General features: G+C 38.2%; 4 protein-coding genes across 6 annotated transcripts in view; 3 read left to right on the top strand and 1 right to left on the bottom strand.

Moving 5' to 3' along the window:
- The first annotated feature begins 10054 nt into the window (after nucleotides 1–10054).
- LOC104420310 (organellar oligopeptidase A, chloroplastic/mitochondrial) lies at nucleotides 10055–20170 on the top strand. The gene is made up of 17 exons (XM_010032174.3): nucleotides 10055–10292; nucleotides 10390–10557; nucleotides 10820–10943; nucleotides 11173–11249; nucleotides 11763–11906; nucleotides 12018–12248; nucleotides 12742–12832; nucleotides 13417–13538; nucleotides 13888–13995; nucleotides 14079–14324; nucleotides 15143–15288; nucleotides 17458–17575; nucleotides 18546–18705; nucleotides 18806–18837; nucleotides 19045–19110; nucleotides 19512–19583; nucleotides 19747–20170. The coding sequence occupies exons 1-17, from the start codon at nucleotides 10176–10178 to the stop codon at nucleotides 19825–19827; spliced, it is 2103 nt and encodes a 700-aa protein (XP_010030476.2). The 5' UTR covers nucleotides 10055–10175; the 3' UTR covers nucleotides 19828–20170.
- A 20918-nt stretch (nucleotides 20171–41088) lies between these two features.
- Nucleotides 41089–43251, top strand: LOC104418362 (protein BRICK 1). 3 transcript variants are annotated; one of them, XM_039302131.1, is made up of 3 exons: nucleotides 41089–41385; nucleotides 41831–41977; nucleotides 42964–43251. In XM_039302131.1, the coding sequence occupies exons 1-2, from the start codon at nucleotides 41253–41255 to the stop codon at nucleotides 41953–41955; spliced, it is 258 nt and encodes an 85-aa protein (XP_039158065.1). In that variant the 5' UTR covers nucleotides 41089–41252; the 3' UTR covers nucleotides 41956–41977; nucleotides 42964–43251. The 3 variants fall into 3 exon arrangements, with proteins under 3 accessions (XP_039158065.1, XP_039158064.1, XP_010027986.1); XM_039302130.1 differs by having other exon boundaries at nucleotides 43052–43251; XM_010029684.3 differs by lacking the exon at nucleotides 42964–43251 and having other exon boundaries at nucleotides 41091–41385; nucleotides 41831–42268.
- Nucleotides 43252–62857: 19606 nt separating this feature from the next.
- LOC104418363 (protein BRICK 1) lies at nucleotides 62858–64059 on the top strand. Its single transcript, XM_010029685.3, has 2 exons — nucleotides 62858–63178; nucleotides 63624–64059. Exons 1-2 carry the CDS (start codon nucleotides 63046–63048, stop codon nucleotides 63746–63748), a joined length of 258 nt encoding a protein of 85 aa, XP_010027987.1. The 5' UTR covers nucleotides 62858–63045; the 3' UTR covers nucleotides 63749–64059.
- A 1965-nt stretch (nucleotides 64060–66024) lies between these two features.
- Nucleotides 66025–72089, bottom strand: part of LOC104418364 (nodulation receptor kinase) — a 9179-nt gene continuing 3114 nt past the window's right edge. Inside the window, 14 exon segments of the mRNA XM_010029686.3 lie at nucleotides 66025–66582; nucleotides 67428–67560; nucleotides 67799–67826; nucleotides 67829–67987; nucleotides 68867–68935; nucleotides 69008–69134; nucleotides 69254–69480; nucleotides 69709–69881; nucleotides 69978–70049; nucleotides 70162–70233; nucleotides 70341–70409; nucleotides 70521–70592; nucleotides 70771–70921; nucleotides 71020–71480. Of these exon segments, the coding sequence (XP_010027988.2) occupies nucleotides 66235–66582; nucleotides 67428–67560; nucleotides 67799–67826; nucleotides 67829–67987; nucleotides 68867–68935; nucleotides 69008–69134; nucleotides 69254–69480; nucleotides 69709–69881; nucleotides 69978–70049; nucleotides 70162–70233; nucleotides 70341–70409; nucleotides 70521–70592; nucleotides 70771–70921; nucleotides 71020–71480 (2161 nt within the window). The 3' untranslated portion in view covers nucleotides 66025–66234.

Raw genomic sequence — 72089 nt, forward strand, 5'->3', positions numbered from 1 at the left:
AACGGCTTCTTTTCCTCTTTCTGAGACAGGTGCAGCTTTAGGAATGATTCCTTTGTCTACCACATCCCATTCCAGAGGATCCTTTGATCTTAGGAATGCCTTCATCTTGTTTTTCCATATGTTGTATTCCTTTCCATCAAAATAAGGCGGTCTGGTATTGCTTTGCCCTTCAACCAGTCCTAGAGCCAACATACTAGCCATGGATCTTTAACTCTGAAGTAAAACACTTCAACTTAAGTGAGTACACAAGCTCTGATACCAATTGTGAAAGCTAGTATGAGCACCTAGAGGGGGTGAATAGGTGTAAAAACAATTTCTCGAGATAAGTGTGCAGCACTATTTGACAATAGAAAGGAAATTCGTCTCTTGTAAACAAAATGAATTACGATCAAAGTAAAAGAGCGTAGGGAAAAGAATATGAACACAGAGATTATAGTGGTTCGGCTTAATCCAAGCCTACGTCCACTCTTCCGCACTGACAGCCCATCGGCTGGATTCCACTATGAACAAAAGAGTTGTTACAATGAAGTTCTGTGGCACCTCGAAAAACCTTAGGTCGCCACAGGGACCTATCGCTACACCTAATGGACACTAGTTACATCTCTTAGTAGAAGCGTCATAGTTCATAGGCATTTCTTTTTTTCTTTTTTTGAAAACGATCCCAGCGCGACTAATTAGCGGAAGCATAATTTAATGTCACCATCTCTCCTTCCAACCATCATGAAACAATTGCACACCACTAAGCATCATAAGAAAAGATAAAGCCACGACACTTTTATTTACATATTTTCATGATGGGTTTTTCTCGAGTCGGTACATCAAAAGAAAGGTCAAGACTTTTAGCTACACTCGGCCATAATCCCAAAATGAGACTCAACCCTCTAAAACGATCATGCAAAATCCCCCATCAACTAGTGTCGACTATCATCCCGAAAAGAAGCATCAGCTCTCTACCCCTCACGCGACCATCACACCCATCCTGGGGCGTCGGGTGGTGGCGACGGCAACATCCCCCTAATCACTCCATCTCGGCGGACGTGAACTGACAGAAACTCCTGAATGACAGGGCCCCTAGCTAGGCCCACATCGTACATAACTAGCACTCGCACTTGTACAAATGTCATTCCACGGACAGTGTGTTAGGGAAATCCCTTATGATGTTTTGAAGATGACAAAATAAATCAAAGGCTACTAACATGTTTGATGGTTGAGTAATAGACCATGCAGATGATAGAACATGTAAAGGATTTTATCAAAGTCGGAAGACGACGGAAGACTGAACGTAACATATGTCAGTATATTTTGAAGATTTCCAGACTTACGTGTCAAAGTCGAAGACCGCCGTCGAGACTCAAGACTCATATTGTAAAGTCTACGAGACCTAGATTGTAAAGTCTCAAGACTCATATCGTAAAGTCTAAAGACTCAGACTTTACATCCAGTTACGATGAATCGTAACTCAAGCCCAATCATATAACGGCTAGTGATCTGGTTTGGATTTCACATCAAGATTGATTTGATTGAAGACAAGAACTTTATATACGAAGAAGCTTTACTTATGGAAACCAAGATTTCGTTTGTATGGGCGATCGGAATCATTTTGGGATTCTACCTTTGTCACTCAACGGCTACCAAATCTTCTAAGATACGAGCTGTCCAATGGGTATATTGGAAGACGATTCTCCGGGATATTGTCCAACGGGTAGTTTGGAAATGGAGGAGTATTTAAGGAGATGAAGGACCGATGAGCAAGTAAGAGACGGAGCGTAGAATTTATAATTCCAAAGTCTAAGCGACTTTAGATCATATACTTGTCTCTTGAGAGCTTAAACGTTTGTAATCGTGAGAGAAATACCGAAAGAGTGACTTAGTGAGATAGTGTGATCTACTACTAAGTATTTGCACTCGAAGTTGTAATCTCTTGTTGATTGCATAGTGGAATCCAGCCAAGAAGGCTGTTATCGTGGGAGAGTGGACGTAGGCTTGGATTAAGCCGAACCACTATAAACCTCGTGTTCTTATTCTCTTCCCTAACTCATTTATTTTGTTCATACTAGCACTCTCAATTGGTATCAGAGCCAAGTGCTCGGTTTATAAAAGTGTTTTTACTTTTGAGCTAAAGATTCTTTATGGCTAGTATGTTGGCACCAGAGACTTATGGAAGGGCAAAGCAACACAAGGCCACCATATTTTGATGGAAAGGAATACGACGTATGGAAGAACAAAATGAAAGCATTCCTAAGATCCAGAGATCTCTTACAATGGGATGTTGTGGAAAGAGGAATCAACCCCATCGCTGCGTCTACATCAAATAAGAATGGCAAAGACAAAGAAAGCAAACCCCCCGCTCCTATGTCTTGGACGGAGATGTCCAAAAGAGAAGCTTTTGATGCGAAAGCAATTTATTCTTTATGTTGCGCTTTATCTCTTGCTGAATATAACAGAATCTCTTCATGTGAAACAGCAAAAGAAGTTTGGGATAAACTTCGTGTTACATATGAAGGGACCGATCGTGTAAAAGAGACAAAAGTAAACTTCTTGCTTGGCCAATATGAATCCTTCAAGATGAAGCAAGGAGAATCAATTGGAGATATGTTTAGCCGTTTTACAGAAATTGTAAATGGTTTAGCATATCAAGGTCAGCAAATTTCTACCCCAATGAAGGTCAACAAACTCTTGCGAGGTCTCTCAAAAGATTGGAACCATGTCAAGACCTCAATCCGGGAGACTCAAAGGATTATGCCACTCTCCGTTGATGAATTGATTGGCACTCTTCAATCCTATGAAGTGGAACAACTTAACGATGAAGATCCCGAAGGTAAGAAGTCCATTGCTTTAATATCTAATGCTGTTTTTGATGAAACAGACTCAGAAAATGACATGGACGACAAAGAACTTGCCTTTATAGTCAAGAAATTCAAAAAGCTGAGTAGAAAAGGAAGGAACTTCAGTGGAAGAAGTCAATACAAACATAATGGCCAGAAAAGAATCATGAAAGAAGATGATGAGCAAAGAAATCTATGCTTGATGGCACATTCAAAATTTGAGTCTAACTCGGACGGAGACTGTAATCAGTCTCGATTTAGAACCAGGACTCAGAATCTAATGAGGAAATCAAGGGGGAGAAATCGAATCCAAAAGAAAAGGAAAAGAATCGTGATCATCTCAAAAAGGCAACAAATTGAGGGGGAGCATTGATCAATTATGGAAAAATCTTTTTGGATTGATTATGATTTTATTATGGATGGAAGGAAAGGTAAATGTGTCAGAATTTATTCTAAAAAATCCGGTTAGTGCATCTTTTATTACCTTTTGTCATTAAACAAATCTCTTATTGATATTATTATGACAAAAAAGGTACGTGCATTTTATGATGCATCCGTGATTTTTATTGAATATTTGCTGATATATATAATCGAAGGGAGCTATATTGCATATCTTCAATATTCGATTTACTTTATAAAAGCTTATCTTTTTGGAAATTATATGTCATATTTTCTACGTGAATCCATCATTATCGCTTTTTGATTATGACAAAAAGGGGAGAAGTTATGAATATGCATATGTGCTGATTGGTTGATATTATCTATGGCATAATATTGAGCTGCGATTATTTTTCTATATATTCTTATGCTCAATTTATTTGCTATCTTCTGATATCCTTTGATTTAAAAATATGTTTACAAATCTACATATTCAGAGATTGTTTTGTCATCATCAAAAAGGGGGAGATTGTTAGGGAAATCCCTTATGATGTTTTGAAGATGACAAAATAAATCAAAGGCTACTAACATGTTTGATGGTTGAGTAATAGACCATGCAGATGATAGAACATGTAAAGGATTTTATCAAAGTCAGAAAACGGCCAGAAGACTGAACGTAACATATGTCCAGAGTATATTTTGAAGATTTCCAAACTTCTGTGTCAAAGTCTGAAGACTGTGTCAAAGTCTGAAGACTGTCAGACTCAAGACTCATATTGTAAAGTCTACAGACCCAGATTGTAAAGTCTCAAGACTCATATCGTAAAGTCTAAAGACTCAGACTTTACATCCAGATTACGATGAATCGTAACTCAAGCCCAATCATATAACGGCTAGTGATCTGGTTTGGATTTCACATCAAGATTGATTTGATTGAAGACAAGAACTTTATATACGAAGAAGCTTTACTTATGGAAACCAAGATTTCGTTTGTATGGGCGATCGGAATCATTTTGGGATTCTACCTTTGTCACTCAACGGCTACCAAATCTTCTAAGATACAGAGCTGTCCAATGGGTATATTGGAAGACGATTCTCCGGGATATTGTCCAACGGGTAGTTTGGAAATGGAGGAGTATTTAAGGAGATGAAGGACCGATGAGCAAGTAAGAGATGGAGCGTAAATTTATAATTCCAAAGTCTAAGCGACTTTAGATCATATACTTGTCTCTTGAGAGCTTAAACGTTTGTAATCGTGAGAGAAATACCGAAAGAGTGACTTAGTGAGATAGTGTGATCTACTACTAAGTATTTGCACTCGAAGTTGTAATCTCTTGTTGATTGCATAGTGGAATCCAGCCAAGAAGGCTGTTATCGTGGGAGAGTGGACGTAGGCTTGGATTAAGCCGAACCACTATAAACCTCGTGTTCTTATTCTCTTCCCTAACTCCTTTATTTTGTTCATACTAGCACTCTCACAGTGACGCAGTCAATCTCCGTACACTCTGCCTCTACATCCGATGGGAGGCCATAGAAGGTGCCCCGCGTGACGGTAGGGAGCGGCATCTTTCTAATCTGAAATGTTGGTCCCCGAAGGGGTGAGTACAGCTACTCAGCAGGTAAAAGATCCAATTAACCACTCAATGCATCACACAATTCAATCATAACAATCATAGCATAGTACATGCAATTTATGCATCCAAGCATAACTTACCTTGCAACCATGCATATGTAAACACACTATATGTACACACATCCTCATCGCAATTATATCACATACATATCATCATGCCATAGGTGATCATCATCATGTCATACACATATCATCATGCCATAGGTGATCATCATCATGTCACACACATATCATCATGCCATAGGTGATCATCATCATATCATATATGCATGATTCAAATTTCCACTTTTATCTTTCAATTCGATCACCACATCTCTCTTTCCCGGGATCAGTAGTTGCATCCCATATTTTATCACTCGCACCCCAACCTGGCATCACAAGAAAAACCTTCAGCACACACCACCGGGCATCCGGCACCCCCACATTCCAGGCATCTCGCATCCCAACTGGCATCACGAGGCATCCCCTCAAGCACAAACCTCCGAGGCTTCCGGCACCCAACCATTCCGGGCATCTTGAAACTCCCGAGGACATCCGGCCATGTATCTCAATACAATCTGGGCATCCTGACACTCTCAGGGCATTATCAACCGCCTCCAACAATTTCCTCATTTATCATTATTCAAGTTCACCAATTTATGTCTTAAAATCAGCATGGCACATGATGTAATGGCAAACAAGATCACTTTCATCATTTTAATTCTTATATGCATTTCCAATCATCATCATACATGCAGCAAGATACAGTTACTAATGACAATACAATCCATGGGGCCCATACAACTTAGAATAGTCCATATATCATGCCTATTTGAAATTTACTAAATTCCAGCTTGCAAAATTTTGGAAAACATTTAAATTAAACATCCATATGATCCTCAAAATCACAAAATCAGAGCATGTACTAGATAAGACATAAAGGTAACAATTTCATAAAGAACACATGCCCAAAAGAGCTTCACACAAAAAGATATAGTTCACACATTGCAACATGCAAAATTCGGACAAAGTCAGATTGCGCAGTTTTTGAAATATTTCGATTAAAATACCCGAATGACCTTAAAAAATTATGAAATTTTTACCGGGTTATATTCAAGACCCTAAGGTATATTTTTCATCAAGACATCTAGGCCATATTCGTTCTAAATAATTTTCTATAGACGTTCGACGTTCCTGTTTCTAGTACCGAACAGTCCAGTTTAGCTGTCTCCGAAATATCGAGGTTTCGCCTACTTATCTTTCTTCGTTTCCTCTGAAATTTTGATATGTTTTGCCTCAAGAGGTCCCCTACAACTTTAATTAAGGGATCTAAGTGAGATTCTCAAATAATAGTCACCATATAGTTCTAGGAAGTCTCGGGAGTCCAGTACCGTATTTCCAGATTTACCGTCTTCAAAATAAAATCGTTTCACTAGGCTACACTTGCTAATTTTACCTCAAATTTGAGTATGTTAGTCTATATAATGTTCTATACAACTTTCATGAAGAAGTCAAAGTGATATTCTCGGTAAAAAGCAACATGCAACCCACAAAACCACCAAGAGGTCGACAAAGCAGTTCCCGATCTAGGGTCTTCGTACGAGAAGGGTTTCACCCCTTAAAACTCAACCATTTTGTCTCAAATTTTAGTATGTTATACTTTGAGATTTTTTTCTACAACTTTCATGAATGAGTCGAAGTCAAAATCCAACTCGAAACCCGCATGCAAGCCTCTACAACATTCGGGGTCAGGCGGCACACTCAAAAACAGAACACATTTTCAAGAGCAACACATTCTAGCTTCGGTTTCTTAGACCCTAAACACCCAAGATTCAACACCAGTCCGAACACACATGCAAGACACACATGGAAGAGCAGAAAATGGATCCCAACTTGCCTCCAAAATCGAACAAAGGATGGCACACGAATGGCGATGGACGAGCGGACGGACGACGGGCGGGCGAGCGTCTTCCTTCCTCCTCTCTCGGTTCCTCTCTTTCTCTCGCAACTCACTCTCTCTCTCTCTCACTTGGACGACAGCCCCTCAACCGGCCACTCTCTCTCCCTTTTGTTTCCCCTAAACCCCATCATTAGCAATGATTAAGGGCCACCCACAATAGCCAATGCATGGGGTCTTCTTTTAGCCATTTGGCAAGACATTCAAGATGGACTTGGGAGTGGGCTTGGAAGAATTTGGGCCTCTCCCCCTTGTGGCCGACGACAGCTCTTCCTTGGGCTTCAATGGGCCGGCCATTTGGCCCACCAAAAGTCCATACTCTTGGGCCTAAGGCCCAAGCCTAATTAAACTCCAATTTTTTTTACTTTTACTAATTCATCTTTAATTCTTTCTTTTATAGATTTCAAGTTTTAAATTCCACATGGCCAAAATCTTGTAACATTTAATCTATAGGGATTAAATCTAAGAGGTGCATAGCCAAGAATAAATTCTTCTTATTAATTTATCCTATAATACTAATTTTTAGAACTCATGAACACAAGCATATAAGATGTAGTCTTAACAGAAACTTAATGGCTAAAGCATAAACCATAGGTAATTTCATTACCTAATCATGGGCTTTAATTCATCTAGAGGTTGTCTTGAATTTTTGGGATGCCACAAGTTCTTCCTTGATTCAACGGTATAGAGACTCTACTACACTTCCTCAGGGTCTCTCAAAGATATAGACTCTCTTTTGTGTACAGGATTTCGCTCAACAATTTAATTGACTAAGAACAAGGAACTTCAGACTTTGGAATTCTTCTATCGTGCACACACTCGAACAATTGGAACGTCTTTCTTATATACTCCTTTATGCCATCATACCCGTTAGCACTTACCAAAGGAATTCTTCCAATTTACCCGTTGGACAGAATCAATTAGGAAGATCTTCGAGCTATTTAAGGAACATGACAATAGCCCATCAATCATGCTCGCCCATACAATCAGGATCTAGGTTTCCATAAGTAGAACCTTCCAAGTATACTTCGCCAATTAACGGATCCAAAATCCCTGAATCAATCTTGATTTGAATAATGGATTCCAACATGCTACATCCAACCAGGAGATCTTCTCCAGTCAATAAAGTCAAATCCTTACCGAAACATCCAGTTCTGGATAAGCCTTCTTCGACAATCTAGAAAACTGTCAATGAGGATAGACTTTAAGTCTTGAGTCTGGCAGTCCGGAGGTCTTCAAACTTTAATGAAAAAGTCTTCAAATCTTCAGACTAGACTGATGGAAACGTTTTGCCAGCTTCAAAACACTCAATGAAGTTTTCTCCAACAGTCCATAGGTATGAAATTTCATGATGTAAAACAATTTAAGGAAGCTATACTTGAGTGAAATTTAAGGATATGAGATTATGAAGGGTGCTGATAAGTATGTTGTCTATCTAGATACCGGGAAGTGTTCATATCAAACATAGTTGGTAAGTGAAATTCCTTGTGCACATACTATATGTGCCATCCAGTTGAAAGGCCGTGACTTAGAAGATTACCTTGTTGATTGGTACAAAAAATGAACTATCTTGCTTTGTATCAACTTATGATTGAATCAATTAAAATTAGCAAATTGTGAGAGCTAACATATCGTGAAGCACCTCAACATTTACCACTAAAGAACTAAAAAGAAAGGCCAAAACAAAGACAAAGAATGCAAGAAGGGGAGGTATTAGATCAGAGGAGGATGAGTAAGACAAGTACAAAGATAATGTGCTCATATTGTCGTATGAAAATGCACAATAGTAAAGTTTGTCGATTGAGAAAGTAGTAATAACAACAGTCGAGTGAGAGGCTGAAGGCCTAAAATTTTTAAAAAGAACTCTTGGCCTAAAAACTAATCTTTCTCAAAAAATCGATTGATTAGGATAAAACTTGTATCCCTTAAGAGCTGTACATGCATTTTTGATGCACTAAGATTCAACAAAAATAGCGGAAAAAAAAATCAATGAAGTAGTTTCTTTTTTTTTCTTTTTTCCTTTTTTTGGACTTTTCATGAAAGAGAAGTTTTGGTTTTGTTCCCTTTCCCTCCACAAGAAATCATTGAACTTATAAAGTAAACTTCTCATTGCTTTCACCAAGACCTAATCCAAATCACAATGTTGTTTGTACCAATGTACAATAGGATCCCAATTAACAAACCTCTCGGTTTGAGAAAAAAAAAAAAAATCTTAGTTGCTCGAGCTTGATCTAGGACCTTGCCTTTATCATCTTCCTCCTCTTCAAGATTCTACAACCTTAATAGCCTGAAGTTGTGTCCTGGGGCCACCACCAAGGGACAACAACCCCAAGAATAAATTGCCAAAAGGTCTCTTCAAGATTCTACAACCTTGATAGCCTGAAGTTGTGTCCTGGGGCCACCACCAAGGGACAACAACCCCAAGAATAAATTGCCAAAAGGTGGACAGGAGTGGCTTCGATACCATGTTGATGCATTACAAGGGACATAAGAAATCATCCCTAAAAGCTAGCCTGCTAAAGAGTGAACCCAACCCATTATAAGCCCCATAATATGTCCTCAGCTATCCAATGTGGGACTTTGCTCCAATCATTGGAGCATCAAATTCCACTAAAGGGTATTTAATATTTATGCAAGTAAAGGGAGGTCTTGGTCACAACATGGTCTAATGGGTTCAATAAGGAGTAAGTATCGAAGATTCAGGATAAAGGTTAATAAATCAATGGCATATCCTAATTTAAGTTGTTTCTAGTTGAAATTTATTTCCTGATTTAATGTTTCCTAGTTTAATATTTCTTAGTTTTCCCATTGAACGATATTTCCTAGATTAAGGTTTCTTGCTTTTATATTTTCTAGTTTTATGTTTCCTATTTTAATATTTCCAAAATTATGGTTTCCTATTTTGATATTTTCTAGTTTTATGTTTCCAATTTTAATATTTCCAAAATTATGGTTTCCTATTTTGATATTTCCTAGTTTAAGGTTTCCTATTTTAACATTTCTCAATTTAATGTTTCCTAGTTAAGTTTGTGCTTCTCAATTGTAAGAGTTTTGTGAGTTGACTATAAATAAGAAATTTTCTCAAGTGAGTGGTTCTTTTTTCTAATTTGTTGATGATGAACCTTTAAGTTCTTCATTTTTTACTAGAGGAGTAATTCTTAATTCCTTCACTGGTAGAAGATTTCTTTATGCCTTAGTGGTGAACTCTTCTATCCCAAAGTTCTTTCTTCGCAAGCACATCAAACACATTTCATTCGATCAAACTCGTTCTGCTTTTTCATTCAAACTCACCACGCGTCACTTGCCCTCTCTGGTCCTTCTCCTCCTTCTGCCTCCAAATCCCCCACAAATCCACCACCTGCCCCTTCACCTGCACTCCACCTATCACTCAAGAGCTCCACCCATGGCTAACAATGGTGTCGAAAGCAATCCTCTCTTGCAAGACTTCGAGTTCCCTCCCTATGATGCTGTCAAGGCTAAGCATGTTCATCCTGGGATTCACGCTCTCTTAAAGAAGTTGGTATGAATGATCTTTTGTCTCTCTTGTTTGATCGGAGTTTGTTGAGATTGTTATTTGAGGTCTTAGCATTTGAAATGTGGTTGTGTTGATGCTGCAGTATAGCGATCTGGAGGAACTGGAGAGGACGGTCGAACCATCATGGCCAAAGCTTGTGGAGCCATTGGAGAAGATTGTGGATCGTTTGGAGGTGGTCTGGGGGATGATCAATCATATTAGGGCTGTCAAGGATACAGTTGATCTGCGTGCTGCGACAGGGAAAGTTCTGGTAATTTCTTTGGCTTGTCGATGGTTCACTTGGGCTAGATTTCTTAAATCACTCTCGAAATTATTTTTGAGTGATTAGAAGGAGTAAATTTACAAGACCTAAGTGTCATGGAATAAGAGATGATCTCTCTTGTCGCTTTTAGATAATTATTTGTTTCAGTAGAGCATGCCATCCGTTGGTCAATTCATTTTCATCTGTTACTTGTCGCGGTTTTTCTATATCTTGGATATTGACGCTTCACTTGCTAACTCATGTAATGCAGTCAGAGATGGTTAAGTTTCAGCTGAGACTCGGGCAAAGTAAACCAATTTACAACGCTTTTAAAGCTCTCCAAGAGTTACCTGATTGGAAGATGCTGAGCGATGCTCAAAAACGTATAGTGGAAAGTGAGAAAAATTTGTCCTTTGATCACTTTTTGTTGCTCTTTCTGGTACTTCGATGCCATAGTGTCTTAAATGTTCAATTTATATCATGGTCCTTTCATTGATCTGTACATTGTTTTCACTTTTTGAGTCTCATAAAATGTATGACTGCACAGAATGCATTCATATTTTAGTTCTTATGCTTTCTGATTAAGATTGGTTGATATCCGCTTTTAAAATGATATTGTTGCAGAGCAAGTAAAGGAAGCAGATCTGAAGGGAATTGCCCTGGAAGATGGCAAAAGAGAAGAGTTTAACAAAATTGAGCAGGTGTGATGCCCTTCGTCAATACCTCATATAAATTGGTATTTACGAGCTGGTGGCAAGGATAAAACAAAGTGTCTTTTGGTGTAGTGTGTATAATGTTTTTTTCCTTTGCTTTGCTTATGAGCGTGGATGAACACACCGCGTGGATTTCACGAACTTCTTGTGTATCTTCTTGTCCCTGCTATCCCGGGATAATTTGCCTAAAAAATATTTGTATAGAAAGTTAAATTTTCCTTGACTAGTGAAATTGGACAGACGATGATGTGTGAGGTGATGAAGGCACTTTTATGTAGTTTAATTTGCGGGGATGATCCATCAGATATTAGTAGTTCTGAACTCTAGTATCTTAGCAATTAAAGTTGCTAAACTTCTGAAATCTGTTATTGATTTCATCATATAAGCCTTGCAATGACATTGACTATGTTAAGATTACTCTTCATATGCATGAAAGTGGTAAAGTAGATTCTTTTATTTTATTGCGAAACTGCTATCTTTTGATTGATTAGTTTATTATAGGAACTTGGCAAATTATCCAAACAGTTTGATGAGAATGTCTTCGACGCCACAAAGAAATTCGAAAAATTGATTACCGATAAGAAGGATATTGAAGGATTGCCTGCTACAGCTCTTGGTTTGGCTGCACAAACAGCAGTGTTGAAGGTAACTTACAATAGCTTTCATGCTAAGCCGTCCTCTCAAAATTTTGTCAGCACTTTTTATCCAAGATCCTATTTGATCTTTCATCATTTATCATTACTTGGCATATTTAAGGGGCATGAAAATGCAACTCCAGAAGATGGACCCTGGGTGATCACTCTGGATGCTCCAAGCTTTACCTCTATCATGCAACATGCTCGAAATAGAGCTTTACGTGAAGAAATCTACCGTGCTCATGTTACTCGGGCATCTAGCGGAGATACCAACAACACTTTAATTATAGACCAGATTTTGAAGCTTAGAATGGAAAAAGCTAAGATTCTAGGTTATAATAATTACAGTGAGGTATGGTTTTGAAGTCTATTTATGAGATTTTTCTAGTTCACATTCCATCTTTTTATCTGATTTTTTTCATCTGTTTAAAGTTCGAATGGACAAGTGTGAAGCACGTTAGTCAAAATATCTTTGTTATCTTTCAGACTATAGCTTTCAAATAAGACGAACTCCACTTGTTTTTTGCTGTTATCACGAGTTTATGATTTACAAGTGAAAAGAGGAAAGTTTATCGCAGACAGAATGGTTGTTTAAATGTTGTAGGTAAGCATTGAAATATTTTTGGCTTCAACTTTGAAATGTTTTCGAATGTGAAATTTTCTGGAATTACATTTTGATTCAAAATCCAATGCAAACTATTTTTGTACTTTTGTAAATGTGATGTCGGCAAGACATTCTTTTCTCCATTCTGCTCCAATCGTTCTGGAGGACAATCAATTTGCATGGGTGAACAATTCACTGAATAGTCCTTCATCATCACATATTAATGCATGATTCATATCAGGTTAGCATGGCAATGAAAATGGCTACCGTTGATAAAGCCGAAGAGCTCCTAGAAAAACTCAGGAGTGCTTCATGGGATGCTGCTGTTCAAGGTATGACCTGGATGACCATTCCTAATAGATCTAAGTCTTGTCAATGCATAAACTTTGAATTTGTAATTGACGTTGATTTGTACTTATAAGTTTTTCGTTTTTTTTTATAACCTATTTTGAGAAATCTAATAAACTTTAGGGGGAGTTTTGTGATTGAATATCATCTAAGGCTTAGGGTGCATTTGGAAACACTTTAGAGGAATGTTTTTGGAAAAATGCAAAGGACTTTAGGTAAAAGAGGTTTTCCAAATGCAAATAATATTTTAAATGTATTTCCAAAATACATTGGGATGCAATTTTAACTTAAATGTGGTCTGGAAAAAAACTACATCTTGTAAACAACTTTTGCTAGTTTTCTTTTCTTAACTCTCAAAGAACTTCACCAGCCAACCTCACTTGAGGTTGCCAGGGTCACACGACCAAAGTGTACCAATTTAGGATTTTCAATGGTCAAAAAATTAATTTGTGATAAATTTATTATAAGTGTATCAATTTATAATTTTTCATGATATTAACTCTAGAACTTTTCCTTTTACTTTCCACTCAAAGTACATATCTTGATATATGTTGCCTTGATTATTCAGACATGGAGGACCTAAAACGTTTCGCCAAAAGTCAAGGGGCAAAAGAATATGATGATTTGAGGCATTGGGACATTAACTTCTGGAGCGAGAGGTTGCGTGAATCAAAATACGACATCAGTGAGGTTGAAGCTCTCTCTGTCCCCATACACACACACACATACACACACACACACATACATATATATATATATATATATATATATATATATATATATATATATATATGTAGGGAGAGAGAGTACACAGTATAGTAACAATTGCATTATTGATAGGAAAGGAAACAAATATACTTGCTCCTAAACTGTCATGCCATAAGACACATCATAGTACATACATATATGTTGAATATGCCATCAGGCTTCTTACCAAGTCATGTCACGCTTTTCTGATTAACTTTTCTTTTCCTTATAATTTTGGATTAGACCCTGATTAATATGAACCTGTAGCCTCACAACTTTTTGCAATTCTCAGGAAGAATTACACCCGTATTTCTCATTGCCAAATGTAATGGAGGGCCTTTTCAACCTTGCTAGGACACTTTTTGAAATTGAGATTGAGGCTGCTGATGGACTAGCACCGGTAAAAAAGTCTATATGCTTTGTTTCTGCCTTTCCTGTGCTGTTAGTCCCTGTATTCTGATAAAATGGTTATATATCTTCCAGGTCTGGAATAATGATGTTAGATTCTACCGTGTAAAAGAGTCTTCAGGAAATCCAGTTGCATACTTTTATTTTGATCCCTATTCTCGACCATCAGAGAAAGGGGGAGGTGCATGGATGGATGAGGTTGTCGGTCGAAGCCGTGTGCTATCTCGAGATGGTGCAAGTGCAAGATTACCAATTACTAACATAGTGTGCAATCAAACCCCACCTGTGGGGAACAAGCCAAGCCTTATGACGTTCCGAGAGGTCAGTTTCCAAATCCTTCACTTAGTTTACATTGACCTTCTTTCCGCTATTTGAGCCTGAAATACTAAACTGGTGGAGGATAGCTGGCGCAGCCACCAGCTAACACAAGTCGGTGTCGATGAAATATTGCCATTAGAAACGAGGATTGAATAAGAGGATATTTTAGTCTGGTCTCTCTGACTCTTAGTTTAAAGATTGGATTTTGGTAACTTCTCGACAATACTAGCTTAGATAGGGCTTGAAGTTCTGCCATTATAAAGACATTTCTACGGAGATGTATATTTGTTTTTTGTTCTTCACTGCTAAGAGCACGACTGCGGGGAGACTCAATATATGTTGAGAGAAGAATAGCTTTTCGGAGAAGATCAATAATGTAAAACGCCTAACAGTTTTTGGTAGAGAATTCTGTGACGCCAATCTATCCTTTGATGTGATTTCGAGGAACGCTAGTAATGCTAATATTTTCCGTGTGCAATGCTTATAGATACACATTTTATCCTCTAATGTCTACATGTAGAGATGGGTCTATTCCCCAATTTTCGGTATCACCGGCGCCCACTCCAAAATCTTCTGATTCACACTTGATACTTGTTTAATCCTTTTGACTATGAAGGTATAATATGACTCGTTGAGCCGTTCTTGTGCCATAGTAAAATCTACCATTTCGAGGATTTTATCATTGTCTCCTATATGAATGATGAGGATTCTGACCTTATGCTGATTGTTAGTCGCTTGTCCCTTGAGAAATAATTTCTTCCTCTCAGTGGTATCTGTCATTTAATTATTGGTGGTAATATATGCGTTGCCGAAATTGGCAGGTGGAAACTGTTTTTCATGAATTTGGTCATGCACTTCAACACATGCTAACCAAACAGGACGAAGGCCTTGTTGCTGGCCTTAGAGGGATAGAAAAGGATGCTAGAGAATTGGCCTCCCAGTTTATGGAGAACTGGTGTTACCACAGGTGAGTTTGTCTGGAACTCTCTCTGATAGAGCTTTTGAACAAATTGATGTGCCATCATGATTGGATGTTTTAGCACTTCACAAATATATAAAAACAGTATGCATATACTAAGGACAACAAAAGATGATTGCTTCATGGAGCGTTATGTGACTTTTGTGTTGTATTTCCTTCGTACTGTCTTTGGATCTGAATGTGTAAAAGCGCAACCAGTCTTTTCGTATCTGGCTAATGATAGGCTTGTGATCTAGAAGTTATTATATGATTTTTATGGCCCTTGTCAAGGTCTATCGAAATGAATCGCAATTGGATTGTGAATTGCTCTGTTGATATTATCTTTTTAGATTTACTGATTTGGCTTTACTAAGAGATTCCTTATTTTAGCATGACTCCACTATTGCCTGGAAGTTCACAGCTAATTGTATGAACTTGACTTATAGATAGGTGGAAAAAGGAAATGGACAGAAAGTAATGTTACCTTATGGTTTCATTCATTTTGTGGAAGACAACTTGTTGAGAAATGTTTACTGGAATGTTGGGCATTCAATTCATGCAAGATAAATGAGTCAAGGAAAATATTATCCTTCAATGCAAAAAAAAAAAAAAAAACCTTCAGAAGTGGGGAAAATTTTTCATTATCTTTCTTTCACCTAAACCAAGCATTTTCTCCTTTGTGTGAATTATCTTTATCCCAAATTAATTTTTGACCATCAAAAACCCCAAACCGATACACCTCTAACAAATTTTCTCTAAATTGGTACATTTATAATAAATTTACCTTTTGTTAGTTCACATAAAATTTTATTATCAAATTATTGAATTAAATAATAAGTGACAATTGACCGGTATACTAATTTGGGATTTGACTCTCAAATTGACACAATTGTATTAGTTTTGTACTTTTTTTGTAGTATTAATTCAACTTAACGGAAAGTATATTTGTCATAAATGTATCGGTTTAGGCTTTTGGTAGTAAAAAAATTAATTTTGAATAAATTTGTCACAAATATACTAGTTTTGAGTTTTTTTGTAGACATTTAGGTTAAATTTATCACAAATATACCAATTTAGAGTTTTTCATGATTAGAAAATTAGTTTTGGGTAAATCTTTTACATGTATACTAGTCTGGGGTTTTTCGTATTATTAACCCTATAAAAAAAATTAATATTTTGGGAGACACATCAAGTTGATTTTCTATTACAAATAACTTCAACAATGTTATTAATTTCTTGCGTTATATGCATAATCTTTAAAGTGTTATGTAGGTTTTAAGCGTATAGGAGCAATCTAGTTTTTCAACAATAAATGTTATAAAGTTCTTGAGAGATTATACACTTAAGACTCTTTTTTTCCCTGTTGTTACAACTCCTTTTCCCTTACCAGTGATGTTAAAAGTGCCAGAATGTTCGAATCTAGAATGATTTAAATAAACTTTTATTTTCATAGTTTTATTTTTATGTTTGTGAATACTATGCAAGTTAAATATCACAAAGAAATTGACAAAATAAACTATTTCAACTCAATCTCATATAATAACATTGACAAGAAAAGTAATGAACATTATCATTTTGATAAAATAATTTATGAAAAAGGATATTAAGTATTTTGTTTCTCAAAAAGTTTTACTCTAAAATGAAATAAGCTCTTTGTTTTGAAGAAAGAAATTTTAAGCATAATATAACAAATTCTTTCTTAGAAACATGGGAACACTTCATCTCACATTTCTTTTAGTTTTTTTTTCTCATTAACTCTTACTATTTTGTATCCCCAAACAAAATAATTTTCAATATCATCAAAATAGTAAATAAAAATTCTTGTCAAAAATATTGAGAGATACCTCTTCTTCTTCTTTTTTTCACTTTAGTTTAGTCAAATTAAACAAGTCACCTTTTAAATTGAAGTACAGAGCTTTCAAATTCAACTGTAAAAACATGATATATTTATACTCAAGAATTTTTCAGAACTATGATATAATTACCTATCAATGAAGCCTACATATGAAAAATACTTTTCCTCAGCGAAGTACAGGCATATTTCTAGTTGAACAATGATTGCAGAGTCTTTTTCTCCCCATGGAGATATTCTTATCCATTTTGAGACTTGAGTGTTCGACATAGTAAAATCTCTCTCTATCTCTCTCTCTCTCTCTCTCTCTGCACCGTGAACCGCAGGGAAACCTTGATGGGAATTGCAAAGCACTATGAAACTGGCGAGAGTCTCCCTGGAGCTGTATATAGAAAGCTCCTCGCTGCTAAAACTTTTCGTGCAGGCTCCTTAGTCCTTCGCCAGGTTACTTCCCACTGACGAGAACTTGTTTTGCTTTGTCCTTTTGTACTTATTTAGATACATTGCTGACGTTTTAGGCATGAACTGCTCATATTTTTTCCTTTCTCCCTTTGGCTATAACTATTTTGTTGAAAAGAAAATTGCACCATTTGGTGCAAAAGAAATTTCTTCCAAAATTTTCTGGTTTTTACTGTTGTTTGCTTGAGCTGATGGGCGATTAGATGAGACCGTTCCTTATTCATTAACTATAATGAGTAAATTTCCTTATGTGGTGTTTAAGGGCATAAATATGAGCTGACAAGAAGATACAATAAGTCCATGAGATCCTATCGACAAACTGCAGGCTGTCCAATTTAAGACTTCCTTTGTCTTTCCCCTTTTAGCATCTTTTACTTGGTCTTAAGCTACAAAGGAGCATCTGAAGATGATTCACCATTTCATCAGCTTCTGACTTTCTGGACACCTTTTGAAATTAGGACTGTTTCAAATAGTTTCCGATGAGAGAACGCTACTCTAGTAGGCATCGCCCTGTCCATGGGAGAATCATCTCACATGCACTTTGTCCTTGTGGTGCTACATTGATCAAGAGCTGAATGTTACACCTGTTGTCTGTTGAGGTTCCACCTTCATCTATCGTCTATCCTGTTTGTGGTGATTTAAGTATGCAAGTTTGAAATGAAGAACAAAAAGGAGAGGACTCCATATCAGTTCTTGTCCATATGACAGTGAGGAAGCAATTATTTTTTACTTGTTTGTTTAATCTTAGTGCAAGCGTAGTTTCCACCTGGCTGTTTCGCTATAAATCCTTTAAATTATTCTTCTGGAGAAGATCATTACCCATTGATTGAATGAACATTAGCAAAGTAATAATTGGGAAATCAGAAACTCTATATGCTGAAAAGTTAATAATACTAGTATACATTTAGATATGACATGGTTATTATAATCCTTTTTTGTCTGTGCAACTTCTCAGGTAACATTCGCAAGTGTAGATCTGCAGCTTCATACAAACTATGTTCCTGGTGGGTCGGAGTCTCTATTTGATGTGTATCAAAGGGTTTGGGAAAAAACCCAGGTAATCCGTCCACTTCCTGAGGATCGATTCCTTTGTAGCTTTGGCCATATATTTTCAGGTTTGTCTTCCTAGCAGTCGAACTTTTTCTTTTAGATTATATATACCTGGATCATTAAATTTTACACGGCTCTGAATCAATTGCTTTCACTTACAATTAGGTGGACACGCAGCTGGGTATTACAGCTACAAGGTATAGGATATTCTTTTCTATTGGTTATGCCAGATTCCCCTTTGTGGTTAGTTTGTAATAGATGATGAAACAATTCTTCTGAATATAATATGCCCCTTTTCCTTGTAGTGGCCGTCAGTTCTGAGTATTTGTATATCCATAATCGTGCTTGAGATTTATTCATTTCATGATTTGTATGGTTCTGACCCTAAATGTATTGGTTTTCAGTGGTCAGAGGTGCTAGCTGCGGATGCGTTCTCTGCCTTTGAGGATGCAGGTTTAGATGACAGCAAGGTATGTCCTAGAAGTTGAGGATATGTTTGAAAAGTATTCTGCTATAAAAGAACCTTGGTTTTTGCATTTGCAATTCATGTTAAATTTATGCATCTGTCAAGCAGTGACATTATTAAACAGGTGACCGTTGCCTTTTCTTACCCCTTATAGACTATACGGCTAAGTGATCCCAGTGAACGTCTGAGAAAAGAATGAAAACCTAGCCAAAACTGATTGCTCTGCATACATGTATGCTTAAATAACTTATGCCCATCATGCTCTGATGACTGTACACATCAGGCAGACCCGAGACGTGTGAGATTGCGCACTTGCACACTCTTTCCACTACCACCGCACAACAATGCCTTCTTTTCAGAATTAATTGTTGGTTTTTATTATGATCAATTGAGCGTGGTTGGCAGGCTGTCAAAGAAACAGGGCAAAGGTTCCGAGATACGATCCTTGCTCTTGGAGGTGGAAAAGCTCCATTACAGGTGCGGAAGTTGTAATTTTGCATCTACTCTTATATATTATCTACCTTTTTATAGTTTACTATTACCTTTTATGACGCTCATTTAGCTTCTCCTTCATATGATATCCGCCAGTCTAGTTAGTTTTGCTTGATATCGTTGCCATGCCAATGCTGCTATGTACCAGGTTTTCACTGAATTTCGGGGTCGTGAGCCTTCACTCAGCGCATTCCTCAGGCATAGAGGCCTTTCACCAGTTGCAGCATAATGCTGTCCTAATGGCTACTTCCGTTTCTATGGGCCGAAAGGAAGGTTGGGGTCATGGACAATTTTTAAATACGCAGATCATATGTGGTTCATTCCAACCATAGCAATTCGATCGTTGAAAATAAATATCTAATTCACTGTATGGAGAAACAATTGTTTTAACCTTTTCTTCCCTTTTATGTACGCTAGTCCGTATAGTGGAGAACACATGTGGATCAAGGGAAGACTAGAGAGTTTCTCATTTTAAATACTAGACAGTTTCTCATTCTAAAGACTTCAGAAATTTCCTGATTTCATACGGATTTCTTGCAAGTGTTTGAATTCTAAAACCTGAAATGGCCATCTTTCGGTATCTCTATATTCTTTCTTTTGTCGACAGTGGATTACCTTGAGCACGATCATCATCGATCAGCTTGTTACTTGGGAGTATTCCATGCATAAGATCAGCTTGTACATGAGGTTACCGCCTGCTAATGCTATTTTTATACCTTTCAGTTAAGATGCCCAAGTGAAAATGGTGAAGAAATGATTGTAGACGGCATAAGGCACTAAAATCGTCACAGTGGTTCATGGAAACAGGCTCTACTTTGAGTTTGCCTAAATATCTAGAAGTGACATATATTGGACGTTTGATGATAAAACTTGGTTAGTTGCAAGGAGTACTAGTAGATACGGAAAGCTCCATTTGTAAAGTTCAGTGTTGGTAGAGTTTATTTGGCTGTCAACTAAGATCCTACCGGCAACACAGAAGCAGGAAGAGCAACCTCCTTAATGCTCCGAGAATGACAAAGCCCAAAGGCCCAATTACAACACAAAAAGAAGAAACTTGCTGAGCAACTTTAGGACATCTATCACGTCGACTTTGAACAGTTCTCTTGATTTATGAAAACAAAGGCAGCAGCACTTATAGAAATAGCAGTAGGTGAATGCAAATAACCATTTCCAGGACACTGACCGAAATAAATGAAAGCAAGCTTTCCGAGAGAGTTTGAACAAACGACGGGAGAGAATTTTACGTTTGAAGTTAGCCACAACCCAATCAGCTTCACATTTCCAGTCATTAATCCTTCTTGAAACCTATCATAGCCCAGACTTGAGTAGAGACAGGACATACTAAAATCAAGCGATTCCTATCCTCCAAAGGTGAGTTGTGCAAACAGGAAATGGGAGAATCAGGCAAGTTCCACTATATCATTACATCGAGCGTTGGAAACCATTTAATAAACTAATGCCTTGGTGTACGTGGGTTCAACCAAACAATTTAGCACCAGGGCACTCTCAATCCTTGACTTTCGAAGCATGCCATGCTCTCCCAACCCTGAAGCATCCAAAGGTAGTATACTTCCTAATGACCCTATCGGCAACAGAAGAGTCTGGCTATGTCATCAAGACCAACTTGAATCTGCACTTAAACCTATGATCTAGCAGGAAGCGAAAACCAGTGAGAATAAAATATAATGTTTCCTACTCTCGATTGAGAATGCTGAGCAGAATTATGAACAATTCTACTAGTGAAATGGTTGAGTAGAGGGCCAAAGGGGTGCCATTCAGCATGGCAAAAGAAAGGTAGATATTTCACGTCCAATAACATGCTCAATAAAAAGGCCTAGCATCATTCATTTCTATGCATCCAAAAGTAGTAGTTGTAGTAGAAAAATAGCTAGATTTTAACAGTGTCTTTTGGTAGAGGAATCATCTTTATATGGAGGCAAGATAACTACGGAAACCCGCGAGCCATTCCATTTTTAGGCCAAATTACATCTATTTCCATTATATCCCTAGTTTTTTCTTCTAATTTATTCGATGGATGAATTTACAATGTTGTTTTCCCTCGTATTCTAGATTTTTCCAAACCCCGAAAGAGGAATCACTAATCTTAGTTTATTTCTGTTGTCCTAAACACAATGTAGGAAGACCAATATTTCTTGGAAAAGCAAACAACAATGAAACCTGTAACATAGGCACATGCGATTACCAATTGAGATGAATGAACAAACGTAGTGTCTCAAAATTAGAATACCTTAATGTATTATGAAAAAGACAGCAGAAGAACACCTCCAATGCTACAAATGCGTTTTTTTCTCCATAACTGAAATGTTACCAAACACACTTTAAGTGTTTTTTTCTTATCTAATTTTAGCATTTAAGTGTATCTTTTGGAAATTTAAAAAAAAAAAAAAACATTTCAGTTATGGAGAACAATTTTTTTTTAGAAATAGTTTTTTTCTACTTCGGCGCCATTTGGTTCGGCTTTGCAAATGGGCTTTGGGACTCTAAAATCCCTTGGCCAAATGCAAATGCGTTTGGTTGGATTTTTTGGACAACTTTGGTAAGATGCAATTGTATCTCCAAATGGCTCTAAGGGCCTTTAGCCCAATGCAGCTCTTGAGGTTCTTTGTGAAGTTGCATCTTCGGAATGCAAGTTCAGTATTGTTCATGTTCTTCGTGGTATTATTCATCTTCTTCGGAGAGACAAACGGAGGCCGACAACCACCAGCCCAAGAGAGGCCCGCACCGGCCCGCTGAGGCGTCACCGACCCGGCGACTACCGCCGGGGGTTGCGGCCACCCGGCAAAGGTCATGCAACCTCGGGTGTCGCCTGGGTCGTGCGACCTCGAGCGTCGCCTAGTCACGCGGCCTAGTCGCCGGACCTTAGGCATCACACGACCCAGGCGACGGTCGTGCGATTGGAGGCTTGAGGTCACCAAACCTTGAGGTCGCCCGGGTCGCGCGACCCAACGTGTCACCGAGGTCCGGCAACCTCAGGCGGTGGTTGCCTAGGTTCGCGCAACCTAGGCGACGGAGGCTTGAGGTCACCGGACCTCGGGCAACGCCCGGGTCGCACAACCCAAGCAACGACCGCACGACCCAAGCGACAACGCCTGGGTTGTGAATCCCAGGCGTCGCCTGAGGTCCAATGGCAATAGGCGACCCCCGCCCGAGGTCGCCGAACCTCAAGCGAGGCTCTCCGGCGGCCAAATCTGGCCACCGGTGGCTACATTTAAAAAAAAAAAAATTAAAAAAATTATATATAAAATATAGCAAAAATCCTTTACAAAATGTAGTTTTTACCAAATGGTGTTTAAGCTAAAGTCCTTTCACAATGCACTTTAAAACCACAATTTACCAAACGCTATTTGCATTTGCATAAACCCCTTTAGCTCAAAGGTATTTACATTTTCCCAATGATATTTGCCTAAAGCCGAACCAATTCTAAAACAATTTCTAAATAGAAGAACGCGTTGAGTAATCATACAAAATTTCTATTCTTGAAATGGAAAAAGAATAGGAATGTATTTGATACAACTCACAAATTTTTTTATAACGTAGAAATTCTTTTAATTTATTAATAATTTTTTTAGATTTTTCTTTTCTCCCTATCTTCTTCTTCTTACTCCTCCTCTAACCAGCAACGGCAGTGGCTAGCTAGCGTCCAGTGACCGACGGTTAGCAACGGGCAATGGGCGGTGGTAGGCAACCAATGGCGGGGAGTGGTGGCTTCAAGGAAGAAAAAGAAAAGAAAGAAAATGACTAATTTGTAGAAATTGTTCTTGAGAACAAAAAGCTACTTTTTTCCAACTTCTTGCTTCCATTTCAAATCTTCACCTACTACTTTTCTATTCCGGAAAATGAAAAATTAATTGACATTACTAAATGGATTTCTATTCTTTTTTTTTTTCCCGAGAAACAAAAGAACAAAGAAAGCGGAGGGTATATAGTGCCAATAGAATTTCCAGCCAAACAGCTTACGTGGCCTTTTGCGACAAGAATTTTAAATGATGTGGCTTTTCTTTAAAAATAAAAAATAAATTATCCACGTAGAGAGGGCAAACGATGTCACACCATTCATGTAGACTACATGAAACAACGCTAAATGACATCATTTAGCGTCAGTGATTGTGTGACGCTAACAATGTGGCACAATCAAGCATGATCCATAGCTCACCATTCCTTCTCAAATTCACCTTTCATGCTCAGTCGCCGTTCTCACTGAGGCTCCATGGCTGTGATGGCCCCAATACATCATTGCTAACGCAATTACTATATTCTTTTCACTTTTTAAGCATGTAGAAGCATATGTGGATCAAGAACAATCCAGGATATGCAAATTTCAAGGAACACACGTTGGAAAACATGAACAGGGTGATCTCATTTTTCATTTCTATTTACGTATTTTAGGTGACTAGGTTGGGTATACTTGTAAAAAATCCAAAAAAGTCATCACTCCTGATGGCGTCCACCCATCAACCCATCCCAACTTAACTGTCCCTACATATATGGTCACCTACCTCTCGCCCTAGTCCATTCAAAAAATCGCCCCTACGTACTGAAAATATTCCTCCACCCTCCTTCCCCCAACTCACTCCACGGTGCTATCGCTGTCCCCGGGTCCATTGTTGCTCGAATGCGGGAGTGGTCCCACCAAACGCCCGCCAACTCGGGCGAAAATGGCAAAGAATCCTAGGAGCACAAGATCGGCAGGTGCTCCTATCCCCATCGTCAGAATTGATATGAATTTGCCAAACACGATATCTGGGAAGTCAAGGTCAATAAACTCGGTCTGGTGCCGTGTGAAGTCCACCGGGGCACCTTATCTAATCTTGGGGAGGTAGGTGGAATCGGCATATCTATGGATTTGAGCGAGAATAGTCAACCATGAGTGAGCATAAAGCTCAGCAAGCAAATTGTCAATCAATCTATACTATATAAGTCAATTACTACACATGTTAGGAAACTTCAAATAGAAAATATATGGAACCGATTTAAAATCAACTTACTTGAGACCTTTTTCAAGATCGAAAGCACAAGTCGGAAAATATTTCTTCTAAAACCAATAAACCAGTAAATCTCAAATGGAATATAAAAATGCCAATAATCACATTTCCTATTAATTTAGCCGCCACCATCTTCCAAGGAATCCTATTATCCCCTAGGCATCTTGCACCTATCCGGCATTGCAAGAACATCTAGAGAAACCATGTTACACCCTCCAGGCATCCGAAGGACCCAATTACCCCTCTAAGCATCCCTACTAAACCTAGGGCATCGTCATCCCTAGAACCGACAACATTCCCACACACTCATGCCATGATCCAGCAATTCAATAATTCAATTTAAAAATGTCATCCACTATGCTAATGCACGGGAAACAATTCAATTTCAAAATCAACCATCCTTTATCAATTTGTAAATTAGAGAAATTGTACAAAACAATTAGTTGGCAGTACTAGCCTAAAAAGACAAGTTAAAAAGGGAATTTATCCCAAAATCTGAAATTGACCCAACAGGGCAGTTTGCGCAGGCCTTTAGAAATTACCAGCATTCACCAAGTGAATCAATTCTAAAAATTATGAAACTTTAAAACGAGACTCCGAGGAACATTTTTCATGAGAACCAAAAATCCAATTCAACTGATACGGCTAGATAAAATTAAATCAAGCCGAGCCAAAAACAGCATCAAAATTCAGAATTCATATGGTCAGAAAGAATAGTGTTTTGCCAACAAAATGAGGTCTAAAAATCATAGAAAAATTACGTGGTATAGTTTAAGATAAAAATCTACAACTTGTATGAAGAACACTTGTCCAAATTGCTTGTCGAAAACTCTGGAAAACAAAACTGTGTACGGGTCGGTGTAGGTGTCCGAAAAATAGATGTAGGACTCGTATATTCTTCAAAAATGAAATCATCACATGAAGTTCGAATAATCCAAAATTAAAGTATGTTATAGAACAAGAAATAATGTGCAACTTTCATAAGAAAACCTCACAAAATTGATATTGCATAAATTGGTCTAAAATTGGTAAAATCATAGGTCTATGGTAAACTGAACTTATAAAAATGACGTCCTCGGATTTCGTCCATTGCTCGTATCATTCAACCTCAAATACACATAAATCTCGACAACCAGCACTTCAACAACATAGTCACAAACTCAATAAACCATAAACTCAACAATGCCAGTAATCTAAGTCTCCCGAAATCGCCGGTTGGCACGAATATACACGAAATTAACCAAGAGAAGAGAAATCCAAGGAAATCGACCTCAATGCGCACAGAATGGAGACAATCTACTTGCCTCAAGTCCTACGTGATGCTATCATAGCTTGATGGTGGTTGGAAAATGTCCCGAACAATGGTTGGTTCTTCAAGCAAGTCACGGCGGGCCAAGAGAATGCGACGGCATGAGGCAAGATGACAAGCGGCTCAAGGGGCTAGCTAGGCTAAGGTGTATTGCCGGCGATCAAAAGGCTTGATCTGTGGTGTCGCATGCGAGAGTAACCCGAGATGGAGGCCATGCGGTGACAGAAAGGGTAGAGCTTGAGGTCGTGCAGATGGAAATGGAGAAGACGGAGGGGCCACTGTGCTCTTTATACTTCAACTTCCCTCTTCGTTCACCGCTTAAGTTGGTGCATGTCGCAATTTCAAAGAAACGGGTAGGGTGAGGGGTTGGTGCGATGGCCTTCTAACTCAGTGGATTTGCTAGGTGCAGAAGAGGCATGACTCGGTGGTTCTGATCTAGCTTAGGGTGGTGCAATGCGCATGCTTCGAGAGCTGAGGTGGCGTGGTCCGGTGGTGACGTGGCGAGGAGCAGTGATGTGATGGTGATGTGTTGCTAAGATGTCAACGTCCTCGAGTGGATAAGGTAGCTCGGTGAGGCGTCACGGTGATGAGGGGACAGACTAAAGTAGCAATCCTTGTGGTGGTGCGGTGAGGGGCATGGACAGCGTAGTCCAGTGACGAGCTTAGTGACGCGACAATGACTACCAAGTACTTGAGGGTCACGGTTCCATCGAGCAATGACCCGGATGTCACGGTCGACACTCGTGGTTCACTCATGGTTGCTCGCCGCTTGTTGTCATCACTCACTCAAGTTTGTTCTCTTCTCTCCTTATGGCTAGCAAAAATGGGATTTAGAGGGCGATTGTTGGAATGGGAAAATTATGGCTCATATGGGAAAATTGGGGCTCGGACAGGAAATGTAAGGCTCGGATGGCAAAATAAAGCTTAGAATATGATTGAGGGCTCGGATTTGCTACTATGATGTGTGAGGGCAATTGAAGAGCTGGGATGTGCTACTATGAATATGCTTTTGTGATGCTTTGCTACTTTCTTATTTGATACTTTGCTACCATGAATGCGTGCACAATCGCTGATACGGGAAATTTGAGGCTCCCTAAGATGTCGTGGGGTCCTATACGTTAAATAATAAAGATGATGCTGTAAGGACCTTAATTTGTTTAATCAAAGTGATTATCATGGAGACCTCTGCTCATTTCTTTTCACTAAACGACAATTGCTCTTTCTTTGATAAACTATTTGAGATTGCAGGGACCTCCATGTGCAATTGTTGTCCTTTGTCGTTGTGGTCCCAAAGGTTAATTGCTTTTTTCCTTGGTTGCAAACATGTATCAGGATTATTTTGTAGTCATTATTTGCTATGGCGGGAAGTTTGTGATTGGAAAGGATGAGTGAGAGTATGAGAGCGGAAATGAGGGCACTATATTTGTCGATGAAAACAAGGTATCTTATATTAGATTTGTTAGATATATGCTATATTATTTTCTATGCAAAGTATTGCTTTATTGTGTTCCTAGGAAGGGCTTGAAACATGGTTTGAAAAGCTTTGAGGATGATAATGGTTTTAGGAATATCATGTACTATTATCTTCATGGTAAAGAAGCGAAAATGTATATTCAATACAATAGTGATGATGAGGACAAAGATAATGACAAAGAGAGCACCCAAATATGAGAAGTGGGAGGTAGTATTCAAGCCAGTACTAAGGATGGGGATGAAGGGCAATAGGATAGACAAAAGGGCGCAAATGCAATTCAACAAAGTGTTGATGACATAGGTAATGACACAATCCCCAGATTAGCTTAGGATGTAGCTCAATCTAGTGATGATGATGATGATGATGATGAAGCTTTGGTTCTCGAAAATTTCCTAGAGTGATGTGATGATGATGAGCTTGCATAGTTAGGCAAAAAGCAAATGGACCTTTTGGCAAATAAGTTGGCAATTTTATAGGTAACTGAAGAAGTTGTAAATAGGAACGGAGGAGCTACAGATGCTGGTATTGCTTGTGATGATACTAATTATTAAGAAAGTGTCAAGAACGTTACTTCCCATGACAAACTTGAAAAAGAGCAAGGAGTTACGCGTAAAAGAAAAAGTAAGTTTCCTTCCCATGATCTGTCTATTGCCTCTCTTGCTCTGTCCGTAAGTATGAAATTTCATGATGCGAAACAATTTAGGGAAGCTATACTTTAGAACTCCATTACTGAGCAAAGGAATCTTGAATTTATTGGAAACACTAAGGATTTTGTAAGAGCTAAGTGGTTACAACTTAGTTGTCCATGAAAAATTTAAGGTGCATTCATGAGGAAGAGTGGGTCCTTATAGATTAAGGCCTTTCAAGATGAACATACTTGTTCCATTGGTTTTGACAATAAAAAGGTGACAAGTACATAGTTGTTTAAGCACTTCTTCAACATGATCAAGGTGATATTCGAGGCAAAGACTACTTAGTTAAAGCATATGGTAAATGAGCGTGTAGCATTAATGTGTACAAGAATCAGTGTAAAAGAATGAAGCAAAAGGTGATGAGGATACTCATCAATTTGTATAGCAAGGAATATAGGCAAGTTTGGTATTATGATTGGGAGTGTAGACTTTAAGACCCTTCAAGTAGAGTGTATGTAAAAGTTATGGAGAAGCAACCTCCCGATAGTGGGACTAGATTTGATAGATTTTATGTGTGTTTCAATACATGCAAACGGGGATTTTTATCTGATTGTAGACGGGTTATAGGACTAGATGACCATTTCTTGAAGGGCTTGTGTAAGGAAGAATTGTTGGCTACAATTGGAAGAGATGCGAATAACGAAATGTTTCCACTATCTTAGGCTATTATCAAGATAGAGAACAAGGACACTTTATCCTAATTCTTAAAAAAATATAATATATAATGGTTGACTTGGAGATAATTAATGGGGAAGAAGAGACATTCATAAGCAACAAACAAAAGGTAATATTGTTGTCAATTATTTGCTTTTTGATATCAATAGCATGTTCTTTGCTTACATTTCTCGGTTTAAATTGTTGTAGGAATTGGTTCTAGCATTAGCTAAGTTGATACCCTATGCCAAACATAGAATGTGTGCGAGGTACATATATGCAAACTAGGCAAATAACAACAAAAGGGATAAGCTGCATATGCAATTTTGGTAGATAGCAAAGCACACAAACAAGGGTGAATTTAAGCTAGCTAAACAAAGATTGCTTGAGTTGATAAATGAAAGTTTTAAAGCACTATTTCAAACAAAAGCAAAGCATTGGTACAAGGCATTCTTCAACAAGGAATTCAAGTGTGATAATATCAACAACAACCTCTGCAAAGCATATAATGGAAAAATAATAGAGGTCAAGTACAAACCAATTATCGCAATGCTTGAAAATATACGAGTTATGGTCATGAATCGGTTGCACAAGTAATGAGGCTACAAAGTGGACTAGGCCATGTAGTCTTAGGATTACGAAGAAATTGGATGATAGCTCGGTTGCAAGTAGATTTTGTCATCCCATTTGGAATGGAGACGAAGGATATGAAATTATGAAGGGTGCTAATAAGTATGTTGTCTATCTAGATAAAATGAAGTGTTCATGTCAAGCATGGCAACTAAGTAGAACTCCTTGTACACATGAGATATGTGTCATCCAATTGAAGGGCCACAACTCAGAGGATTACCTTTATGACTGGTACAAATATCTTGCCTTGTACCAATTCATAATGCAGTCAATCAAAGTAGCAAATTCTAGGAGCCAACAAATTGTGAAACAACTTAACCTTTGCCACTGAAGAAGCAAATAGGAAGGCCAAAATGAAGATGAAAAATGTAGGAGGGGAGGTATCGAGTCCAAGGAGGATGAATAGAATAGGTGCAAAGATAATGTGTTCATATTGTCATGTAAATCGGCACAATAGTAAAGGTTATAAATTGAGGAAGTAGCAACAATAATAGTCAAATGAGAAGTCAACCGATGGCCCTAGTAAATAGTAAGCTAAAGGCCAAACAAAAAGGCCAACTAAGTCAACTGCTCTTCAGACGAGGACGAGAAATTGGGTAAGTTATGAAATTTGTGTTTATGTTGTGGTTAATGTTTTTGTTTATTTGTTAGGTGACAACAAGCCGAAGCTAAAGGGCTAGCTAGGATAAGACAACTAGAAGAAGGTCAGCTGAAGGATTGGTTGAAGTCTCTACTATAGTTGAAGCTGAGGTGCAAGCTACAAGAAGGCTAGTTGAAGGATTGATCGAATCCTTTGATGTAGCCAATTAGAAGAAGTCTAACTAAAGAATTGGCCAAAACTGCTATAGGGTCAATATAATCGATTATTCTTCAATTTAGAAGAAAATACTCAGTAAGTCCAACCATTTGTATTTAGTTTTGATTTTTTTAATATCTTTCTCAAGTGAGAAGAAGGCCAACTAGAGTGATCGCCAAAGAGCCTATTGTCAAGCTAGATGTGCTGACGCTCAAGGGCCAAATGAAGGGCTAACTGAAGGGCAAGATAAAGGGCCAACAAAAGTGTGACACCCTAACTTTTCCGATTCTAGAATTACGAATAGAATATGGAGATCCCTATTTTCAACACTAAGTGAAGGATTCAAATAGAACCATCTATTTGAGAGGCGTAAACAATATACACTAGGTTCATGACCCCTAGACTAAGTTGACTTTATTGGACACTCCCAACTCTTGCTTGCGTCCAAAAATTTCAGGGACAAAATGGGGAATAAAGTGTTGTAATAGGGATTTATCATATTGGCATAGGGCTCATGATGATACATAATTGGAAATAAACCTTGTAATTAACTTAATTAGACATTTTACTCAAGATAAAATAGCTAAATTAGCTTTAAACTTTATTTTTTGCATGCAAAAAGGGAAGACCCTATTTGGTTTTCCCACTCCCCTCAATCCTTAGGCTAATCTTCATCGCCCCCATCTTCCAATTAGATTTCATGCAAGGTTGAAGAAACTTGCAAGCCACACTTTTAATCAAATTATTAAGCTCAATTCCTCTCTCTTCTTCCCATTCTCTTCTATTTCCTCCTCCCTTCACTAAGACCCCTTTCAACTTTCCCCTCATTTTCTCTCTTTGTTCTCTCAAAAAGGCCCCATCCTTAGGAGCTTCCACCTTTGAAACAGTCCACGAAGAAGACATAGGGGACTTCCTAGGCACAAAATCTAGGTAAGGAAATGATTGGGTGTTAATCCATGTTACCCCTTTGTTGCTTGGTGGCGGTTGGTTTGGATTAGTGTTGTTCTAGATTGTAGAAGGTAGTTTTGCATAAAAACTATGCATGCATGTGAGTTAGGATAGATCATGCGTCGTGCATGTGAGTTTTCTTGTACTTTCTTGGTAGTAGACTTGCATGACGCAAGAAATCATGAGGTGAAGATTGTTTTCCAAAAGTTGGTTGCGCCAAACCTCTAAGGTTTGTTGATTTTGTAACTTTGATTGTATTGCGAAATTGTGGAGACTTTCTTTATGAAAATTAAAACAAACATTCTAACTCACGACATACATTTAATTTAGAATTTTTGGCCCTAGGATGATCGTATGAAAAACCTTGTTTTGCCTTTAGGAGTGTTCTTTCTAGGACCGTGAAACCATGACCTTAGGAGCTTTTTTGAAATTTTATAAATTTTTGTAGTTCAAATTTAAAATATACTTCCTCCAAGAAAGTTAACCAGCATATCTTAACATAGAAAATATATAAATTTTAAAGCAAACGGTGAAATCGTGGACGTCAAAATGGCCTTACCTTTAGGGTTGAAGATTCTAGTTTTACAAGACAAATTAGGAGCCACTTATTGTGAATTGCTACTCTTAGTACGGAAGGAACTAGGCTTGACTCCTTTCATGAAAAATGTTGACTTAGGTCTTGTTTAAAACATACTAAAATTTTAGGATTTTCCAAATCCATTTACTAAGGTTTTAAGATTGATTCCTAAAATTGTGCGATAGGGATTGATTCTATCAAGCAATTTGAAGTTTAATACTTTCATGGGTAATTACGAGACCTTGTACTAGAAAACTTGAATTCCATGGTTATGGATGACTTGACATGCTGCGGACACTAAATTGTTGGTCGAATGTGGATGGTGATCCCCATGCATGCTAGTTATGCGAATTGGTATATAATGAGTTTAATTGGAAGCATGGGTGTACTTGGACGCGTGCTGTGTAAATTAGTACAATGGAAATATGACAATTTTGTGTGGAGGAGTTCATGTGTTCTGGTTGTGATGTTCTTGTGCCATAAATTAAGATTGTGCTGTTGAAATGTGTGAAATGAATTAAATTCAAGGAATGTCCATCGACGAGTGACTTGATGATGCCCCAAGAGAGTCGAGATGCCCAAGACTAGCGACCCTTGAATACCTCGGCTAAGTGATACCGAGATGCTTCAAAATGAGATGGTCATGACTAGTGTCCCATGGAAGTCCAGCCAACATCCCAGAAATGACTCGAGCGGAGGGGCTAGCGACGCAGTGTAAATATGTGACTAGAGTGTGAAAAAAGAAATGCCCACGTGATTAAATTATTTCACAAGGCGTGTGAGTACATGTGTATGGATAAAATTTTGTGCCTCATTTGTATATTTGAATTTGTGTATGCAATGCCACAGATGTGTGAATATATTTTGACTCTCATTAGAATGATATTGTATGTCTAGTTCATTGAATTTTGAGGAAAATGCATGTTGTCCACATTGTATTGTCGTTATGTGCATTGAGCTGCTATTTGAACTAAATTTATCGTCGAGTAGCATATGGATCATATAGTTTAAGACCTAGCTAATTCCTTTACTGGACATTACTTATTCTTTTGTATCTTTTTTTTAAATTGATAGCAATGGATGTGCCCCCACTTACATAGAAGGTATCTTTCAAAGACATGCTAGATCTAGAATAGGGCCTAACATTTACCCAATATGAGAGTACACTGTGGATTGATGATGGACACGTCACATGGGCTCCTATGCATTTGTTTCCTAGTTCCTCAACATAGATAAGGAATTATTCGGCCCCCTACATTTCGGGGGAGATGGATCAGATTCTAGAGCTATGGGCACCTAGATAGGTGGAGCACCGTGGTGGAGATATTCTAGGGCATGGATGGGGAAATTGCCAAGTAAAAGAGTCAGGCACCTTTTTGGCCATTTTCCCAGGCGTTTTTGTGCTTCTCATTTTGGTGTATGATGATGTGAAAATAAACATCAAGAAGTAACTTTTCCCCATGTAAGTAAGTTGAATGTGAAATGAAATGTAAGTAATTGCTATGGTGCCTTCTCTTGCGCATGTTCAATTCATGTTATAAATGCTCACCTTTATAAAACACATTCACTTGTGTGATCACTCAAGAAACTAAGGTTTGGGGTCTAGGAAGTGACAGGACTGGGATGTCACAAAAAGGGCCAACTCAAGGGCCAGCTAAGTTAACCGCTCAACAAAGGAAAAATATCCAGTATTTCTTAGGCGAGAAGAAGGTCTGAGAAATCATTGGTTGCTGAAAGCGACGCTCCAATGCAAATAAGGGGGGCTCTTAGGAAGAAGCTAAGGCAATATGACTATGGCCATTTTACAAATGAGCATATAGGAACAAACATTATAAATGTAAGTTTTGTTAGCTGCATTTAATTTATGGTACTTCACTTTTGTTGACAATCTCATTGTCTTTTTGTAGTCTAGGAGAAGTTCTGAGATTCTTATCTCTCAAGGCCCAACTCAAAAGTCAATAGTTGTAGCAAAAAGAAGAAGATATCAAGTGTAGCTCCAAAACAGCCAAAAAGAAAGAACTTAGAACCAACTCTTTCTGAATTAGTACATCCTAAAACAGGAAGGCCAATTGAAAAAGAAGTCACATGTCTAGTTAGAAAGAGTACAAGAATCATGAATCAAGTAAAAAGTACCTTGAAAAAGTATGAACTAGGAAAGTTGTGCATATGGACTAATAGGATGGGATAAGATGGGGTTTATGTCCCCAATTTTGTTAGTTTAATACTTCCGTACTAGCGAGAAGAACATAACTTCCTATCGATGATATTTTAGTTTTAATTTCTTATTCAGCTTGAGACTTAATTTCAATGCCAATGAAATGATCGTTATATAGTCAACATTTTCTTGGATTTCTCATATTTTGCTTTGTTCTACTTGTTCTTGATACTTGTGTTAATGGCTAGCGGTGGCTGATGTGTGTGGCTAGTGTAGGTGCTAATGTAAGCATATCTTGTACTAGGTGCTAGTGAAGATGTTGGCACCAACACCTTGCAACAGCATACCACCACCACAATGATGGCTGGTGGTGGTTGGTCGTCATAATGGCTACTTGGTGGTGGTGGTGGTGGTGGTGGTGGTGGCTAGTGCACGTGCCAACGGCTGTTGCTAGTGGTGATGGTGGTTATGGCTAGTGCAGGTGCTAAAGCAAGTGTGTAAGGTGTTGGTGTGTGCAAGTGCTAATGCAAGCACCAGCACCTAGCACACCACCAGCACTGTGGTGGCCATTAGTGGTTGGTGGTCGTGGTGGTTAACTCATGGTGGCTAATGATGGTGCTTGGTGGTGTTTGGTGGCTAGTGCAATTTAGGTTAATCATAAAAATTTGGCGCTTAAATTATCACTTTCTACAAAACTTAGTACTTAAGTATTCACTTTTAACCATGAGTAGAACTTTCACTTACACCATAACTTGATACTTAAGTGATCCTTTTTTAATCATGACTAACCCTTAAGTCATCATTAAATACAATTTATGGCATTCAAGTAATCATTCGTATCTATCTATGTATATGTTGGTTGCAACAAACTAGACTAACAACTCATTCAATTCATTTTGTTTGTTGGTTTACATTAAATATGTTGGAGAAACATCTCCAAATGATTTTGATAATATACTAATTATCCTTAGTGTAATATTTACTATGGTGTACGCAAATGTTTTTTATCGAAATTAATGCACAATATTTATGTCCTAATTATCTTTAGTATAATGTTTAAGGTTAATATCCTGAAAAACTCCAAACCAGTACACATGTGACAATTTTACCACAAACTATTTTTTTTATCACCAAAAACCTCAAGCTAGTATACTTTTGACAAATTTACCTCAAACCGGTACACTTATGACAATTTTATCCCTTGTTAGTTTTCGTTAAATTTTACTGTCAAATTATTAAGTAAAATGACACGTAATAGTTGACTAGTATACCAATTTGGGATTTTACGCTCCTTTGTCAAAATTTACAATTTTTGTGATTTTTTTTGTGGTATTAATCCAATTTAGCGGATGGTATATTTATCACAAATTTACCAATTTAGGATTTTTTTTTTTGCCGTCGAATAAATTAATTTACAGTAAATTTTCATAAATGCACCAATTTATGATTTTTTTTTATGGTCAGTTGGGGTAAATTTGTTATAGGTGTACTAGTTTGGGGTTTTTATAATCAAAAACTAATTTTAGATTTTTCAGTGTATTAATCCTAAAGTTTATTATAGCGTATGCATATGTTTTTGATCGAAATTATTGCGCAATATCTATGGTGTGATCCAATGGATGAAAATATGCAACAAATCTAGAAATAGTTTCTGCGTAGACGGTACCAATGGACCTAGAAATCATTTGATAGCAATGTTTATATTACAGTTGCAAATATCAAGTCATTGGTGCTATGGTAAAGACGAACATTTAGTGAAGTTTGTTGGGTTAGCATACTAGCTGTTATGGTGGGGAATCGCAGAGCAACAAAATCTAGTTGAAATCAGTATAAGAGAAATTAGGTTGTTTAATAGGTTTGTCACAAACTATAATAAAGGGACAATGGCATATGCTATTTTTAGATAGATTGTAAATTTTTAGGAAAAAGTTATGAAGCATCGACATTCTCCAAAAGCCTTGATATCATATTGGACATTCCAACACGTATCTAACACTCTCCAACACTCGGTCGACACATGTCAGAAAATCTTATACCTAGTCAATTTGCCCAACAATCTCCGACACTCGAGTTGAAATTCCAACATGCGAATTTCCGACATGTGATTCTAACACACGAAGTTAATTTTAAAAATTTTCAATAAATGATTGGTTGAAATGTATATATGTGAAAAAAAAAATAAAAAAATAAATAAATAGAGAAATAAGAAAAACCTAATATTCTCTTATTTTCTAGCCCCCGCTTCCCATGATACACAATTCAACCCCAAATTTATTTTTTCTCTTTTCTTTTGACACATTTGACACTCGAATCTAGAATGTGAATTACTTGTTTCTTTTCTCCAAGCTTTATGGATTCTTGGGATGGAATTGAATTTGTCAAATTAAAACAATGAATGATATTAATAAATTATGGATTAATGTTTTTAGTGTAAATTCATTCTAGATTTTTTTATTGTGATTTTGTATCTAATATTTATTGTGAATTTGAATCAAATTAATTTGATTGAAATAATCATAAAAATGATAATTTATTATATATGTATAAAAATATGCACTTAATATAAAATGTGTCCCAAAGTGTCGGAACTCTCTTCTATTTTTTCGAAAAATGACATGTCGGTGCATTGTGTTATATCGTGTCGCGTCGTATGTCACATGTCATGTCGATGCTACTTAGGGAAAAAGGATGGTACACGCAATTCTATTCTTGGGCAGCAGTTTTTGGCAACTTCAATGACTCTTTACTCCTCTAAATCTCTTCTAACAGATAAATTAGGGATGGATATAAAAGAGAATACTTAAGAAGCCAAAGAAGATAGATAACAACATTATTTAAAAAACAGCACTCAAGTTGTGTTCTTAGCTATAAGCTCTCGTCCAAGTGTTTCACTAAGTTTTGTATTTGTGCTATTTGAGTAATTTGTGCTCTAGATTAAGTGTACAAGAGTAAAAAAAGTAGCTAAGTCTTGATAATATGATCTATCTTGTAATAGGATCAGTGTTTGTATATTATAATTGTCCAAGCAAACTATTAGTACAATCTAGCCCGATTTGTGGTTATTAGTCTAAAGAGTGGACGTAAAATTGGACATAAAGCCAAACCAATATATATCGTTGTGTGCTACTATTTTACTCCATTTACTCTCACAAGCATGCATTACGATCACAAGCTTTGAAATATCATCTTGACTCGATCTTTACTTAGCATTAGCTAATTTTTGTGAAAGATTGTCAAGTTTTCTAAAACAACTTATTCAACTCCCTCTAGGTTGTATTGTTAGCCCCTTAACAAGTTTAAGTAAAGAAGCCACCACAACACATTAACCCAATACACTTCCTTACTAGTTTATATTGAAGAACAAGCAAAAACATAGGACGAGAGGAACAATTCATTCACCCATTCCTTTTTCTTGACCTCCCCAAAAGCACGAGAAGCATGCCACAATACATATAACGGCACAAACAAGAAGAAAACCACAACCATCCTATGGAGAAAACAAATAAAATAGGCTACAATTGACCCAACACACTTACATTTTCCACTAATTTTCAACTATGGCAGACTGAGAACCTTCTTCTCATTTTCAAACACTTTACATTTCATCTTTAATAGACTAGACAACAAAGCAAAACCACAATGAACACTCGATAACACTTTCTTTCAATTTTTATCCTTGAAACTTCATACTTCAAATGGTTGACCGAAGATGCTAAAACCTTAATTTAACTTGCATTGAGTCAATATCGTCCAAGTTGTCCACAAACAAACTTGGAGGTTGATGTCGTCCATCAAATAGATTCAATATCACCTTTGTGGCTCGCCTATAGAATTTCGTATTAAAATATTTGCACTTTGAGCATTCTTTATATTTGGTACATCCGTAGAATCTTCTCAAGATTCAATCGGGTTCACAATGCTTTTCTTGGACCCATAATAGACGCTCACCTTCTCCTTCACTTCATTGGGAGGAATTCAAACCACTGTTGAAAGTCCTGCTCTCCATTTCCAAGATTGAGCAGTACAATTTGGGAGCAAACTTAAATTAGAGCTTAGGAGCCTGCAATTGGGTATTTTGGCTGATTTAGGATATTTAATTTGGGGGACATGGAAGAGAAGGATTGCTTAATGAGCTTTCTAGTGAGCCAAGTTGCCCAATTTTATTAATAACATAACACCACATCATATTTCTGACAAGCTTCGCCACAATTGATACTTAAGTGTCCAATTTTATTTTATTTTTAAAGTGATACTTAAGTATTCCTTTTTGAAATTTTGGCACTTATGCATCCTCTGTGCCAAGTTGTAGCATTTTAGTGTTCTTATCTAAAAGAAAAAAAATCTATTGCATGAACATTTGTGCCCAAAGTGACTTTTTGGGTGTTCATTTTTTGTATTATTATTGCCAAACTTTTGGGATAAATTCACCGAAAGAAAACCTGTCATTAAATTACAATTGAATTTTAAAACTTTTAAGAAGTTTAATTAAATTTTAAAATTTGTCAAATTGGTACAATTAAATCTTTTCATTAATTACATTCAACTTGGCTGATGAAAAATACATAAGTCATTTTTATTTTATTTTTGTCTTTCATGTCAAGATGACGTGGCTAAAACGACGTCATTTTGGTCCAAATTTGATTTTTAATGCAATTTTTATAAAGCCACTAAAACCCTAAATTATGCTCATCAAGAATTTTTCCTTAAATTTTTTTCCAACGACACCAAAATCTTAGATTTGTACCTATATGACATATTTACTTTCTATCAAAATTCTATCGAAGAAAATTGTTGAAAATTCACCTATTTTGACACTAGAAAGTAAATAGTGTTAACATGTTATTTGGCTGAAAAATCATCTAATGAAATATTAATAGAAGGTAAATGTGTCAAATTAGGACAAATTTGGGGTTTCTTACATTACAAAAAAAAATGTTTATGATATATATGTCATAGTGGGTATAATTTAGAGTTTTTATGTCATAATAAAAAAAAATTATGCTTAATATGTGACAATGGTTATAATTTGACGTTTCTTTGACTTTTTTTCTTTTAAATTTAGGGTTAATACCCTGAAAACCCCTAACTGATATACTTATGACAAATTTACCACAAACTAATTTTTTGATCACCTAAAATCCCAAATTGGTGCACATTTGATAAATTTACCCCAAAGTGATATACTTATAACATATTTTCCCTCTGTTAGTTTCTACTAAATTTTACTATTAAATTAGTAAGTTGGATGACATATGATAGTTGACTGGTGTACAAATTTGTGATTTTATTCTCCGTTTTTTACAATTATTTTTTGTGGTATTAATTTAATTTAACGGAAAGTATAATTGTCACAAATGTACCAATTTATAGTTTTTTATGATTAGTTTGGGTAAATTTGTCACAAGTATACTAGTTTTGGATTTTTCATTGTCAAAAATTGGTTTTGAATAAAATTGTCATAAGTGTACCAATTTTGGATTTTTCAGGAAATTAATCATAAAGTATATTTACAAAGTAAACTAAATTATTAGAGATACAAAGACAGAGATAGATGAGAAACTAGCCCTTGTCACTAAGGGTGAGCATCGGTCCGGGGTCAACCCTGGACTAACCCTGACGAACCCAACCTTGCCGGCCCTAGTCAGGTTCCTAGGGAGATTGGGTCGATCATTAGTTCTAAAATTCTTAGACCAATGCGTGCGGAGTTGGTCCTCGGTCCCTGAGTTCGAATCACTCCAACCCGAATCAACCCCGACTATATATATTACTTATAATTTTCATATATATATAGAAAATCTTAAAATAAACAGCGTCAACAATATTAAACAACTCTTTAGTAAGGAGTTCAAGTAATTTTACATTGTTCTTTAATAACTTAGCTTTTTAATGTCTTTTACAGCATCAATAGTCATAATTTACAAATGAGGAAAAAAATTTTGTGAGGAATCCTCACGGCGTCCAAAAATGCATAAACAGTTCCTTATGGCATCATTCTCTAATATCCATTCTCTTTTATCTTATTTGTTCTCTTAGTCTTCAATTTGCAAAAATCGAAAGAAACAACTTCTCTGCTCACCACTTGACACTTGCCTCGCTTGCTTTGGGTCACTCGTGCCGCTAGCCACTCGATACTCACTTGGTGTGTTGCTTCCCGCTCAACATTCAATGCTCATTTCGTTCGATGCTCACCTCACTTAACCCTCACCGCTTGCCTTTCTTAGCTAACCTCGCTCATTATTGAACCCATTAGGTTGGTATGGTCCTCGGTTACCATTTTAAAGAGTACAAAAAATGAAATAAAAAATTATCGATTGGTCCTGGGTTGACCCTAAAATCGGACCAAACCCATTGGGTCAGTTCGGTCCTCAATCGCTTTTTTAAGGAGTACAAAAAATGAAATAAAAAATTATTGGTTGGTCCTAAGTTGACCTTAAAACCGAACCGAACCCATCGAGTCAATTGGTCCTCAATCGCTTTTTTAAGGAATATAAAAATAAAATAAAAAATTATCAATTGGTCCCGAGTTGACCCTTAACTAGGACCAAACCTATTTGATCGGTCCGATCCTCGGTCCCAAGTTTAATAGAGTCAGTCATCAGTCCCAAAAATTGAGGACCAACACTATGCGGGTTGGTCATAGTGTTGGTCCTAGGGTTAGGGGGCGAATCGGCCCAACCCAAACCATGCTCACCCCTATTTGTCACCACCACCCCAACATCATCAAAAGGGCCAATGAGGGTCCCTTGCCAACTACTTTCTCACATTTGTTCTCGTCCCAAAATGAGAAGCGCCCAAGACTATGCGGATTGGTGCAGGGTTAGAGGTGGATCGGTTTCAACTCGGATCACGCCACCCCTACTTGTCACCACCACCCCCAACATCATCAAAAGGGCCAGTGAGGGTCCCTTGCCAACTACTTTCTCACCATTGTCCTTTTCTATGAAAAAAATTAGTTCTTTTTAACTTTATTTAAATAAAAATGGTATTGAAATTTATATTTGGACCACAACAATATTGTTTTAACTTTATATTTCATATTTTAGTCATTCATCCCATGTAGAACTTAAAATACATTAAATAAAGTCACGCCAGCATTTACATTTAGTGAAGTCAAATGAAATTAAGATCACGATTTGTAACGATCTGACAATATAGGATTCAATTGTATTTTGTTTTTTTAAATGGTAAGAGTGGTAATAAGTTTTGAGATTATAAATTCACTTTATGCTAAACCTTTTTGCGACTGTCTTTTCTGCTCAGCCCGAATCAGCTTCGTGAGTCGTAAAATCGAAGGAAAATCATCATCCTCTCTCAGTCGTAAAACCGAAGAAAACTCCGCTCCCTTGTCTCGCCCCTCCGTCCTCAACCTCCGTCACCATCTCTCTCCTTCTCCGACCGCGATTCCCCGGAGCACCAATGGCGAGAGCGGGAGGCATAACGAACGCGGTGAACGTGGGCATCGCGGTGCAAGCCGACTGGGAGAACCGTGAGTTCATCTCCCACATCTCCCTCAACGTCCGCCGCCTCTTCGATTTCCTCGTCCAATTCGGTGCGCGTCCTCGTCTCCCGCTTAAATTTCGAAACTTTACTATTGGGTTCTTGCCGGTTCTTGATTCGGCCCTGTTAGTGAAGAGATCTGGGTAGGTGTTTGATTTTCAGCGCGATGCTCGGTTTCATGGTCTGGGTAGATTTGGGAGACCGCGGGATGATGTTTGAACCGCTTTAGAATTGGCTAAGCTTTGATGAAAGTTGATTCCGTGGGCTAGCACCAAAGAAATGCAGCAGCTTTGTTGGGTTGGTGATGTCTAGATTGTTTGTTGATTTGAGCTGGTGATGGAGGAGCGTTGATTCGGGTTCGCCTTCCTTCCTTGTCATTTGACAATAATGAATGGGATTGGTTTATTAGGATGTGGATGGGTTGTTTTCTTTTTCGAGATCCTTAGGTGTTGGAATTTGTGTATATTCCTCTAATTCGGTTATGCATTCGTCGACAGAGGCCACCACCAAGAGTAAGTTGGCATCGTTGAATGAGAAGCTCGATCTCTTGGAGCATCGTCTTGAGCTGCTCGAAGTCCAAGTGGGTACTGCATCGGCGAATCCAGCCCTTTTTAACACTTGAGAAGCTTATCTGATGGCATCTTGTAAGCTCTCTGCTGTCTGTAAATTCGTCGGTCTTGTGTCCCACTCTGAACAGTAGTGGACCAGCTTGATGCTTTTAGTTTAATATACAAGTTGATCGGTGTAAAAAGTTGTTACTGGGGATTGTAGCCCATTGGTAGGAAGCAATCATGGAGGACTACAGTAAAATCATTTGTAATGTTCTGGTTTATTAAGCAACTCTCTGATATGTCGTTTAATCAGACTGGCTTCTCTCTGTCTAAACAGTATTCATCATTTGTATGATCCGTTCTCATTGATATCTTTTTCCTCCATAGCAATTCACTTGTGGGCAATCACATCATATGTATGTGTTTCCTGATTTTTTTCTCCCTTCTTCGTCGAGGAATTATATTATAAGATACCAGTCACTGAATTTGATTGGTTCCTGAAATTAAGATGATGAAACTTATTACTGTCAAAGTGGTCATTTCTCTTAAATAATGCATGATCAGTTTTGGGTTCTAACAATAGGTGACAGAACAGACTTAATGCTAAGTTCTCCCTTTACAGCCAAAAAGTGCTTACCAGACACTAATCATAGCCATTTTGTGATGGAATCACTCTGAACCATCTCACACCCATATGAGGTCATCAATGAATTGCCTTGGCAAAATTTTGAGAGATACAAAAGCAGCACGGTATTATTTATTTATTTTGGGGTCAGAAAATGATATTACTCTTGAAAGGATGTGATTTTTCAACATCTAAAGTTGAATGCCTTTTAGGATTTGGCACATCATCATTCAAAGGAGTAACTAATGTCTTCAAAGTGCAAACTAAATGAGGAATTTGCATAGTTGGATAAATGCAAGCAATCTTAGAATTGGTGTAGGTGGTGCCAGAACAGTTGTATTCTCCCTAAACTCTCAGGGACCCCCTCATGCACGGGACTACACTGACGTTTCGTTTCTTTTAAATTTCACCTCTGATTTGTTTCCTGTACTTGCAACTTTTGATATCTTTCCAGAATTTGTTGCTGTCTTCTGCCTTGAGCTTCAGATCAAGAAATTTTCAAGATGTTTGTAATTCTTGATTGTCCATTGTATCCACTTCAGGAATTGGGAAGCTGGCTATAGCCATGTAGGACTTGATGGCAAATTGCAGTTTAAAACTTTAATGGCTAGGACATCTGTGGCTTAGGGATGTTCTTCTCTAGATCTTCTGCTGATTGGTGAACATGTACCCATTGGATTTGGTCACGAAGAGGATACTTGTATTCGGTCCATAAGTGTATAATAGAGTTATAAGTTGGCAATGCAGCAAGCATTCTGCCAGAAAATGGGACTATCTATTGCGGTTGTGATCCTGTAAACCATGTTGGGCTGCCGTGGCTTCTTTCTGGAAATGGTCAATATGTTGGTGGCACTGTGGATGTGGTGCGTGAATACTTGGTCAAATTTTCAGTGTAGTAAGGGGAGACCAAAATGTGCTAGATAGGCGTAGGTTCATTTGACAGTTAACATGACATGCAATGATGAGCACATACTGAATGAAAAGTTACTCTCCACATAAGAAACAGTTTTCAATCGTAAGATGATCAACTCTATTAGAGACTGAATTTAGCGAGCGTGCTAAAATTGCAAACTTACATCTGCAGTTCCATTGCTGTCAAAAATGGCTGGATTTCATTTACTCAGACTCATTTCAGCATTTGAAAGAATGCTTTAGGACCGGACGGCAATGGGTCGTTTTGGTTTGTAAATAGCAGCATCAACTAGCTGAATCTGACAAACGTTTGAGTTTTAGAGTAGATTGCCAGAGAAATGGTTTCAGGCTTACATTTTGAATTTGATAAATGCATTGCTTGTGAAGTATCCTAATATAGTATGACTAATGTACTTCATCAAGATAAGGAATATGGTTCATTAGATCTTGTTAACCTTCTTACAATGAAGAGTGTAGATGAGCCTCAGTTGATCTCCTCAAAATTTTTGCCCATAGGTCCAAAAGACTAAGCATCGGTCTTCTTTCCAGAGCCACCACTTGAATTTATGTCGAAACCCGTTAAACCGCTAGAATTCACAAATTCTAGAAGAAAGACAACTTGAGTCAACATAAGTCGCTTGCACAGTGACGGATCTATTACATCATGATCAAGAAAAAGCCTAACAATACATTCGTCAAATGTAGGTCGTTTCGGTTTATGTCCGTTCATCTTATTGGTGGATAATGGGTAATTGGGTCTGAAGTAAAATTCCAGCAAAAATTCTTCATTGCTATACCAAAAGACTGACGAGAAATGGAGTTAATCCATTACAAAGTACTTGAAACGAACTTTCTTAGACTATAAGAGAGTCGGTTGAATACTCTCCCCTGCACATGAACATGGAGAGACATACCCTTCAGTTTTCATCTGCTTCTCTTCTACATGGTTGTGAATGAATTTTAAGCAGCTACGAAATTTCTATCTAGGTTCTGGAGGAGCCAAGGCTTGTGAACTAAGAGGCGACAGTTCTGCCGCTTGGTCCTGGGTGGGGGACAGAACAGCCTTTTTCTCGATGATGATTGAGAACCGGTTGGATCCACCGAAGCTATCGATGGACTTCAAGTATTGAGAGACATTGTTCTCTATGAGCAGAGCATCCTCGTGCTCTTGCATGATGTCCACCATGCCAGGCCGGTAAGCTGAGAAGTTCTCAATGCAGGCCAGCGCCACTGCCACCACCCGCCACGTTGCCTCTGCGTGGTACATTCCCTTTATGTTTGGATCCACAATTTCCTCAATCTTTTGTTCCCTTATAAGGTTTGACCTGCATGAAAATGTGATTCTGTTAGCATGTTATTATTGAGGTACAAGCAACATTGATATACTGACGATTTGATGGAAGCCAGGAAATATTTTTTTTTTTGGTAAAGGTAAGAATATATTAAAGGAGAGTTAGCTATACAAAAACGGCGCCAAAAACTTTCACTCATAGTGCAAAAGCAGAATGAGTGGAAAGGGAGCCAGGAAAAAGAACCAGAACAAACACAAGAAACACCAGCCAAAACAACCGGCAAACACAGCACAGCAAACACCCAAGATCAAAGAAAGATCAACTTTGTAACGGCAACCATAGCACCATTCATAAATCCGGAATGACCCGCCATCAATCCATATGCTCAGCAGGGCCACCGACGAAGACAGAGGGGTCAAATCCCCATCCTTGTTGGAGCCTTCTATTCCTAGGGTTGTCCAGTACTCTACTGAAGGTGAGAGCTTTGTCTTTCACAACTTTGATGAGATGATTCTTCAAAGCTGCAACCTCAAGGGCTTCACCTCGGAAGATGATGCTGTTCCTTTTCTTCCAGATAAGATGACATAAGGCCCCAAAAGAGAAACGGGCGATAGAGTGAAAGAAGTCATTACCCGACAGGAAATTCAATGCCCAGTGGAGATTTTCCGCCCAAGTTCTGTTACGCCATGGAAGATTACATCTTCTGGCCCAAAAGAAAGCAAGTGTCGCAGGAACATGACAATCAAAGAAGAGATGATCAATAGAGTCTGGGATATGATTGCAAAAAGCACATAATTCAAAATCAATCCTTCCAATGGATATGAGAAAAGCCTGAGTAGGCAATCTGTTCTTGATAATCAGCCAAAGGTTAAATTGAAATCTTGGGGCTATAGCATGTAAAATATTAATAGTTAGACGGACAATGTAAAATGCATTTGCCAGAGTAAAAGACGCCTCGAATCCCAATAGAACCACACCAAAACGACACTTGCCCTCCTCATATCATGCGACCAAAAGGAAAAGGATGCCTTTGCCGTCCTAATACTTCGTGAATATAATTAACTCTGTCTCAAGTATGAACATGCAACTACCAGCAGAACAATCAAACATCTACACAAACTCTGTTGGGGTCATTAACTGGATCAATGGGGGACAAAACGAGATTTGACCTAAGTGAATGGATGGATATTCTAGCATTATGAGAAGAGCATATAAAAACAAAGAATATTGTGAGCTCTCGCCTTCTTAATTTGCATACTCTCATCTCAACTGATGTTTATTGCTGAAAGAGAAGATAGATCAGCTTCACTGGCTAGTTGAGTAGCCGGAACGCTAAAATGTAAAGACGAGAAGTATAGCTCTTAATCACAGCAACCAAGATAGTAAGTTATAAAGCATACCCATTCAACCAAGCTCCATTCGTTGCGCGGCCTGTGTATATTTAGAGGCTCTCGACCACTTACGATTTCCAGTAGAACCACACCAAATCTGAAGACATCACTTTTTGTTGACAAATGCTGGGTTGAGTAGTACCTGAATCATCCAAGCAACAACATAATGCCTATCAATTTCTGTAAGGACATTACCACATGATGCCTAAAATGCATAAATGATGCGCTACACATCCATTATTCTGATAAAATGGTTATATATCCTCGAGGTCTGGAATAATGATGTTAGATTCTACCGTGTAAAAGAGTCTTCAGGAAATTTAGTTGCATACTTCTATCTTGATCCCTACTCTCGACCATCTGAGAAAGAGGGAGGTGCACGGATGGGTAAGGTTGTTGGTCGAAGCCGTGTGCTGTCTCAAGCCGGTGCAAGTGCAAGATTGCCAATTGCTCACATAGTGTGCAATCAAATCCCCCCTGTGGGGAACAAACCAAGTCTTATGACGTTCCGAGAGGTCAGTTTCCAACCCCTTCCCTTAGTTTACTGACTTTCTTTTCTGCTTTTTGAGTCTGAAATACTAAATTGATGGAGGATAACTGGTGCAGCCACCATCTAACACTAGTCGGTGTCGATAAAATATTGCCATCAGAAACAAGGATTGAATAAGAGGGTATTTTAGTCTGGTCTCTGTGACTCTTATTTTAAAGATTGGATTTTGGTAATTTCTCGACAATACTAGCTTAGATAGGGCTTGAAGTTCTGCTAAAAAAAGTCATTTCTATATATTTGTTTCTGTTCTTCACTGCTAAGAACACGACTGCTGGAAGACTCAACAAATGGTAAGAGAAGAATAGCTTTTGGGAGAAGATCAGTAATGTAAAATGCCTAGCAGTTTTCGGTAGAGAACTTTGTGACGCCAATCTATCCTTTGATGTGATTTTGAGGAACGCTAGTAATGTTAATATTTTCTGTGTGCAATGCTTAAAGATACACTTTTATCCTCTAATATATACATCTAGAGATGGGTCTATTCCTCAACTGTCGGTATCAACAGCGCTCATTCTAAAATCTTCTGATTCACACCTGATACTTGTTTAATCCTTTTGACTATGAAGGTATAATATGACCCGTTGAGCCATTCTTCTGCCATAGTAAAATCTACCCTTTAGTGAATTTTGTCATTGTCTCCTAGATGAATGATGAGGATTTTGACCTTATGCTCACTGTCAGTCGCTTGTCCTTTGTGAAATAACGCCATCCTCTTCTGAGTGGTATCTGTCATTTAAACATTTGTGATAATATATGTGTTGCCAAAATTGGCAGGTGGAAATCGTTTTTCATGAATTTGGTCATGCACTTCAACATATGCTAACCAAACAGGACGAAGGCCTTGTTGCTGGCATCAGAGGGATAGAAAAGGGTGCTAGAGAATTGGCCTCTCAGTTTTGGAGAACTGGTGTTATCACAGGTGAGTTTGTCTGGAGCTCTCTCTGGTGTAGCTTTTGAACAAATTGATGTGCCATCATGATTGGATGTTTTTGCACTTCACGAATATATAAAAACATTATGCATATACCGTGGACAACAAAAGATGATTGCTTCATGGAGCATAATGTGATGTTTGTGTTGTATTGCCTTTGTACTGTATTTGGATCTAAAGGTGCAAAAGTGCGACTGTTGTCTCCTTTCTATTTGGCTAATGATAGGCCCACGATCCAGATGTTATTAGACAATTTTGATGGTCCTTGTCAGGTCCATCGAAATGAATCCCAATTGAGTTGTGAATTGCTCTATTGAGATTAGCTTTTCAGGTTTACTAAGGGTGCACTTGGTAATCTTTCTGTTCAAAAATTGTTCCAGGGAATACAAAAATAAAAAAAATTATTTCTGTTCCGGGGAACAATTTTTGAACAAAAAAATACATTTGGTAACTACACAAAATTTATGTTCCTAGAATAAAAAAAGAACAGAAATACGTTTTGTAAACTTGTATAATTTTTTTGTTTCTTTCAATTTTTTAATATTTTTTTTTATTTTTCCTTTTTCCTTTTTCTTTTTATGTTGGGCGACGTCTAGCGAGCTCGCCAGGTTGGCCAACGAGCCTGGCCCCGGTGAGGCTCGCCCTGCCCTAGCCAGGCAAGCCTCGCCAAGCCACCAGCAAGGCTCGGCCTCACCCAAGCTGTGCGAGGTTGGCCTCGCCCTGGCCTAGCAAGGACCGGCCTTGCGCCGAATGGGAGGCCGAGCTCGCCTAGCCACCAGCAAGGCTCGGCCTCGCCGAGCCACCACCAGCAATGCCATCCTAGAGGTGGCCCGGCGAGGTCAAGCCTAGCTGGTGGCTAGGCGAGCTCGACCTCGCCGAGGGCCGGCGACACTCCGGCGAGGCCGACGATTGGCCAAAGAAAAAGAAAAGGAAGAAGAAAAAGAAAAAGGAGAAAAAAAATAAGTTTTGTGTTTTTATTCTTTTGTTTCTTCAAACGTGTTCCGTGAACAAGATTTTAAACAAAACATAAAATAAATGCATTTCTGTTCTTTTTTGTTCTCTATTCTTTTTTTTTGTTCTTCGAAACAAAAGAACAAAAATTGTGTTCCAAGAAACGAAAAAAGAACACGAATAAACGCACCCTAAGTTGGCTTTACTCAGAGATTCCTTCTTTTAGTTCACTATTGCCTGGAAGTTCACAGCTAATTTTATGCACTTGATTTATGGATAGGTGGAAAAAGGAAACGGACCGGAAAATAATTTGTTCATTTCATGGAAAACAACCTTTTGGGAAAAAAATTTGGAATGCCAAGCGTGTGGTTCACGGAAAATAAATGATTTAAGAAAAATATTATCCTTCAATAAAAAAATAAAAAAAATAAAAAATAACACCTTCAAAATGGGCAATTATCTTCCGTTATCTTTTTTCACTTAAACCAAGCATATTATCCTCTTGCACTCATTTTAATTTTTAAAATTTTTTATTTTTTTCTCTTTTAAAAATCAATTTTTTATTTCTTTTTCCTTTTTCTTTTTTTCTTTTTCTTTTCCTTCTTTTTTTCTTTTTTCTTAGAGCCTATGACCGACCATAGGCGAGACGAACTTGCTGGAATCTAGCAAGCCTAAAGCTCGTTAGCCTCAAACGAGCTTGACCTCACTTGTGGCCAGTGGTCGGCCGTCTCCATGATCGGCAATTAGCCAAATAAGAGGAAAAATGAAAAATGAGAAAATAAAAAATATATATTATTGTTAAAAGGAGTGCACAGATGTTCGTAAAATTCTAAATGCAAGTGCACGTGTCAAACAAGTAATATAATGATGGGAAATATTCTTACCTTTACCAAAAAAAAGAAAAGTATCGTCTCAGATTGATGATTAATAAACCAATTAAATACTAAAATAAACTAATTCTAAAATTTATCTAACATATCAAAATATAAGTAAGAATAAATTAAATATGAAATTTGTAGACTAAATGCAGTAAATCGATCAAATAAATATGTTAGAGCATTCACCATAACCACTAGATATGAATTTCAGATTATTTTGAATATAAGAAGGATATCAAACATGTGATAGCGGAATTTCCTAATCAAATTACTATCCTATCTCTAGGTATAGCAAACTTACTCAATTTATTAATTCACTATATCTCTATGTAAATTAAAATAAACATATAGGCATTAAAAACTATGAATATTCTCATCTTACAATGAGTCTTTTGGATTACCTTATCACCGAAAGCTACACAAATAGCTATCCACGTTTAATTCATGGTTATATATTATAATAAACAATTGCATATTATCACTTCTCAGTCTCAAACATACACATCAGATCATTCAAGTAGTGGCCAGTCACTCAAAAGCATTAAACACAATAATATATAACTCACATGAATAAAATCAATTGTAAAACATAAAAATCATGAAATTCACATCATCATAGTTAGGCTATATCGTAGCCCTAACAAAAGAAAATTAGAACATAGTAGAAGAATAAATAAAAATATAAATCAAACCTAGCATCTTAAATTAAAGAACAAGAATTATGTCATCACTTTTGTCTTCTCTTCAAAATACTTGAAAAACTCTTAGAAAAATGAAAAACGATCTAACAAAAACCTAACTGCTTCCTCTCTTGCTCTTCATGCTCCCAACGCTTGTAGATAACATTAGGGAACAAAATCAAGAATTTCCTAATTTGATATCCATCTTCCATTGCTTTTTTTTATTTGAATTCCTGATATTTGCCAGTATTTTGCTTATCTTCTCCATATCTCATTATTCTGCATAAACAAGGAAAATTTGAATAATCAGAAGGAAATATAAACATTTTATCATAGATATTGCATTAATCGTTGCTTAAAACAGGTAAAATAACTCTATATTTATAGAATTATCAAAAGAGAAAAATTAAATCATATTATGTAGACCAAATGGCAAAACTATTTTCTATTTCATTTTCAGGTTACAGCCAAGTATCAGAAAATATTATCATTCTTCTACAAAATGACTTCTTAAAAAAAAAAATCCAGCGACATCGTATTTTTCGCAAAATGCAAAACAAATGGAGCTTACATGACATATCTTTCAACTAAATTTAAAAGGAGAGTTCTCAACCAAGCATCACAGGGAGAGGAGGGAGAGTGGACAAGGAGTGCAATCGGCTTTACGTACCAACTCCACCTCCTCAATGTTTTATCATTTCATTGTACTTCATCATCACTTTTTTTAACTTGAGATACCCACGTAATTTATTTGGACCTTTTGATCCATTAATTTTCGCCATGGATGAAGAGATCCTAAGTTTACATATTAATAGTACATTTTATGATAATCATTCCATTGCTCGTACGTCTTTTCCTTAATTTTTACTACTTTAGTACATTTATAATATGTAAAGTTGGGGTATTCTATATTAATCCAGCTTATTTGCCTTTTCCTAGTAGTTTTATTCTTAAGTCTTTTCGTTACTTTTATTGTGCTATGCGCATAATATATATATTTTTTTAATCCAGCTAATATTTGCGCTTTCTTAATAGTTTCGATGTTCTCTATTACTTCGTTTGCCTATTATTATATATATTACAATAATAAAAAAGATTACCATGAGAAGTTGAGTTCTACGTAGTCATGTTCGTGACTTGGTCCAGGATAGTCACTACGGGCACATTTCGTAACGTTTCGTTCAAAAATTGTTCCAAAGAATAGAAATAAAAAAATAAAAATAAAAAGTGTTTCTGTTCCGGGAAACAATTTTTGACCAGAAAAGATGCATTTGATAAACTTGTTCGGGAATAAAAAATGAATAGAAACACGTTTGGTAAATTATATTCTTTTGTTGTTTCTTTTAATTTTTTAATATTTTTATTTTATTTTTCATTTTTTCCTTTCTTTTTATTTTTCTTCTTTCGGCCGGTCGTCGGCCTCCAGCGACCAAGTGACGAGGCCGGCAGCCTCGCCCAACCACGGCGAGGCTCGCCGGCCCCCGGCGAGGCTGAGCATCGCCGACCCCGGCGAGGTCGCCGACCCTCAACGGCGTTGCCGGCCCTCAACAGCCGGTCGCCGGCCATGGCCGAGGCCGGCGACCGGCCAAAGAAGAAAAGAAGAAGAAGAGGACAGAGAAGAGAAAAAAAGTGTTTCTGTCGAAGTGTTTCTAGAGCGAGAAACAATTTTTTTTTTTTTGTTTCTCATTTCTATTCTTTTTATGTTCGGGAACAAAAAATCTGATTTTGAACAAAAATGCAAACAAACACGATTCTGTTCTTTTTTGTTCCCGGGAACAAAAAAACAAAATTTTTGTTCATAAAAAAAAAAAAGAATGAAAACATGCAGGCCCTACACGAATCTTTAGATATAAAAAGGATTAATATCACAAAAATCCTAAATTTGTATACTTATCATAAATTTACCACAAATTAATTTTTTAATCATCAAAAACCCCAAACGATACACCTTTGATAAATTTACTCCAAATTAGTAGACTTTTGATAAATTTACCCTATATTAATTTATGTTAAATTTTACTGTTAAATCGTTGAGTTAAATGATACATGACATTTGATTGATGTACTAATTTGGGATTTTACTTTCTATTTATCATAGTTGTATCAGTTTTGTATTTTTTTTGTAGTATTAATCTAATTTAATGAAGAGTATATTTGTCTTCAGTTTGGGGTTTTTGAATGTGAACAAATTAATTTAAGTTAAATTTTTCACAAATGTACCGGCTTAGGTTCTTTGGTAGTCATTTAAAGTAAATTTATTACAGGTAAACCAGTTTGAGGTTTTTCATGGTCAAAAAATTAGTTTGAAATAAATTTGTCATGAGTATACCAATTTTAAGTTTTTTGTGATATGAACCTTATAAAAAATTTATATCTTGGGAGACACATCAAGTTGATTTTCTTTTACAAATAACCTCAACGATGGTTATCAATTTCTTGCATTATATGCATAATCTTTAAACGTAGGTTTTAAGCATATAGATATAATAGTTAAGGTACAGGAACAATCTAGTTTTTCAATAATAAATGTTGTAAAGCTCTTGAGAGATTATATATTTTGACTTTTTTTCCCTGTTTTTAAAACTCCTTTCACTTATTAGTGATGTTAAAAGTGTCCAAATGTTCGAAAGTAGAATGATTTGAATAAAATTGTATTTCCGTAGTTTTCTTTTAATGTTTGTGAATACTATGCATGTTAAGTATCACAAAGAAATTAACAAAATAAATTATTTCGGCTCAATCTCATATAATAACATTGACAAGAAAAGTAACAAACATTCTCATTTTGATGCTCCTCCGCCTAGCGCAATGATGGAGGCCTAGCTAGATGTTCCCAAGGCCCCTCAAGGCTTGGATGGAAGACATGGGCGTAGCCGTGCGAGGCCCTCGTCCAATAGGGCTCATTCCAAGAACCAGCAAGGAAATGGCTCAAAGCCTCCTCCTGCCCGCTCTTGGGCCAATGTTGCTAAGCTGGCTGCAAAGGGCTACGGATTAGCCTATGTGCCACCAACCTATGTAAATAATAAACATGTTGTTACCTTGTTTAAGGAAATACTTGAGGCCATGGACCCGAAGTGGCATGAGTGTCTTGTTGGTTATTATGTGGGGAAGAAACTTCCTTTCAAGATGATTGAAAGTGCCCTAAAGCATGAGTGGGGATAGAAATTGGTTGAGGTGATGGCCAATGACCAAGGATTCTATTTCTTCCATATCCCTAATAGAGAGTTTCATAGGAAGATTGTTGATGATGGGCTGATCACAGAGCTCGAGTGCCGCTGATTCTTCAGCAATGGCATCCTATGTTGGAGCTTAAGAAAGACAACCAGACCTTAGTTGCTGTGTGGGTAAGGCTCAAGAACATCCCCTATGCTTTTTGGTCGACACCTGGGATTGGTGATATTACGAGTGCAGTGGGGAAACCTTTGTTTGTCGACCTCCGCACAAAATAGATGAAGATGATCTCATACGCCAGGGTGTGTGTGGAGATCTTGGCTTTGCATCATCGATGCAACTCAGTAGATGCAGTCCTAAACGGTGAGTCTTGGACCATGCCATTGAGTATGAGTGGAGACCAATGTTGTGCCTGATTTGTGGCACCTTTGGACACAAGTATGTGGCCCCAACAAGCACAACTAGGCAAGAGAAAGTTCCTCAACAACCCCCTGCTTGAGAAAGTCCTGCTTGAAAAAGTGCTATTGTCCATGAGAAGGATCAGGTCCCTATCCTAGTGTCGTATGTTGTTCTAGGGACCTCGGAGGTTGACTAGATCTAGGTCAAAGGAAGGAAAAAGAAGTAGCCATTAAAGGCTAAAGAATGTCCAAAGATACCAAGAGAGGAGGGCTAGATCACGAAGTTAAGGAAGCCCTCTTTGACGAAGAGGACTGCTGGTCTAGCTCGGCCTTCCTAGAAGGATAAGAAAGCCCATCCTAAGGGCGGTGGAATCCTCTCTCCTTCTATACCGAGCAACAAGGTCAGTAAGGAAGGATCTACTTCCTCTACCGCGTCCTCAAGCTCAAATGATGAGCTAGATGCTTTTGATGTTGCAAGTCAGATATGTAGTTATGAAGAGGAAGGTTTGGAGCACCCTCAGCCCCTGAGCATGATTCTTGCAAGGAGGATGGCTGATTCGCAACAGGACAATCATCCATCCCTTCCCCCGATCCTATTCCCATTCAGTAGAAGGCTCAAACTCCCTACCCTGTTCCAACCCCTATTGATCCGCCAAAGGCATTGACTAGCCGGCGGCGGTTGAGCAAAAGAAGGTAGGCTTACGTTTGTCTTTTTGTTTTATGTACATAGGTATATGGAATATAAGGGGCCTAGTCAACCCCATCAAGGCTAAGGCCCGAAACTTAGTATCCTCAAATAGGCTGAGTTTTGTTGGACTTTTGGAGACTAAAGTACCGGAAGCTCTTTTCCAATCCATCTCCTCTTTGTTTATAAGACACCTTAACCTCCCATGAACTCCCCCCAGGGGAGAATCTGGGTCGGGTGGGACCCTTCTTTGGTTAGTTTTGATGTCTTCGCGGTTAATGCTCAGACAAATCATGGGAGGTTAAGGTGTCTTACTTCTAATCTGGACTATTGCGTCTCGGTTATTTATGGCGAGCATACTTTCATCTCCCGTTACTTACTCTAGACGGACCTTATCCATTTGACCTCCTCCTTCAAAACTCAGCTTGGCTGGTAGTGAGAGATTTTAATGTTATTAAGAATCCTTCTGACCGTATAGGTGGCTCTAGCGCCTAGATCCCTTATTTCGATGAGTTTAGTAAGTGTTTGAATCAGACTGATCTAGTTTATTTGAGGTATGTTGGATTTCACTTTACCTGGGCAACGTCTTTTAAGTCCTCTCAGAAACAAAGGAAGATTGATAGGGTCCTTGTGAATTCAAAGTGGAGTTAGGAGTTCTCCTTCTCAAAAGCTTCCTTTCTTGAGCCCGGCATTTCTGACCACACCCCTATGGTTGTTAGGATCTTGAATCCTATTCTCCATTCGATTGTCGCTCAAGCTTGGGCAAATCCAGGCGAGGGGACCCCAATGTATAGGCCGGTCTACAAGTTGAAGGTCCTCAAAGGCCGCCTTAAGCAACTAAATAGGAACTCATTTTCTAATATCTGGCCAGGCCAGCTAAAGCGAGGCAAGCACTTCGGGCCACTCAAGTTGATCTCCATCATGACCCTAACCAACGGGTTTCTCATAGATTTGGAGAGGAATCAGCGGCGAGCCCTCATGGATATGTGCATTCAAAGGAATCCTTTTTTAGGCAAAAATCCAAAATTAGATGGCTTGAAGAAGGTGATCGGAATATGAAATTCTTTCATCATTCGGTCAATAGAAGACAGCTGGGAAATAGAATTCTCTTGGTCAAGGATACTGCTAGTACCCTAGTCTTGGATCATCTTTTGGTACAGCAGTTGTTTGTTACCTATTACCAAGAGTTGTTGGCGCCACGTGGTCCACCTGTGAGGCCGTCGGTCCAGGATATCTAGGCAGTCATTCAACATCAATTGAATGAAGACCAGGTTAGATCCTTGTCTTGGCCGGTGTCTAATTTAGAGATAAAGACACCATGTTCCTTAGCTCAAGGAAAGGCACATGGGCCGGAATGGATTTAATGTAGATTTTTTTAAAACTTAATTGGGAGGTGGTAGGCCGTCGGTTATTGAAGCGGTGAAAGATTTCTTTATCTTTTGAAGGTTGTTAAGGGAGATAAACAATACTTTATTGGTTTTGATCCCACAAAAACCCAATGCATCAACGCTTTCTAACTATAGGCCTATTGCTTGTTGTAATACAATCTATAAATGCATTACTAAGGTGTTGGCTAATAGGGTGGCGGCCATGCTCCAAGAGATCATAAGTCCTCCTCATAGCGCTTTTATCAAAGGTCAACGGATTAGAGACAACATCCTCATGGCCTAAGAACTATTCTCTGGTTTCCACCTCAACCCATATTCACCCAAGTGTGCAATCAAGGTGGACTTCCAAAAGGCCTATGACACTATCGATTGGGATTTCTTGGAGCTGGTTCTTCATGCTTTTGGTTTTCCTGACCATTTGACTCAGCTTATTATGACCTTTGTGTGGATGGCCAAATTCTCTATTACTTTAAATAGGGAACTTCACGACTTCTTTCCTAGTGGTCACGGTTTGAGGCAAGGGGACCCTATATCTCCGTACCTATTTACATTGGTGATGGAGGTTTTCTCGAGGATGTTATATAAGCTTTCGAGGCAACCGGAGTTCAAAAACTTCTGGAGATGAAGGTTCGTCTTTATCTCACATTTTCTTTGTTGATGATGTCTTCCTTTTTTGTGAAGCGGATATGGCATCGGTTGCTCTCCTCAAGGAAGGTCTTGACACCTTCTCGGATTGGAGTGGACTGAGGCCAAACAATGACAAGAGCAAAGTATTCCTCGCTGGAGGGACCGTCTCATCTTGAAACCAAATTGCCCTTGCACTTGGTTTCCACATTGGGACTCTACCGGTTCGATATTTGGGAGTTCCTATCATCACCTCGAGGCTTGGTAAAGTAGACTGTTTCTCCCTCGTCAGTCACATCACTGCTAGGGTGCAATCGTGGGCTCAACGATTCTTATCATTCGCTAGTAGGTTGCAAATCATAAGGTCAGTCCTCCACTCTATACAAGCCTATTGGGCTAGTGTTTTTATACTCCTAGAGCTATCTTGGACCGTACTGAACAAATTTTGAGATAGTTCCTATGGAAAGGTGCGGGTCTTGGTAGAGGCGGAGCAAAAGTATCCTAGGAGGATGTTTGTCTCCCGAAAGAGGAAGGAGGACTTGGCATCCGAAGGTTACGGGATTGTAATACGGCAGCCATGCTAAAGCATATATGGATCCTATTCACTGACAAGGAATCCCTTTGGTGCAAATGGATCCATTCTTCATTCTTAAAAAGGAAGAAGTTTTGGATTGCCAAGAAGCCAACCCTTTGCTCATGGGCTTGGAAGAAGATTCTTCAGCTTAGGGACGATTTATGGCATCTATTCCGTTGGACGATTGGGGACGGCCTCACGGTTTCGCTATGGTTTGACCATTGGCACCCTAGAGGTCCCTTAACTTGTGATTTTCAGACACTCTCATCTATAGCTCAGGGTTGTCTAGGCAGGCGATGGTGGCGGACCTTTTCTCGAATGCCAGCCAGGCGGTAAAGGCCACATTGGAGTCTTAGGAGATTCCCCTGCTTATTCTCTCTCAGAGCGCGGACCGCTTTTGCTGGTTGGGGAAATCGTCTGGATTATTCTCAATTGCTACCACTTGGGAGACCATTAGACGGAAGAAAGCCAAGGTGTCCTGAGCCATGCTTATATGGAACAAGGCTATCATACCGTGATATCAGTTCAACCTTTGGCTTATGGCGAAGAACCGACTTTCCACCTAGGTTCTTTTTCCAATGGAAGAATTGACAATGCAGTATATGATTTTTGCAATACCAAACCTAATTCTATGGACCATTTGTTCTTTGGTTGTCACATCACTTCTAGCTTGGCTTTTTTTAGGCTGCGAGATGCAACCTTCCGTGGCGGAATAGGTCTTGGTCGGATAACCTCCATTGGCATTAAACTTCCTTGCTAGTAAGAATTTTATCAATGCATTGCTAGATTCTCCTTGGGTGATTTATGCCATTTGATTTGGAAAAAGAGAAATAGCATCCTCTTCAGAGAGTAGACGGTGGCAATCCCAACCTTGAAGAACCATCTCATCAAGATCGTCAAGGATAAAGCCTTGACTTTTAGTAATGTGGCTGATACTTATAAGAATAGGAGGATTAAATGCTGCTAGGATTTGGACCCTTCCATTTTTGCTCCTGCGAGTGCCTTGTAAGGCTTGCTCCTAGTGGCGCTATTGCTAAATTGATCCTTGTAACCAGTGTGATGGACTGCTCGGTGGATTGAAGTAGGCTCCTTTGTGTGGTACTCAATATAGCTCTACCATGGAATGCCTTGGATTTAGATCTAATCCCCATGATAGTGCTTTATTTGTTCAGCGAATGTCTCAAGGGTATATCCTATACTTTTATATGTAGACAACATGGTTATCACTGGCAATGACTATATAGACATTACAATGCTCTAGCAGAATCTCAATCAATAGTTTGAAATGAAAGATCTTGGCCAACTCAATCATTTTCTAGCCTTCAAGGTTACTTCAGATTCCTCTAGATATTATCTTTCTCAAGTTAAATATGCCACTGATCATCTTTCTTGAGCGAAACTTACTAATAACAAGACCAATGCAACTCCTATTGAGACTAATGCCAAATTTAACAACAAAGATGGGACTCTTCTCCAAATCCTACTCTCTATAGATAGCTAATTAGCAATCTTGTGTACCTCATTGTGACTCGTCTAGACATAGCCTATGTCATTCACATTGTTAGTCAATTCATGACTGCACCGCAAACCACTCATATTGTTGCCGTTCTTCACATTCTTCGCTATGGTAAGGGCATTTTATTTCATGGTTTCACATTCTATTCTGATTAGGCTAGAGACCTCTTAATCGTCGCTCCACCACTGGCTACTACTTCTTTCTAGGTAACTCAATGATCTAATGGCATAGTAAGAAACAAATTGTTGTTGCTCAATCTAGTACAAAAGTAGAACATCATGCTTTTGCTGATAAAACAACAAAATTATTATGATTGTGATAGTTATTAGAGGATATGGGCTTTCCATCATAACGGTGGAACGATACTTTATTGTGATAATCATAGTGCCATCTAAATGGCACATAATGATGTTTGTCATGAACGCACTAAGCATATTGAGAAAGATTGTCATTTTATATGTTTTCAAGCACATCAAGACACCATTCGTCTTATCTCCACTTCATTGGTTAATCAAATTGCCGATGTATTTACGAAGGCACATCCACCAAAACATTTTCAAGATCTTTTCTCCGAACTCTAGTTGACTTATTTCATGTCACCTTGAGTTTGAGGGGGATGTTAGAAATATATTTTGATATTCAACCCCATTCTGATTATTATTCTAAGTATTTGTCTAATTCCAAGTATTATTCTGAGTATCTATCTAATTGGAGTATCCATCAGATCTCTTACATCATAATCTCACTATTCTGATTTATTGTAACATTATGTTACTATAGTAGTTTGATTTAAAGTATTATTCCAAGTATCAGTTTGATTGCATTATCCGTCGGATCTCTCAAATCATAATCTCATTATTTTGATTTATTGTAATATTATGTTATTATAGATAGTCATCTCATGCATAGTTCAATAAAATAAACTGAAAATTCCACAACTTTATTTTCCACTTATCGAGGACATTTATCCAATCGACTTTGCACAGTTTTCTTGATTTAAGAAACCAATGTCAGCAGCGCTAATAGAAGTAGCAGTAGGTGAATGCAAATAACCATTCGTAGCACGCCGACTGAAATAAATGAAAGCAAGCAATTGAAGAGTGTTTGAACAAAAGACAGGAGAGAGCTTTACCTTTGAAGTTAGCCACAACCCAATCAACTTCACATTTCCAGTCACCAATCCCTCTTGCTACTCGGTGAAGCTGCAATACCATAGTCCGAACTTGAGTAGAGAAGGGACATATACCTAAATCAAGCGATTGCTATCCTCCAAAGGTGAGTTGTGCAGACAGCAAATGGGAGAATCAGGCAAGTTCCACTCAATTAATCTATTGGGCGTTGGAAACCATGTAATAAACCAATGCCTTGGTGTACATGGGTTCAACCAAACAAGTTAACGCCAAGGCACTCTTAATCCTTGACTTTTGAAGCATTCCGTGCACTCCCACCCCTGAAGCATCCAAAGGTAGTTAACTTCCAAATGACCCTATCTGTGACAAAAAGAGTTTGGCTATGTCATCAAGACCAACTTGAATCTGCACTTAAGCCTCTGATCTAGTAGGAGGCAAAAACCAGTGAGATTCAAATATAATGTTAGCTACTCTCCATTGAGAATGCGGAGCAGAACCATAGAAATTCTACTGGTGAAATGGTTGAGCAAAAGACCAAAGGGGTGCCATTCATCACGGCAAAAGAAAGGTAGATATTCCATATCTAGTAGGGGTGTGCAAAAGAACTGGGACCCACCTGGACCGCTCGAAACCAGACCGGAACCACCTGAAACCGGTGGTTCTTGAGGGAACCGATCTGGTTCCCAGTTCCAATTTGTGGGAACCACTGGGTACCAGTCCAGTTCCTGATTCCATGGGTGGATCCGTCCACCCGCCCACTCAGACCGGACTGATTATATTATGATAATATATTAATTTTTAATATTAAAAAAATTGAAATGACTATTTAACAAACCCAAATTAAATAATTAACCCAAATCAAATAATTAAAAAATTAATTAAAGTGGCTAATCTAATATCATGCTAGTCAAACCAAATGGAGAGGTCCTGATCCTGAAGCTGAAAAGTCCAAAGCGCACACCTTGACAAAACACCGAGTAGTTAGTGGGCAAAAAGCAAGCACGCGAAGGAGGAGGAGGAGGAGAATAGGTCAGGCGAAAAACCAGCAATTTTGGTCAAAAACCAAAGTTATTTCATGCCAAGATTGGAGCTTTCAAAAAACCTATGAACCCCCTCAGGCTAGGGTTAGTGGGGAAGAGTATTCACAACGGGATTTTAAAAATAATATTATTGTTGGTGAGACTAGTTCCATAGATAGATACCGGACCGGGCGGTCCTACAGCGGGCGGTTCCGGACAATTTTCGGGAACCGGTCCTTAGCGGGTGGTTCCGGGTTCCCAATTTTTCAAGGTTTGGGTTCTAAGTCAAGAACCGTCCGCCCGAACCATGTACACCCCTAATATCCAATGACATACTTAACAAAAGGCCTAGCATCCTTCATTTCTATGCATCCAAAAGTTGTAGTTGTGGTGGAAACATAGCTAGATCTTAACGGCGTCTTTTGGTAGAGGAATTATCTTCAGATGGAGGCAAGATAACTAGGGAGACCGGTGAGCCATTCATTTTCAGGATGAGCTACAGGCATTTCAATTATGTCTCCCTGGCTTTGTCTTCTAATTCATTCGATGGACGTACTCACCATTCCAGTTGAATTCACATATTTTTCCAAAAACAAAAAGAGAAATCATCTCAGTTTATCTTTTTGTCCTAAGCACATCATAGGAACACCAATATTTCATGGAAAGAGCAGACCGAGAATGAAACCTGTAACACAGGCACACGTGATTACCAATTGAATGAATGAACAAATGTAGTGTCTCAAAATTAGAATACGTTAAAGTATGATGAAAATATCTATTGCATGAACAATTTTGCCCAAAGTGACTTTTTGGGTTTTCATTTCTTGTATTATTACCATTAGGAAAAAGAAAACTAAATGAACTTTTGGGATAAGTACACTAAAAGAAAACTTATCATTAGAGTACAATTGAGTCATAAAATTTGAAAAAAAAAAAAAATAATTAAATTCTAAAACTTGTTAAATCCGTGCAATTGAGTCATTTCTTTAACTCCATTCAAATTAGCTAACGAAAAATACTTGGCTTTTTTTGAATATTTTTTCTTTCCACGTTGCAATAACATGGCTTAAACGACATCCTTTTAGTCCAAATTTGATATTTTATACAAATTTTTATTTAAATTTGGTAAAAACCACCAAAAACCTAAACTATGTTCATAGTGACCTATTTACCTAAACTTATATCTTAAACTTGTATCCATATAACATATTTACCTTCTATTAACATTCGGTCAATGAGAACTATTAAAAATCTACCTACATGGATACTGGGAAGTAAATAGTGTTGACATGGTAAAAACAATGTTGTCTTGACTAAAAAATCATGAGGGTAAATGTGTCACATGAATACATTCAGGTAAATGTATTACAGTGGACATAATTATAGGTTTTTTATGCAAAAATAAAAGTTCAAAGTAAATGTGCTACGATTAGCATAGTTTGACATATTTTCTAACTTTTTCCTTTTAAATTATTTTTTAAAAAAAAAAAAAGCTAAATTTCTTAGAGAAAAGAGAGAGAGAGAGGAGTGAGAAACCAACCCTCGTCACCACTGCCTCACCATTGTTAGGAAGGGTTAACAAGAGTGGGGATGACCGGTCCCCAACAAGTGGCCGACGACCCTTGCCATCGGTTTCTCACTCTTGTCCTCTTTTTTTTTAAATAGTTATTTTTAATTTAACTTAAGATAAAAATTGTACTAGAATCATAGGAATAATGACACAAATGGTCCCTAAAATTAAAATGCGGTCCATGAATTTTAACTTAATATTCAATATAGTCTTTATCCCTAATCAATTTATTCATTAAACTTTTTATATATATTTAATATAGTCCATAAATTATATAAAAATATTTAATATAGTCATTTCCATTAATTCAAGATCAATGATTACATTGAACATTTTCATATAATTCAAAAACTAAATAAAACATATATCAAAAGCTCAAGGACTATATTAAAACATTGCATATTTTGCCAAAGTTCAAAAACTATTTGTATCATTAAAATCATATTTTGACCCAAGTAAATTTTAGCTTTATATTTCATTTTCAAATTTTAAATAAAGCCACATAAAAGTATTTGAACAAATTTGCTAAATTGGCTAGAGTTGATAGAATGTCTCAATACACCAATTTGATTAGTCTTAACATTTAATTACATTATTTTTATAAATATTAACACTTTATTCCATTCTCATATGATAAGTTTTAAGATTTCAAGTTCACCCTTTATCATAAAAGTAACTTTTTGCAACTGTCTTCTCTGCTCTGCCCGAATCAGCTTCGTGAGTCGTAAAATCGAAGGAAGAACATCATCCCCTCGCCCGTTTCGTCCCTCCATCCTCAACCTCCGTCGCCATCTCTCTCGCTCCCGCCGAATCTTCCCGCCCAGCCTCTCTCTCCTCCTCCTCCTCCGCCTCCGATCGCGATTCCCCGGAGCACCGATGGCGAGAGCGGGAGGCATAACGAACGCGGTGAACGTGGGCATCGCGGTGCAAGCCGACTGGGAGAACCGTGAGTTCATCTCCCACATCTCCCTCAACGTCCGCCGCCTCTTCGATTTCCTCGTCCAATTCGGTGCGCATCCCCGTCTCCCGCTTAAATTTCGAAACTTTACTATAGGGTTCTTGCCGGTTCTTGATTCGGCCCTGTTAGTGAAGAGATCTGGGTAAGTGTTTGATTTTCAGCACGATGCTCGGTTTCATGGTCTGGGTAGATTTGGGAGACCGCGGGATGATGTTTGAACCGCTTTAGAATTGGCTATGCTTTGATGAAAGTTGATTCCGTGGGCTAGCACCAAAGAAATGCAGCAGCTTTGTTGGGTTGGTGATGTCTAGATTGTTTGTTGATTTGAGCTGGTGATGGAGGAGCGTTGATTCGGGTTCGCCTTCCTTCCTTGTCATTTGACAATAATGAATGGGATTGGTTTATTAGGATGTGGATGGGTTGTTTTCTTTTTCGAGATCCTTAGGTGTTGGAATTTGTGTATATTCCTCTAATTTGGTTATGCATTCGTCGACAGAGGCCACCACCAAGAGTAAGTTGGCATCGTTGAATGAGAAGCTCGATCTCTTGGAGCATCGTCTTGAGCTGCTCGAAGTCCAAGTGGGTACTGCATCGGCGAATCCAGCCCTTTTTAACACTTGAGAAGCTTATCTGATGGCATCTTGTGAGCTCTCTGTTGTCTGCAAATTCGTGGGTCTTGTGTCCCACTCCGAACAGTAGTGGACTGGCTTGGTGCTTTTAGTTTGATATACAAGTTGATGGGTGTAAAAAGTTGTTACTGGGGATTGTAGCTCATTGGTAGGAAGCAATTGTGGAGGACTACTGTAAAATCATTTGTAATGTTCTGGTTTATTAAGCAACTCTATGATATGTTGTTTTGTGAGACTTGCTTCTCTCTGTCTGAACAGTATTCATCATTTGTATGATCCGTTCTCATTGATATCTTTTTCCTCTATAGCAATTCACTTGTGGGCAATCACATCATACCCATGTGTTTTCTGATTTTTTCTCCCTTCTTTGTCAAGGAATTCTATTGTAAGATACCAGTCACTGAATTTTATCGGTTCTCGAAATTAAGATGATGAAACTTATTATTGTCAAAGTGGTCATTCTTTTTTAATAATGCATGATCAGTTTTGGGTTCTAACAATAGGTGACCAAACAGACTTGATGCTAAGTTTTCCCTTTACAGCCAAAAAGTGCTTACTAGACTCTAATCATAGCCTTGCGATGGAATTACTCTGAACCATCTCACACTCATATGAGGTCTCAATGAATTGCCTTGGCAAAACTTTGAGAGACACAAAAGCAGCACGGTATTACTTTTTTTTTTTTTTTATTGGTCAGAAAATGATGTTACTCTTGGAATGTGATTTTTCAACATCTCAAGTTGAATGCCTTTTAGGATTTGGCACATCATCATTCAAAGGAGTAACTGCTGTCTTTGAAGTGCAAACTAAATGAGGAATTTGCATGGTTGGATAAATCACTTCTGCAAGCATTATTAGAGCTGGTGTAAGCAGTACCATAACAGTTGTATTCTCCGTAAACTCTCAGGGCCCCCCTCATGCACGGAACTACACTGACTTTTCATCTCTTTTGAATTTCACTTCTGATTTGTTTCCTGTACTTGCAACTTTTGTTCTCTTTCCAGAATTTGCTACTGTCTTCTGCCTTGAGCTTCAGATCGAGAAATTTTCAAAAAGTTTGTAATTGTTGATTGTCTATTTATCCACTTCAGGAATTTGGAGCTCTACCTTTATGATTCAACCATAAGCTGGCTATAGCCATGTTGGACTTGATGGCTAATTGCAGTTTAAACTATAATGGCTTGCACATCTGTGCCAACCAAATGGATATGCTTTTCAGTCGAGATTAGGGATGTTTTTCTCTAGATCTTCTGCTGATTGCTGAACATGTACCCATTGGATTTGGTCATGAAGAAGGATAGTTGTATTCGGTCCACAAGTGTATGATAGAGTTATAAGTTGAAAATGCAGCAAGCATTCTGCCGGAAAATGGGACTATCTATTGCAGATGCGGTCATGTGAACCATGTTTAATGGGCTGCCATGGCTTCTTTCTGGAAATGGTCGATATGTTAGTGGTACCGTGGCTGTGGTGTGTGAATACCTGGTCAAATTTTCACCGTAGTAAGGGGAGACAAAAATGTGCTAGATAGGCGTAGGTTCATTGGACTGTTGACATGCAATGATGAGCATATACTGAATGAGAAGTTGCTCTTCACATAAGAAACAGTTTTCAATGGTAAGATAGTCAACTCTATTAGAGACTGAATTTAGGGAGCGTGCAAAAATTGCAAACTTACGTCTGCAGTTCCATTGCTGTTAAAAATGGCTGGATTTCATTGAGTACTCAGTCTAAATTCAGCATTTGAAGGAATCCTTTGGGACTGGACGACGATGTGCTGGTAATGTATGGGCCTTTTTAGTTTGTAAATAGCAGCATCAACAAGTTGAATCTGTCAAACATTTGAGTTTTAATGCAGATCGCCAGAGAAATGGTTTCAGGATCACATCCTAATATAGTATGACTAATGTACCACATCAAGATAAGGAATATGATTCATTAGATCTTATTAACATTCTTCCGATGGAGAGTGTAAGTGAGCCTTAACTGATCTCCTGAAAATTTTTGCCCATAGGTCTAAAAGAGTAAGCATCAGTCTTCTTTCCAGAACCATCACTTGAAACTTAAGTTGAAACCCGTTAAACCACTAGAATTCACAAATTCTAGAAGAAAGACAACTTGAGTGAACGTGAGTCCTGTGCACAGTGACGAATCTATTACATCATGATTAAGAAAAAGCCTAACAATACATTCGTCCGATATAGGTCGTTTCGGTTTATGTCCAGTCATCTTATTGGTGGATAATGGGTAATTGGATCTGAAGTACAATTCCAGCAAAAATTCTTCATTGCTATACCAAAAGACTGACAAGCAATGGAATTAATCCATGACAAAGTACTTGAAGTGAACTTTCTTAGACTTTAAGAGAGTCGGTTGAATACTCTCCCCTGCACATGAATATGGAGAGACATACCCTTCAGTTTTCATCTGCTTCTCTTCTACATGGTTGTGAATGAATTTTAAGCAGCTACGAAATTTCTATCTAGGTTCTGGAGGAGCCAAGGGTTGTGAACTAAGAGGCGACACTTCTGCCGCTTGCTCCTGGGTGGGGAAGAGAACAGCCTTTTTCTCTATGATGATTGAGAATCGGTTGGATCCGCCGAAGCTGTCGATGGACTTCATGTATTCGGAGGCATTGTTCTCTATGATCAGAGCATCCTCAAGCTCTCGCACAATGTTGGCCATGCTCGGCCTGTAATCCGAGTAGTTCTCAATGCAGGCCAGCGCCACTTCCACCACCCGCCACATTGCCTCTGCATGGTACATTCCCTTTAAGTTTGGATCCACAATTTCCTCAATCTTTTGTTCCCTTATGTAAGGTTTGGCCTGCATGACAATGTGATTCTGTTAGCATGTTATTATTGAGGTACGAACAACATTGACATATTGACGATTTGAAAGAAGCCAGGAGATATTAATAGTTAGACCGACGATTTAAAATGCATTTGCAAGTAATAAGATTAATTTGACAATATCGTGGCCACTGGATTCAGAGTAAAAGACGCATCGGATCCCATTAGAGCTACACACCAAAACGGCACTTCCCCTCCTCATATCATGTAACCAAAAGAGAAAAGACACCTTTGCTTTCCTAATACTTCGTGAATTTAATTAACTCTGCCTCAAGTATGAACATGCAACTATTAGCAGAACGATCAAACATCCACACGAACTCTCTTGGGGTCATTAACTGAATCAATGGGGGACAAAACGACATTTGACCTGATGGAATGGGTAGATAGTCTAGCATTATGAGATTAGCATATAAACATAAGGAAACTTGTAAGCTCTCGACTTCTGAATATGCATACCCTCATCTCAACTGATGAGTTCAGCAGCTGAAAGACTGAAAATGTAAAGAAGAGAAGTATAGCTCTTAATCACAGCACAGACTTTGGCAGCAGAAAAGAGAAAGAGAGGGGGGTGTAAATGGAGTCAAATTCAGCATTTAAACCTCAACCAACAGAATAATCAAGTTAAACAGTGGTTCTACTTTTGTCAGCTCTACAAATTTTGTTGATTCATCGTTCCACAAATAAAAGATTTGGTGCAACAACTGTGCATACTTTGGGCTGACAACAGAGCTAGAAGAGATTTTTCAAGCTAATGTGCAAAAAGTAGATGAAGTTTTTCAGTTTCTAGCAACCAAGATCTCAAGTTTTAAAGCATACCCATTCAACCAAGCTCCATTCGTTGCGCGGCCTGTGTATGTTTAGAGGCTCTCGACCACTTACGATTTCGAGTAGAACCACACCAAAGCTGAAGACATCACTTTTTGCTGATAAATGCTGGGTTGAATAGTACCTGAATCATCCAAGCATCAACATACTGCCTATCAATTTCTGTAAGGACATTACCACGTGATGCCTAAAATGGATAAATGATGCGCTACGCATCCATGCTTGACACTTCTTGTTCAGACTGTCAAGATCACACTAGGACATCCCACAAAGATATTTGATCATGACCAGTCCTGACTCTTCTTGTTGATGGAAAACTAACGTAACCTAACCCAAAGAGTGAAATGAAAAAGAGAGCTTACTCTGGATCTAGGTACCCCGCAGTCCCCTCACTTCAAGAGAAGCACCGCTATCCCCTTCTTGCGGTGCATACTTGGAGAAGCCAAAATCTGCAACCTTGGCATTCATGCTTTGATCCAGGAGTATATTGCTCGATTTGACATCCCTGTGGATGACGCAACGCCCGGCGAAAGTGTGGAGATGCGTCAAACCTGAGACAGGAAAAGAAACAAGGGAACAACTGTTTGAGGTGATGGTTGTGAACAGATTCGCGAATAAAGTACGTTAACACGTTCATTTTCTGGGGAATTCTCTTCCCACGTTTCCTTATCAGCAATGAGATACTATTTTATTCTACGAGCCAGTTCCGATTGTTGGGATTATCATCGCTGCCGTACTGCCACTTTGTTATTCCATAGGAAAATGTATTAAACAGTATCAGATACCATTCACTGGGTGGTCGCATCTAATTCTTCAGGAATGAGCATGTCGAGGCACTATACTACTAGAAGATTGCATGTTAGTTTGGCCACACGTCCAAGCTTTTCACATATTTTTCAGGCATCCAGCTTTACTGATGTATAACTGCAACTGTTAATATGAGTCACGCAAAGAAGGTCCAACTTCATGAAGATATACCCTGCACAATCCTACAAGTCTCACGTGTTTTCCACACGGCCTTAGTATTACTAAATTCGAGTCTAAGTGTCTATAGAACCTTAGTCGCAGTTATTCCTCCTGTAGCTTATAAAGTTCGTAGACATTGCAGCAATGGTATCAAATATTGACTATGTTTCCAGCAATACCAAAATGAACGATCAGTTGTTTGAAAAAAGCTGTAGTGTGTGTAAACCTTAATTTTTACTCTTGGCAATTCAATTTTAATTTAGAACTGGTGTGTCCTTGCAATGTTTAATCGGTTAATGAAGATTTGAGTTTATGTTAAACTCCTATCTAGGACCAATCTTAAGTACAAAAGCAAGTTATTCTAGACGTATAAGCTTATGTTCTTTATTCTGATAATCAAACATAAGACCAATACAAAGAGAAGAAAAATCTTAACAAGAGGACAGTCCTCCCGAGTTTCTCACCCCTTGCAGCTCCAAGAGCAATAGAAAGTCGGGTTGGCCAATCCAAGATCTTTCTCTTTGAGGCCTCACCTGCCCAAAAGATTATTGATAGTTAGTTATGCATGTGAGTCACCAATTCAAAAGAGTTTTGAAGAGAAGTACCGTAAAGGCGATCTTGCAGAGAGCCATTGGACATGAAAGGATAGACGAGGATTTGCTGGTCATTCTCGCAACAAAAACCGAGCAGAGGGACCAAATTTTCATGTCTAATCGCCGAAAGAAGGTTTAGCTGCAATAACAATTTTTTAATGAAGTTTGACTTGTATGCAATCCACATCAAAATGGTAATCGTTTTTCCAACTGCTATCAGTCCTGCACCGTTTGGATGGACAAAGCACGGAAAATTACCTCATTCTCAAACTCGCGAGTTCCTTGAGTTGAGGTGGCCGATCTAACCTTTACTGCAACTTCTTGACCATCATACAGAGTACCACGGAACACAGATCCAAAGCCCCCTTCACCTATAAGAGTCTTATATTTCTGGGTAGCGGCCTCTATGCACTGCAAAGTAAATGTCTGAATGCATATGGATTTCAACACCAAATCCTCTTTGCTGGGTATTGAGGACACAGCATCTGCAATTTCAGTTAATTCTCGTTCAGAAAACAATCAACTTGACAAGAAGAGCTGATCCAAAAACACTGAATTGACATGTTTGTCGAAATCAACACATTAGTTAATTAACTAGTCCAGAAAGTCTAATCCACAAGATTGCTACATTGAATGAATCAAGTTCTTTCCTATTTCCAAAACTAAGTATTCAAATGCACTGAGTACAAGGGGAAATCAGAAAAGCAACTCACTTTTCTTTATTATGTATCCCTTCATATCATATCTCTTGAATGCAAACTTTCGTCTGTAAAGGCAAAAGATAAGGATCCCCAAAGCTATAATAAGGACAGATCCAATTGCAGCTGCAACGATGACAAGTTCCCTTTTGGATTTAGATGATTCCACGCCTGTGCATATTCCATAACTGTACAAGCAGGCCAACAATTGGAACCATCTCATCCTTTTGTCTGCAACATCAATACTTTCAAATGCCAGTTTTTAAGGAGAAGAATAGTCATACTCTGTGGTCAGTTTCAAGTCGTTGAGGCTAGCTGGAGAAGCTTTGATTAAATGTGGATTGCAGCCGAAATATCTGGAAGAACAGGGTTTCCATGTAATATCTTGAGGGCAATATGATCTCCAATAAGACAGAATTTTATCAAACAAGAATCAGATCACGATGGAAAATGAACGAAAGGACTCACAATGTTGTCAAATTTGGCTGCGAAAAGAGGGATTCTGGAATCGGAGCCGTGAGGTCATTTCCACGTACGTCTCTGATAGATAATTTTAACCGGCCAGTCAACAATGGGCACACAAATTTTAGGAGAAAATAACTTATTGAGGAAAAGGAAAATAATATCAAGCCTAAGAGATAACTTACAGTGATCTCAACGAGGAGGATGCTAGAAATGATGGAATTTGGCCAGTAAAAAGATTGTAGCTAAGATTCCTAGAACGAATCAGAACTGCAAATGTTAAACTGCTTGGACAAAGATGTCATACTTAAAGCAATCACACGAGAACACAAGAAGCAGAAAGAATTGAGGGACTTAATCCTTACACTTCATTCAAGTGCACTAGCGTGGTAATGCTGGGAGGAATCAAGCCGCTAAGATGTTTCCAAGAAAGATGTCTGAAATTACCACATATAACAATTTGTATCAGTAAGGAGAGTCAGTGAAAGGAGAAGCTCCATATGTCCTGTTCAAATGCCAGAACAACTTGAAATGTATGAGGCGACAAAATAACGTCAAACAGATCATCAAGCATGTTAGGGAGACATCTTTTGATGAAGCCAAAAGCAGACTTACATCTTGGTCACAACCGAGGAGCCGCTAATGTTGTCACAAACCAGGCCTTGCCATGGAATCGGAAGGCATGGGTCACCCCACCAAGTCGACAAAACCTTACTCTCACTATTACTCCGCCAAAGCTCCGTTTTCACATTCATCATCACATCCACTGAAGAGACAAAGCCAAACCCATGAACAAAAATATCATCGTAAGAGTCAACAAATATGTCAAGCTGGAGTAGAGTACCGACTCTGCTTATAACTTACCATCTCCTTGCGCACTTTCTTGGGACCATGAGTACACTTGCAGTATCTCATAGGCATTGCAAATGGGTCCGAATACGACAGACTCATTGGAGACCTTAACCAGTGTCAAGTTTAAAGACCCCCTTGCCGTCACATTCAGGGCAACTTCACGGTAGGTAGACCCTTTACCCTGTATGTCAAACCCATCCCATGTCTTCTCACTGTTGACGTATATGTCGAACACTCTTTCCCCAGCCCGAGCGCTGCTGTTGAGCTCCAGAAAGTAGAGGAAGATTGTGTAGTTGTATTGTTGTGTTTCAAGGCCACTGCTCAGAAGAACCAATCGGTCTGAACTGGCCATTGCTGTCTGAAGGACTTTGATGGGTACTCTTGTGGTGTTGAAATTTGTGGTGCCATGGATGATTTCACCAATCGCTCCTGCTTCTGATTTCCAGATTCTGTCACTTGGATCATCGGGGTACCTGAAAATTAAGCAGAAGAAGAAAAGTGGTGCATTTGAACACTGGCCCACACGAAATAAGAAACGACGGAAATGTGATTGGAATTTACTATGAGCAAGAGCTGATTACTGACAAATATTCTCCACCAAATTTTCGTAGCATTTGACTAAATCACTGTGGTGCAGTGACGAAAGGAAATAAGGGAGCCTTAGTTTTGGCTCCAAAACTGTTGCCAGTTTGACTAATCTACAACACTTGTTTTGTTTTGAAGTTGTCTGGAATTTGTCTTGATTTGTAGTTGTACTGTATCGTTTCTCTCATGTATATCTTTGAAAATGAATGAGAATATTAGTTCCAGAAAAAAAAAATGATTCCTATAATTTGTGCTGCGATCACGGGCTCTTGAGGCATCATGTCAATCCTATCTCACTAGATTAGTCAAAGACAAGTCATCCTCGTTGATAAGACATTCACAATAGGTTATTTCCTTGTGATCTAACTTTTAAGAGATACCGACGGATAAAAATTAAATTAATAACGTCACGCTTCTTATGGATTTCTTAGGAAGTCGAACCATTTCATTTTCAGACTTCGGACATGGATAGTTGTCCTTTTGGAAGCCTATGTTTC

The sequence above is a fragment of the Eucalyptus grandis genome, chromosome 9 (genome assembly GCF_016545825.1).
Source record: "Eucalyptus grandis isolate ANBG69807.140 chromosome 9, ASM1654582v1, whole genome shotgun sequence".
Taxonomy (NCBI): Eukaryota; Viridiplantae; Streptophyta; class Magnoliopsida; order Myrtales; family Myrtaceae; genus Eucalyptus; species Eucalyptus grandis.

Coding starts and splice junctions, on each gene's coding strand:
- LOC104420310 (XM_010032174.3), top strand. CDS start 10,176: ATGGCTAACAATGGTGTCGAAAGCAATCCTCTCTTGCAAGACTTCGAG. Junction 11,250..11,762: donor AGTTTAACAAAATTGAGCAG/GTGTGATGCCCT, acceptor AGTTTATTATAG/GAACTTGGCAAATTATCCAA. Junction 12,249..12,741: donor GTTATAATAATTACAGTGAG/GTATGGTTTTGA, acceptor GATTCATATCAG/GTTAGCATGGCAATGAAAAT.
- LOC104418363 (XM_010029685.3), top strand. CDS start 63,046: ATGGCGAGAGCGGGAGGCATAACGAACGCGGTGAACGTGGGCATCGCG. Junction 63,179..63,623: donor CGATTTCCTCGTCCAATTCG/GTGCGCATCCCC, acceptor ATTCGTCGACAG/AGGCCACCACCAAGAGTAAG.
- LOC104418362 (XM_039302131.1), top strand. CDS start 41,253: ATGGCGAGAGCGGGAGGCATAACGAACGCGGTGAACGTGGGCATCGCG. Junction 41,386..41,830: donor CGATTTCCTCGTCCAATTCG/GTGCGCGTCCTC, acceptor ATTCGTCGACAG/AGGCCACCACCAAGAGTAAG.